At 49.5% G+C, this 60,948-nt stretch overlaps 1 protein-coding gene and 3 long non-coding RNA genes across 5 annotated transcripts; all 4 read left to right on the forward strand.

The window, feature by feature from the left end:
• The first annotated feature begins 6,261 nt into the window (after positions 1–6,261).
• Positions 6,262–22,136, forward strand: LOC118169425. 2 transcript variants are annotated; one of them, XR_004752091.1, is made up of 8 exons: positions 6,262–6,382; positions 9,469–9,719; positions 13,046–13,523; positions 14,700–14,831; positions 15,887–16,037; positions 17,000–17,232; positions 18,921–20,731; positions 21,532–22,136. It is a non-coding gene; the product is annotated as an uncharacterized LOC118169425 (long non-coding RNA). The 2 variants fall into 2 exon arrangements; XR_004752092.1 differs by lacking the exons at positions 6,262–6,382; positions 9,469–9,719; positions 21,532–22,136 and adding an exon at positions 12,515–12,707 and having other exon boundaries at positions 18,921–21,525.
• Positions 22,137–31,008: 8,872 nt separating this feature from the next.
• On the forward strand, positions 31,009–33,825 carry LOC118169430. The gene is made up of 3 exons (XR_004752096.1): positions 31,009–31,565; positions 33,159–33,465; positions 33,763–33,825. It is a non-coding gene; the product is annotated as an uncharacterized LOC118169430 (long non-coding RNA).
• A 7,995-nt stretch (positions 33,826–41,820) lies between these two features.
• Positions 41,821–45,108, forward strand: LOC118169429. The gene is made up of 3 exons (XR_004752095.1): positions 41,821–42,153; positions 42,426–42,747; positions 44,444–45,108. It is a non-coding gene; the product is annotated as an uncharacterized LOC118169429 (long non-coding RNA).
• A 5,308-nt stretch (positions 45,109–50,416) lies between these two features.
• On the forward strand, positions 50,417–60,544 carry DUSP5 (dual specificity phosphatase 5). Its single transcript, XM_035330431.1, has 5 exons — positions 50,417–50,557; positions 50,588–50,998; positions 54,969–55,111; positions 56,576–56,795; positions 58,939–60,544. Exons 2-5 carry the CDS (start codon positions 50,602–50,604, stop codon positions 59,337–59,339), a joined length of 1,161 nt encoding a protein of 386 aa, XP_035186322.1. The 5' UTR covers positions 50,417–50,557; positions 50,588–50,601; the 3' UTR covers positions 59,340–60,544.
• Positions 60,545–60,948: the final 404 nt, after the last annotated feature.

Genomic DNA, 60,948 nt, shown 5'->3' on the forward strand with positions numbered 1-60,948 from the left:
AGAAGCATTTGGACAACGCTCTCAGACATAGGGTCTGACTTTGAGGGGGCCTTCTGTGGAGCCAGGAGTTGGACTCGATGATCCTTGTGGGACCCTTCCAACTTGGGCTGTTCTATAATCCTATGAAAGAATACATGCATGTATAATCAGATTTGCCAGTTTGGTCCCAGTTTGAACTGCTATTTAATATCACACATACTCAGACCTATAGCTCTGGTTTATTCTTCTCTGATGATTATTGAATAAAAATCAGATTTTAGCCCAAGGCTGTACTGGAAATCCCAGGGCTCTTGGATTTGGCCTGGCTATATGTCTGATAATGTAGAGATGGCTCAAAATGAAAGGTAAGAACAGTTGTGAGGAGAGCCCACCACCTCAGCAGTAGAAATGACAATAAACAATGGTTATTTCTTCCCTGTTACAGGTTTTGCAGGATGTCCTAATTACCTTGACATTATTAGTGCGGAAGTTGTGCTCTATCCACCCACTAAGTACAGGAAACATGCCCAGTCTGTAATTCTATCCTTCACCTCACATGCCTCTGATGGGATGGAGTCTGAAAGGAAACTGAATAGCCTGGAAAGGTTAACCAGACTGAGAGAAATTAACCCTTTCATTTTCACTCACTGCCCATTATTTTTTGAAAGTAGAGTTGGTGGGTGGGGAGCGGGGTGGTGCCATGGGGAGAGATTGTTTGCTTCTAGACCCAGAGAAGTCTTGGAGTACTAAATCTGCTCCTTTCAAGCTATCAGGAGGGATGCTGTTATGCACCCTATGTCCTTCATATGTACTCAGAAAGCATACAGAAATTTATTTATCAGTTTGGTACTGTTTTTTTTTTTTTTTTTAATTTTAAAATTATTTAAATCAGTTTATTTGTTACAGATTATTTATTATCATGTCAGTCAGACTGAAATCAATGTTGGAAGCTCATTGTGTCAAACTGTGCAGAAGTGGGGTTAGAGACATCGTACAAAGCAGAGAGTTTGCAATCTCATACACAACATGTAGCACATTATAGAGAAAAGTACAGAAGAGGGGACAGTGTTCGTATAATTTTAGGCTTGTGTGCTATTTCCTAAATAGGCCAATTTGCAAGAAATATTCACAGTCAAAACTACGCTGGCCTTGCCACTGTGGACGGATTGTTTCCTCCCTGTGCCCTGGTTGCAGTGGGTGCCCAGAGAGCAGCAGCTCGTGGAGCAGGGATGCTCTGCTGGTTGTACCGAGGGGGCAGGAACAAACCAAATCAGCATTCAGTGTGCCAGGGTGCTCAGAGGAATTTGCAGTGAAAGGACCTGGAGTCTGGTGAGAGAGCAGACACAGGAGGAAAAAGGAATATGGTGGGACACAGGTGGATTGTGAAGGGCTGTATAGGTCTGGAAGGCATGTTTGAATTTTGGAAAGGGAAGCAATTGGAAGATACTTATTAAGGCAAGGGAGGCCAGACACCTTGACAAGCAAGGAAGCTGGAATTTAAACACACAGGCTGAGTCGACTTGTGTGCATTTCAAATGCTGCTCTAATTTGTTTCTACAGGGCAACAGGGATTAGATGGAGGTAATCCCTTTACAATGGGTTAATCCGTACAGGTGAGTCAGTTAGCATCAGGATTGAATAAGTGTAGAAATAATTGATTAAGTATGTCAGAGTAAAGGGATGGGAAGAAATACTGGAGAGGGAAGCAAAACATGCTCATAGAAATGTTTATTCCCTACTGTAGCCATTCAGTAAGAGATTGAGCACAAATAAAGTTGCACTGCCTTATTTGCACACCAAGTATGTGCACACAATCCCATGCACAAGAAAAAAATAGACTTGGTTGTGTTTATATTAATAGGGTGAAAGAGAGCTTTGCTTTTCACTGTTTGCCTGTCCTATATTTTCTGTGAAGAAAGAGGCTGGTTTATAAATTTGCTGTATTTAACTACCAGGTCTTTTTACGAGTCATCACGGTGTTCTGAGGGTTCCTGTCTCCGAGGGGTCTGCAGGGGCAGGGATGCTTTTTGTGCTGAGTTCTGAGGCTTGCCATAGGAGGGACCTGCTATGTAGGAGGCTTGGCTTTTGTGCGTGTTTGCTCTCTGTGTTTCCCATTCAGACATAAAAATCGTTCTGCTTGAAATTACCCATCTGGTCTTTGTGACTGAGGACAAAGCCATAAAAATCAGGATAGATTCTCCTCCCCTGCCTATTCAGTACCATGTACTTCAAAATTATAGTCAGCACTGAGGGCGGACTTTTAATTGCATTTGAAGACTTCCCTGAAATATTTGCTATAGCAAAGTAGTAAGTGAGGGAGGGGGAGAATGTAAATTCCCAAAAGCAGTATGAATCCTGAGAACTTCAGGCCTGCAAATGTTGTAATAGAGTTATTTGTGGGTTAGAGCTTTTCTCAGGAGCAATTTCACATAGCCAGGAATTAGGTTTACATGAAATGCTCACTTTGAAACCACGACTTGTATGGCTTGTGGTGTTATGCTTTGTGGGTGGCTTCTTTGGTTGTTTGTTTCATAAGCAAAAAGCCAAAACAAAAAAAGAAAAAGAGCAGAATTTTCTCTTCATCCCACTTGAAAAGACTCATGTTGAAAAATTCAGAATGCAACAGAAAAAAAAAAAAGAAATGAGTGTTTCTGAGCTTCCTGAATTCCCTCTGTTATGTTTCTGTATCTCTGCTGAGAAGGCAAGTAAGGATGCTTAGAGCAGGGGAGGAAGGAGCCAGCTCGGTTGTATCCCTTTTCTTTAACTCGACTCCCACTTTTCACAATCTCAGTCTTCACTATTGTGTTTCAAGAAACTTGCAGACTAAGCACCTCCGGATGATTCAGCTGACAAATTTCTTTCTGTTTTCAGAACTTGTTACTAAGAAAAACCAAAATGCAGTTTTCTGGTTGCAAACCTTTTTCAAGGACAACCGCCTCTTACTCATTTCGTAACCCGTGTTTGCATTTGAGATCAATTGCTCCTGTCACCGGGTGACCGGCAGAACTGGACTAGCAGGCTCCTTTCTGCCAGTGCCTTTTACTAATCCGACAGAAAGAGCTGCTGCGCTGCAAGCATGTCCTGGAGAAGCACAGGTCACAGTTGTTTTCCTGCTCCTCCCTTCCAGCAAAATGGGAATTGTAGGAACAAGTGCCAAGGAAGCCGTGTGAGGAAGTGACAGGGACTTTGCGCGGTGGCTTTCCGATGGCATGGTGTGAGTGCCCTGGGATCATTCTCTAATTGACACCTCTGGGCTGCTGCGGGGTGACGTGGTGTAGGAACTGAGCAGGAAAGAGGAATGCAGGACGTTTTGAAGACTGATAGTGCTTCCATGAAGCCTGGAGAGCAGGCCTAATAGGTTTCAACCAGATACCGGGGAAATATTTTAGAGACAGACAAACAACCCAGAAAGGCTAATTAGTGAAGCTGAACAAGAGCACAGTGCGCAGAAGCCTAGCTCACATTATGTTTTGTTAAAGACTAGCCTAAACTTCTTCTCTTCAAAGTGTGTTTGTATTCTCTGCTCTCGGGCCTCTGTTGCAGGGTGTAGCTGAGGTGCCAGATCTGAGCGTGATCTAGTTAGCTGGGACACAGCACACACTGAATGACATTCCCCACTTCCCTCCCATGAGTGTTGCTGTGACATTTGCAGCTTTGAAGCAAATTGTTATTTTGAGTTTCCTCTTTACTTCAGTGGAACCCAACAAGGGGAGGGAACCTCTTTATGCTGGGAAAAATAAAGAAAAATAAATTAACTTTCCAGTAAAGTCAACAAGTGTCAAATCGCTCCAAACTGTTATTAGTCACCTCAGAAGCAGATTAGCCGGTGGCCGTTTTGGGAATGCACAAGGGATTTTTTCCAGCCCACTCTCCCCTGCAGTGGCTGAGTTGCTTGGGGCCCGCCTATGGCCGTGCACAGCAGCACTGACTACTTAAAACCCAACACATAAACAACAACTGTGAGATTTTCACTAATACCTAACCAAAACCAGATCCTTTCGTCCCTCTTTGTAGCTGCCAAATGCTTGAAAAGGTTGAAAAAACAAACAAACAAACAAACAAAACAAAACAAAACAAAAAAAGCCTTGACACGTGGTGGTTTATTTACTAGCAATTTACTTCCCAGAGAAAGCAGCTGTGGGCATGCAGAGAGAGGCCGTGCTGCTTCTCCTCAGGGAGAGGATTCCCCACTGCTGGAGTTTCCCTCTCCGACTGCAAAGTGCTCCCTTGCATCATGGCCTCACCCTGTGGCCCTCGGAAGGACCAGATTCTGCAAAAGGTGGGGAATCCTGTTAAATCAGCCCTTGTGTAAAGCCTTGGACAGCCTGGCCGTTTCTGCCCTTTGCCTGTGCGTGGACGGCTGATGTTGGAGCTAATTGCATGCTCCTCATCTTCTCATAGCAATCAGTCCTTGCCTCCTCCCCCGTCAGCTTTCCCTTTGTCGTCATTGCTTTCTCCCCACACTGTCCATCCTATTCCCAGCCTTCCATTCATCGATGTTGTGCTATTATTGGGTGGCCCAGAAATGCTGGCACGTTAAAGGACAGGTGCCGTAAGAGCTGCAGGGTACATTTCCCTCTATTATTGGCCTCCTTTCCCTCTGTGCTGTGAAAACATTCTGAAATATCACCTTCCCATTCTTTGGAGCTTTCAGTCTGCAGTGTTGGCAGGGCAGGAAGATCATTTTTTCACCCTGCTTTTGACTGGTCCCTTTTCTCCGCTTTAGGAGAGACCGTGCTGGTTTAACAACAAGGGTGGTGAAAGCAGAAGTGGATTCTCACATCTGGTTCATGGCGTCTGGGACGAATCAGACCCAGAGCAGACTGAGCTAGCTTCTGAGGAAACTGGCCTCTAAGCAGAAAACCAGACATAATTGTGTTTGTGCTTGCACGGCATGTTGCAGTGGCTGCCCTAAAGGTGGTCTAATCCCACAGGGCTTGGGAGTGTGGAGGAGAACGAGGAAGCCTTGATTAAATTGTCACTGAGATGGAGGTATTTTCAGTAGCAGCACTATTCATTTTTTTATAAACAGGTACGCATAAAAACATAACTGGTTTCCTTACTGGTGGTATAGAGAACAGCTGGGACTGGAGTAATTATTTTTCAGTTAAACACATGGCCACCTGTGTCTGAGCGCAGTTCTGCTACTGCTTCTGTTTCTCTCGCGACTGAATTTTGCTCTCGACTGCTCATACAACTTGGGGTGGCAGTGCTAAGGGTTATTGTTTAGATAGGTTAATTGTTAAAAACTCCCCTTCCAGCCTTATGTGAGGGTTACTCTCATGCATGAGACTGGCCACTGGAGGCAGGGCCGGAGGCTGAGGCCTGTCTGCACAGGCATCACCAGCATTGTCTTGAACTCTTCTTCGTTGTGCTTTTCTGGTAATGTTCTGTTTCAAGCTGCACCTATGTGAGAATTACTTGCACTCGGGGCTTTTCTAAATGAGGGGTGTTTCACAGAACTGGTTGTACCTCTTGCGTCAGCTCTGCACTAACATAAAATTGCTTTTTGATATAGTTGAAGAGTCCATGGGTCTAACTACGGAAAGAGCCTTGATGAAACGTCACATTCTTTTCCAAAATGTTTCTCAGCAAGGTGTAGATTTTTCTTTATCATTGCCGATAACTCCTGCCATAACCACGTGGGCACACGCGCACCTAAGCGCCACTTGCTGTGACGCTGGCATCCTTCCTGTAGGCCAAAAAGCCTCACAGCGACCCAAATTTACGTCACTTTTCTCAGGCGTGTGCGTTGCACTTATCTCATCATCCCTCATCCCTCCCACATCTCTCCCCTTAGCCCTCCAGGGACATGTGGCTCCAGCAGGCCTCTTGCTCTCATCCTGCTGGGGCTCGGCTGGGAGGTGAGGATGTGACCTTCCTGCGGGAGCCTCCGAGTCCTGCCCGCAGGAATGGAAAGCTCTCACTCAATCCCCGGCTGGAGGAAGAGACTTAGCAAGCTGGCTGAATGTGCAGCTGGGAGAGGTTAAAAATTAACCCCGCAGTGATGTGGGTGGGTAATTGACTTTCTGTTGTTTTCCTAAGTGGTGCTGGTGTCACTCAAAGCGACCTGAAGCGGGCAAGGTGGGAGGAGGTGGGTGGAATGGGGTGGGGATGGACAGGAACTGGAAATATTTGTGCTTTATGAGATAAAGCAAAGAAAAAAGCCTTTGAAGACTGGTTTTTGTTAAGGGGGGATGCTCAGTGCATGCTTCTCTCTCTAGCTCTGTTGAGAGGGATTTATATATATCTTTCTCCATTATGCTGCAGCTACATTTACCCACTTCATTCTGAGTCCCCAAAATGTCAAGCCTTTCCTTCACCACTCATTTGCTGATCTTCCTCAGAGGACACCGACATGCAGAGAGAACTCCTTTGAACATCCCTGCTGTTCAGGGACCAGGTGACTCTCCTCTTTATTTCAAAGACACCTAACTAAGTGAGGCACTAGCAAAACTGTCAGAGATTTAACGCAAAAATCAGTTCCCCCACCAGACCTCATTTTCACTGCCCAGTTAAGCTGGCCCATTCTCAAGCACAGACCTGCCCATGTTTCTGTGACCCTGTTGATGCAGTGTTTCTGGCTATGGAGCTACATTTTTCTTGTGCTCAGAGGCTGTAGGATTCTATTTGGCCCCCACAGGGAAACTAGGAGAGGTGCACTGGAGAACCAACAAAACTCGTAATTTTATTGTTATTTAATTTTCTTGTCTGCAATCACAGTGCAAAACAGGTGGGCTCCAGTCCTACCTGCCCTCAGCAGCCAACCAGGTAAGCTCTCCTGGCCTGGGAGCGCACCTTGGCCAGGTCAGACATTTCTCCTGTGTGTATAACAAGAGCCACTGAGTTTGGTTTGAGTCAGAATGTTAGTGAACTGTGCGGTGGAGAAATATTCCCAGAGCAGCTCCTGTGGATGTTTTCATGAGCCTTCAGTTGTGGAAAAACAGGGCAATCAGACCTGAATTTCTAGAGTTAAAATTGGAGTGGAAAGGTATTGCTTTTTTTTATTTTTTTTTTATTATTTTTTTTTAATTCATCAGAAAGAAGTCACCTTTGAAGGTCACCTTTCAATAATTCCTTGGCTGTTCTGGCCATGTGGTATGTGAGAAACAATACTGTTTTCTGTGAAAACAGTTCTGAAGAAAGAGAACACCTTGTTTTCACAGAAAAATAAAAAAAAAATACAAGTCCCTATGCTGAAAGGTCTGATTATGCTGGACCAAACACAAAATATATTACAGAGGTATTAATTGCCTACACTGTTTATGTAGTCACACATTACACCTGCTATTTCCCCTAGGAATCTAACAATAGTAGTGTTTTCCATCCCAAACTGGATATGATGCTGAAATACCACACAGAAAAGGAATTTACAAGGAGCAGGCCAGAGCTGTGTTAAACCAATGATTTAACATGACTTAAAAAGAAAAAAAGCCACCCAGGAAAGCCGGATGATGAAATTTGCCACGGTTCAATTAAAAAGTCATCCTTTCCTGTTGTTCTGTGACCACTGGGCTTTCCAAGCTCACCAGTCTGTGCTGGGATGAGTGACTCACAAACCTGATAGGAAAATGCACCTGTTTTTAGCCAGAGGTTAAAGCAGCTCTCCAGTTTCCAGAGTAAATAAAGGATTTATTTCTGTCCTTAACAGTTACCCTGTGAAGTCCAGGAACACAGGGAGGTTGGCAGGAGCAATTAGGTTTGAGCCAAGTTTGCTGAAGTCAGCAGAAGGTCTATGAAGTCTGTGGTAAGATGCTTATAGGTGTGCAAGGAATTTAGCCCATACCTTTTACTAGAGCGAAAGTGGGAAAGAAAAGTTGGTGCGGTGACTGAGCTGGCTTCTGGGGACTCCCAGGTGCTGGAAGCTGTCTACGACTTATGGCCCTGATATCACAGAACCACATCCTCATTTGTGCACTTGGCCAAAGGGCAGCTGTTGGTCACAGAGATGCGGTGGATACGGAGGCATTTGAGACTATGAGACTGATTTGAGACTACGGTAATGGCTACCTTGGAAGCGGCTAAAATATTTGGAAATGAGAGTGTTGGATGTATTGGTGTCATGGAAGTTGAGAAGTTCAATAAGCTGGGAGACATTTATTAATCCCATTGTGAAAAATTGGATGGTTTTGATATCCACTCTGGAGTGCTGAAAAGTGCAAACACAACATCAGCTTATTTCAGGTCAGCATTCAAGATGGTGTAAAAGCAAGATGGGTTTTAGCCTTTATTTAACTGGATTTAATTACATGCCTGAGCTTCAAAGTGCCTAAAGCCTAATGGTAGGTGACCTAAGGTCTGATTTAAAAAACAACAACAGTCTAAACCTTAAGCTTGTTTGTTAGACCATATGGCATGAGTAGATCATGTGATATTTCAGGTAGGATGTAAGGAATAAAGTACCCAGTGCATCCAAAGCACTTGCCAAGATTTCCATCTTCACTAAGAAGAATCTGGACACTGACCTTGCTTGACCTCCATTTGTGGCTCAGGAGCTTGGCTGGGACAGATAGGAGAGAGGTTTTCCAATCACATCTCCCTGGGAAGTCTCTAGTGCCTTTACACTATGCTGATGCTTTTAGAAGAGGAACGCTTGAATTTTCAATCAAGTAGAAGACTCATGACTAGGAAATCCCAAATAACCAAATTTAGGGAAAAGATGCAACCTTCAAGGGCTCATTATTGTCATTCAATTTTGTTTTAATTACTGTTAGCATGTCAGATATTGTGAAAGTTATCTATCTGTATTGCTGGCTGTGCTTGGTTTCAGAGAACCCTGTTTTTGGGTCCGGATAAAGTTTAGAGTCTCCCTTCCTGCTTCGTACAGCGTGTCATGGTTCCAGATAAAGTTTTGGAGAGCAACCATTAAAAAATATAAATGGTCATAAAAAAACTGCTTCTGGAACTAAGACCCAACCATACATGGTTAAATGTAATTGCTTGTGGGAGATGGTTATGGGAACACTGAAAGTTTTTAAGTTACTTAATTATTGAATAAGCAGAACTGTTGAGAAAGGAGGATACACCTCCAGTATGCCCCTACGTTAATGACTGCAGCATGGCTCTGTCCCTCGCAGGAAGTCTGTGCCATATTGATTCACAGCCTGATCTAGCTCAGATGAAAAAGGTTGTATAAAAAAGGTTGAATCACCAGCTGGAATGTTTAGAATTTCCAGTGCCTGTCTGGTGATTGGCATCCACGCTGAGCAGCCACCCCAGGTGCTCCCACTTTGAAGACGATCAGCTCCAGACCCTCTCTTTCATCTTGGTCACATATCCAATTGAAAGGACTTTGACATAACAGTGTCTGTTTCACATTTAAAAGAGAACTGCTTAAAAGCTGTTTAAATAATTTGTGTGTGCATCTAAGAATGTCAAGGCTTTGGCCATATCAGTTAATTCTTGAAGCAACCTCATGAGGTGGTCATTATCTTAATTTATATAGGGGTTCAGTGAGGCATAAAGAGTAAATGTTTTGCTTTGTGTCAGTTTTGTATCAGGTAAAGAATACCAGCCCTTACCAACCTCCATGAATCATCCCAGTGGGCTGACGAACATCCAGCTGCTTTGTCTCTGAACCACACAACTCATAAATGTCTTATTCTCATCCTCAACGCGTTGCTCCTCGTGCCCGCTGAGTGCTACCAGGCAGAGTGTGGTGAGGAAACCTGACGGGTTCCGCTGGTTCTGTGGTCACCGAGGGGAGATTTGTTGGCTCCTGCATGCAGCTCTGCACCCAGGTATGTTTATGGAATAGTCCTGGAGTTCCTCCAGCACATGCCCATTCTCTGGCAAAGAGGAGACCCAAAAACATATTTACTTCTGTCCAAGGTCTCAGCCCCAATCACAGCTTCTTCAGAACCTCATTTTATTGCTGCATGTTGACCTGAGCTTCCAGCTGCTGACTTTTCCCTCCACATCCCCTGGTTCTAGAAGTCCCTCATCATACTTTTCCCTGGGAAAGCCAGCAGCTGGTAACACCATGGTGGGGGATCTGGCTGGGGAGCCTGGATGTGCCAGCTGGGACCCCAGGCTGTGAGCTGCATCCCCCGTGCCCTCTGTGACTCCTTGGGGCTGCCAGAGCCAACCCACTGTGGGATCAAGGAAAGACCAGCGCCAACACAAAGAAGAGGGCAGGGGACCCTGACTAAGGAGAAGGAGATCACATTTTTATTTGAAGTCTCAGCCTGCTCCAGCTGAAGGTATAGTGAAACTATACCTTAAAACCATTCCTCCTTACAGAGTGTGGAAGTTCCTCCAGGAACACCAACACAAGGAATTCATTTTGATTCCCTGCTATGGCCTTATCTTACTCGTTTTACATATGGATCATCCATGCATGCCGCCATCTCTCCAGCAGGCCTCCTGCTTTTGCTGTGCTTGAAAAATTCTCATCATTCGGTTTTATGCCCTTAGCAAGTTGTTTTTCATTTGCTTGTACTTTATTACAGTTTCCTATCCACTTTGTCAGACTGCATGTTCTTTTCCACCTTCCTTAACCCCCCATTCTTCTTTTTACATCTCAGCAGTGTTACACACTTTAAGCACATTAGCTTATTTTTTCTTTTCCTTTGCATATTTTTATTTGATGGATGCCTGCTGTACAGCATCTTTAAACAACGTTATATCATCTTCAGGTGCTTTACTGTTTTTAGCTTCTCACTTCAATGAATTTCCTCATTTTATGTGGTTCCCCTTCTTAAAGGTAAACATTGTGTTTGACATATTTTTGACAAGAAGAGGTGATTCTTCCTTAGCTACGTCTTACAACAGATTCTGCCTGCCAGATGGGGTGAACTCGAGTATAATTTATCCTCTTCCTGCAGATTCTCTAATTGCTCAAAAATGAGACATTTAAGTTGCCTGAAAATGAGTTGCTCTGTCATACCTGGTGAATCACATACAGATACAGCGGTATGAAGGGGCTTGCTTAAGGGGCTTACTTAATTGGGGCTTCATTTATAGAGACTTGTCTTCTCTGTTTTCCACTGCAACTCCGTTGCACTGTCCTACCTTTTTTTTCTTAACACAGAGATGTAAAAGCTTCAACCAAACAGAGTGTTCTTCCATATTTCTTCCTCCCCCCTAGTCTTTAGTCTAAAACACTCCTGCAACTCTAACTCCATAGCTCCCAGCTCATTTCTATCTTGTTTACATAAATCTCATTTTTTCTGTGTAGGCTCCATTTTTCCAACCAGCCTTCCCCCTTTCTAATGAACACGGCGACGTCTGTAGCAATATCCCTGCAAGCTTCAAACGTTTGTTCTGCATACGTAGGACTATTTAATATCACTTGCCATTCAACTCCAGGCCTTGAAGCCCTCTCCCTCCCTTGTGCCCACTTGTACTCTTCCCTTTGCCACAGTTAATAGCACAATCTGTCACGCTGGAAAGCTACACCCCACTGATATTAGGAAATGCTCCCTGCTGCCTTGTAAATCTCTGATGCCACCGGTAGCAGCCGAGGAGGAGGCATCCCAAACAGATGGGCTCCCAGGCAAGTGAAATGAAACCCGGTAGGTCACACACGCTGCTGGCCACAGCCACGTTCACTCATGGTGAAGTCGTGCCCGCTCAAAGCCGGCTGGGAAAGTCGCCATTTGCTGTTCTGCTGGGAATTTCGGCTGCTTGGAGATTTCAGACACACGCTGCAGTCTGACAGTTCCTCTGTCTGTCCCCCCTTTTCTTCCCATCCCTGCCTGGTGTGGGTGCGGATACTCACCGCCCCGTGAACAGCAAAGAACAGGGCACCGCATCGCCTCGCTGCGTTGTTAAACTGCACCCCTCGCACTCAGAGTGCGAGATGGGGCTTTCCATATACAGAAGCTTTGTATTTACAGTGTTTGCCTTTTCACTTAAATAGCTTCCTATCGTAATGTGTAGGAACTGATCAGAACCGGGGTACGTGCACCTCCTGTCCCAGCGAACGAGACGAGCGCAGGCTCGGGGAAGGGGATGTGACACACGCAGCGTGTGCTTGCCGCGGTGCTGGGCTCCCTCTGATCCATCACCGCAGCTCCGTGCGTCAGATGTCACTCCAGAGCAGCACGGCTCTTTCCCAGGAGATAAGTGAGGGGTTTTTGCCTACACAACAGCTCTCCTGAGATTTCCCATGCTGGAAGGGAGGGAGGGAGGGAGGAGATCCAGCTTCCTCCCTGTCCAAGCGCCAGCCCCGTGGGCCTGCCGTGGCACTGCTGGGAACATCCAAAGGCATTATGCAATTGTGCAGAGGCGGTTTTTTCATGCAGCCTGGCAAGGCAGCGTCTGATAATGGCTCTGCCTTTGTTTGTATCACACAATCGGGCTCATGATCTTCCCTCCAGTAGAGGCAGCCCACGGTGCTATGTCCTGTACTTCTGCGATGACAGACACAGGGCTGCGCACAGGACAGGGAGCCCGCAGCGCTTTAATCAGTGAATCACCTACTAGCTAGTTAGGCACAAGTCATTAATGGCCTAAAAGGGCTGGAATAAGTAAGATCGGCTCCATTTCTGTGGAAATGTAGATTGTGTCTTTTTTCAGGAGGTTTGGGAAACCCTTTCTAAGTTTAAAAAATAACTTACCAACTTTGACTTCTGAGTAATGGCACTGATTTCATTTTCCAAAGGTCACAGGGGAATTTTCTTCTGCCATCTCTAAAGGGCATGACAAATGTTCCTCTAACAAATAACGAATTGTTCAACACAATGCACTTAGCAATTACCTTGCCATAAAGGTATTTACAGCAGGTATGGTAAGATAAACCAGTTTGCTTCCTATTGTTTTTCAAAGGAGAAAAAAAAGAAAAAGAAAAAAAAAAGTCTGTAACCATTTTGTGGTGAGTTTGAAGAATAAATATAATTTGATGTCTTCATTGAATGCTTTTGTGGGTCTTAAAAGATATTTATAACCTATCCCTTTTAAAGATCAGCAAACATTCATTTCTGTATTCTGTGTCCCTATTTAAACTGTATCCCAAACTTGACCTTAAGGTATTCTAACATTGCAAGGCTGATTAAAGTTGTCCATAATACATTAATTTAGCACCTTTTATGAATATTCATTCACGTGTGGTCTTTATTTACAGGATTCTGAGCTAATTTGCCCAGTGTCATTCTGCCTTCTGCATGATTCTATTTCACGTTTTGGGCATGGATTAGCTTCTAGTATAGTGGGCAGAGGAATCAACCATGCAAGAAATTAGAAGCAAAGACTCTGCAGCTTGTTACTAAATGCAGATTCAGCACAAAGATTGCCAACATAAAAACCGGGATCAGTTTGGCAAGAGGAAGCCCACCCGTGGACCAGCAGCAGCAGTGTGTTCACTGGCCTGTGGGTTACAAGTGCAGTGTCACAGCAAACCCGGTTAGACAAGCGCTCACCTGGCTCCCTGACCTCTTCTACTTGGCAGGCTTTTCTTCGCCTTTTTGACTGAAAGACCAACATGGGAGTGAACGATGGAAACTAAACTGTCCCTCCAGCCCTCGAACTGCTCCCAGAACATCCTGGTGCAGGTGTGCTGGCCAGGCAAAGTGAAGGAGAGATTTCACCGCTCCAGCATGCAGGTAAGTACAGGCCAGGACAATCAGGCCGGTGTTTTTCACCAGCATGAAATAAAAATGAGGAGAACAGGGAGGCATGGCCACCTTTGATGTAAAGGCTGTCTGTGGCTATGCAACAGGGAAGTGAGAGTACCTACTTTTGCTGTAGAAGAGGAGGTCGTATAAGAGCTCTCTGGCTGAGTATCCCAGTAGAGCACCAATTTTCTTGGGGCTGTGTTCTCGGATATAGTCTGAGGCCAGAGATAGCATGTCCACACAGGATCTCCAGCTTCTGTCTGAAAGTCTGGGTGAAGCACTCCTGGCATGCCTGTGCAGGCAAATCCTCCATCTCTGAACTTTCTTTGGCCTCACAGGCTTCTAGTAAAAGGGAAGATTTTGTAGGTAAAGCATCAAGAAATAGATGCAAAGGAGAGAAGGTCTGTGGCTCTGCCACCAAGTTATTGCGCTACCTTGTGCAAATCATTTCTCATATCTGTGCCTACGTTTCCAATCTGTAATATAAAAATAGCAGTACTTCTTCTCAGCCATGCACTGTAGTCCTAAAATATCTTTCATGGAAAACCTACCAGTTACCAGGTTAATAGACAGCCTCACCCCATAGGGCGCTTTTTTCTCCTACCTCTGTTTCTTCATGTTGTGCACGGGCTTTGCAATGACTGTCACGTGGGGAAAACAGTGATATCTTTGTGTTAAGTACATTTGTGTCCAGCCTGAAAGCGTTATTTCATTCCTTGAGGTGGGTGCTGTTGTCAGGCAAATTAAATGTCCCAGTCTCCTGCTAATTATTCATTAGGTAAGATTTAAGGAGGACAGAGGAGGCGGCAACTACAAGTGGATACCACAGGGGAGGTCTGTGAACCAAGCTTATGTCAGCTTTAGGGCAGGGATGGGTGAGTAACTAGAGTAAAAGTAACAATATAAAATGGTAAGATCAATAACTGTTTGCCCCAAATTTAACCCAACACCTTTTATTTTCATCACAAGACCAAACTTACCTTTCAAATCAGAGGGCTACAAGACTTGGGGCAGTTTTGCACGCCCCTGCAGAACAAACCACAGATCTGGACTGAGTAAAAGCATTATCTGGGACTCAAGTCCAGCTGCCACCTGTGATTGTTTGCTCTATCCATACTTCCCCAAGGTCTGGGAAAAGTTATTAGATTTTTCTGTTTATTACAGGCTTGATGTTCCCTGTATGGTACAAGGATTACTCCTTTTCTGTTCAGAAGACTTTGTTGAAAATTTCCTAGCTGAGTAAGGAAGGCAGCCTTGGTCATGCCAGTTTTGATAGGAGAACATCTGGAAATCCAGGTTGGTACAGGCACAAGCTAAGGAATGGCAAGCAAATACCTGGTGAATGTTATACCAAAGAAATAAAGCGAGTGGAAAGATATGACCTGGCTGGCAGTTAGTGGGAGACTGATGAGGCACACATATCCCAAAGAAAACCCTGTTCCTCTGGGAGCCCAGGCCCAAGGTTGTTGATATAAGAACTTGACACTGGTAGGATAAGCTGGATTTGAAGCTTACTTAAAGTGAATCTGATAAACTGGAGTCATGGAAAAGAGCTGCTTGGGAGTTGTGGGGAGCAAAGCTTTTGTTGTAGGCTCCAGCCGCAGGGGTACAACGAAAGGGAAGGGCAGTGGTGACCCTGCAGTTCTAAGGGCTCTGGGAATTGTGCTGGGTTTGCTTTTCCTCGCTTCCACCATCTTCTGTTCTCTCTGTCTCTGTTGTTCACCCACATAATTACATAAGATATCACCAGCTAAAACTGCATCTGCCTCCTTAATAGATGGCTCATTATCAAGGGAGGGAAACAGAAAGGGCAAAAGCTTTGGTGTGCCAACAGCCCTGCCGTAATGCACTGCCTTACAGGAGAAGGAAAGGGCGTAACCCGTTTGTCCTAATTCATAGCCAGATGTGCTAAAAGAGTCAAGGTGTAATGAAGGGTCAGTATGGCTGGGAATGGGGTGGAGGCGGTGCAGGGTTACTGTCTTGACATAAAAGCAATTTATTCTCCAATGAAGTCTCCCTCTCATTCAGCAGAACTGAGCAAGACAGTTCTTCTGGTATTTAAAAGTACTCCCATGGCTTTGATCTCTTCATCCTTTCTGGAAATGTAAGCTTACAAAGGGTCTGGCCCTGTCTGGGATGATGTACTGGGCCATGTGGTGCTGGCCTTGCAAGGCGGCATAGACAAGCCTGCTATTCTCCATACTACATCATTCTGGAAAATTCCCCTAATATTCTGGTTGCTGCAGCAATGCCAGCACGCTGCTGCAATGCCCGGGTACCCTGCCTGCTGAGAAGTGCCATGAGATCACTCCTCCTCATTACAATTTCTGTCTGCTATTGGCCACACACAGGATATCTAGCTACAAACGAAAATTAAAAAGCAAATGAGAGAGAACAAGGTCTCCTGCCGCAAATCCACCTCCAGGGACCGTGAGATGTGAGCATACACAACCATGCTTGCTTGAAAGCCAGCCTTTAGCCCTGCATATCCTTTAATGTCAGGTATGTGCCACTCCAATCAGTATATTGTAGCAACCAACTATAGAAGATTTTTTATTTTGTTGATGTTTAAAAGAAACAGTTGTTTTGAACTCAGGACAGAGCTGTATTAGTGCCAGATATCTGGCCTGGCTTCAGTAGAGCTGGTGGCAGAGCGTACTGATGTAACCATGTGGTGGTGGGTTTCGTGACGCCGCCTATGCTGTGGGCTTCCCCAGCCATAAAAATCCATCAAGTTTTGCAGCTGTAGTTTCGTTTCATCTCACTGTCTGAGTAACCTTCTTCTTACTTGATATTCTTTATTTCCTCTACACTTGCTGCGTAGAAAGTCTAAGTTGCGTTTTGAGAAAGTTTTTAAATGAACTTCTCCATTATGTACGATGACCGTGGGTTTTGGTAATAAAATGTGCCGGGGGCGGGGGGAGAGGGAAAGAGAAGGCTTCTCAGCAGGGGGTGAGTGCTGATGACGGTAATGAAGTCACAGAGTAATATTCTGCTCTGCTGACTTGTGCCTCCTTTAATTACTTTCTGAATCCCAAGAAGCCGAGCCATGCTTTGCCTGTTCATTACGTCCCCCGGGTTTGCTCTCCCCAACAAATAGGTGCTCTCCCTGCAGTCTCTGGGGGCTCTTTGTTGCTGCTCTGGTACATCAGATGTGTTTGCTCTGTGTGCTGATGTTTGTTTTCTGCACTGCTTGTGTTTTCCAATTCCTTGGAGCAGCGAGGATGCTGCTGAATTGTCAGAATCACCATAAGATGCTGACTTGAGGTTACTGTCAATGGCCTCATTACGTTAACAAGGGATATTTTAAGAAATACAAAAGATGTGGCATTTACTTTCTCGGGAGAGGGAGGGGGGAGAGAGAGAATGAATGTGTGTGAATGAATGGCCTTCCCCCTTTTTTCTTACATCCCCCGCAGCTCAGTTGGAAGTAACTGACCAGCTCTCGCCCCACTATTTGCTAGCTGGAGCAACACTGGCATCTGATTTGTGTGCTTGGCTTACCTGTGCATGCAAGGCAAAGTGGTCCTTCCTCCTGAGGAGCTCCTCATCTCCATCCTGGGGTGTCTGAGTACCCAAAATGGGCACAGCCTTCACAGACGCAGCAATGGGACACCAGCTTCGCATCATCTTACAGCAGAGGTATGCCAAGTCTGCTCTAAGTGTTCTTCCCTCCTTGGAGCCAACAATAGTGTTGGTGAGACTGGAAAGTGAGGCAGTTTGGGAAACTGAGATGGAAGAGAAGTAATGTTATGAGAAAAAAATAATAATAATTTTCCATATGCTTGTCTTATGGAGAGAGAAAGCAATGCCATCTGGAGGGACATGTGGCCAGGGCTAAGGAAAGATGGAACCCTGGTCTTCTCTGCTCAGATGGGCTCTCTCCCTTGAGGGAAAACATCAAAGGGGAGGATATAGCCTGCAAATCTCCTATCTTAAATGAAAAGGAGACCTTTGCACAACCCACATCTCTGAATCAAAAGGAGAAACTCCATTCCCTTCCTCCCTGTTGTCAGGCTGTTGGGAAGTAGTTGGCACAGCACTTATCAAAGGAAATGTGGTCTTTTCCTTGAGCTTGTCTACTCAATGTTATTGTGTAAACAGAGACCAATAAGTTGCCACAAATCCTATCCTATTACCAGCATTCAGCAGCAAATGAAGTACCCTTGAGTTTAGCATATTATCATTTCATGCATTTTACAATTAAACTCTTAGATAAGATTAATTACTTCCAAGGTGAGTGTTAACAATTGTCTCCTTATAATGGAGTTTGGAACCAGTCCACCACGGCTTTACATCACTAGAAGAAATCACAGACAATTTCACAATTGGATAGAAAAGCTTTATTTAACAGGCCTCATGATTCTTCTCTTAAATTTTCCTTGAGACAAAAATAACTCCCTAGTAAGGAGCATATTCAGCACTGATGGTGAACTTGATAAAGAACTATCTACAGCTGGGGTTTTTATTTCGTTTCTGTTGCTCCAAATATAAATATTTTAGGCACCCTCTTGGTCTTCTTAAGACCTGTTTTCTGACAGAAAACAGTGTAAATGCTGGATGGCAGGCCCAGATTCCGGTGCCTGTTTCTGACAGCTCTTTTCTGGACAGTCAAATTTGGAGGCACTGCAAAGCAAAACCAAGCATGCTGCAAGGAACAAGGTTCAGAGTTGGGAAGGATTTCTCTGAAGGAGGTGCCACTGCCTGAGAAAGAGCCTGTGAGTGCTGCTCAGGCAAAGCACTGACATTAGCCTAAGAAGTGAGCAGGCTCTCTGCTCTGCTACCACCCACACACCTCAAGCGTAGCTTGACCAGAACAGCTGCTTGGTTCTGTGGTTGTGGCTGGCCTTACAATGTAAGGAACTGGAAGCGTTACCTTTAGAGGCTAATTTCCCCCACATGGGACAATCGCCTCCGTTTTCTTTCTCAAGGCAGCATGCAGGGAAGTTGATTACTACTCATTGTAACGCTGCTCACTGCGATGAGGGATGGAGCCCAAGTAATAAAAAGCCCATGGCTACACCCTCTAAAAGCAACAACAAAAAGCCAAAATTTCAAGATGGGTGGTTTTTGATGGGTGGCCTGTTTCTGAATGCTGAGTTTTCTTGCTGCCTACCTACATTTTTCAGTCCTGTGAACTAGAAGCCTATGCTACTCTTGCTATTAGCTCATGAGGGTCTTAGATATTGCTCTGACTCCAAAGAAGATGAGCTTTCTGGAAAACACCTTATTATCACAAGATATAAGCATGATACAAGATCTGTGGCAGAAGCCTTGTTTGAGTTACTGGATTGTAATGCAAAAAAACACAGGAGTTAGGTGGGAAGTGTGCAACTCCCTCGCAATCCTTTCCCATTTGGTGACGAGCTCTCATTTGCTCCCTAGTTACAAGATCACGAAGCAGTTGTCTTCTCATTTCTGAAATATCAGCAAACCCTCCTCCACAAAACTGAAAATGTTTTGAATAATAAAATGAAGGGTGAGATTTTTCAGGCTTGGCTGAAAACAACTAGACCCCACTACAACAAAAAGGGATGGGATCTTCACATTGTGAGGGTAAACCCTGCTTGGGATAACATAGCTGGGTCCTTTCAGCCTGTCATGTGCCAAGAAGTGACAGTGGCAGAGGACCTCTGCTGTAAATGCTGGCCATGCAGCTGGATTTGTTTCAGAGAGCTCCTGAGCTGGTCTTCTGTGGGTGTCTGACTGTGTCTTGTTCAGATGTAAGCCAGTTACCTGAGTTAACATCTCTGCTTGAGAAGCAGCTGCAAGATTGATCTATAACAGGACATAAAAGGCATTGGCAGCATTGTTTTACTGCAGATTTGATTACACACAGAGTACTCACATCGCACCGGCTTCCCGTTCCAGGAGGTGTTTATCTCCTTGGTGAGGACTGGCACAGTGCTGTACCACCAAGTCTGGTACAGCTGAGTAAGTGGTTTAGAGTAATCCTCCTAAGAAAGGTTGCTGTCCTGAAGGGATTCCTGGGAAGGTTCTCTGCTTGTACCAGGCTTTTAGATGGCTTTCAGTCAGGTTCCTGAGGGGCTTTTTGGAGTTTGTGCAGCTTTTCTCTGATGCAGTTCCTACCCAAGAGTTCCTCTCCTCTCTGGGTTGTGGTTGGGTCAGCAAGGCCTGTCACAGAGCTTGAAAATAATTGGTATCGCTGTATGAAATAAAACCCATTGTGTCATCAGATGATCAAGCTGTGTCTCTGGCAAGTAGGCCACTGCACCATCCAGGTACCTGGAATAAAGAGCAAACAGGAGCTCCTCAGAGTCACAGTGTTTGAGTCCTATATCCTCTCCTCTTATTTTGTTAATGGCCACATAGCAAAATTCTGGGTCAGGTAAGAAATACGGTTCTAGTTCACAGGTCTCAAGTGTAGGAAAGACCTTGCATTAAAATTACTAAGTGCAATTTTCCAGTAGGAAAAGAAAGAAAGCAGTCTCTGCTTTAGAGTGATACTGCTCAACTGAGGTCATACATGATAACCAAAATAGAAGGTTGTACACAACAACGAAGTAGAAATGATGGTAGCTGCAACACGAGCCTTGATGGTGGGGGAGATTTTAAGCAGTCCAGATATAAAGCATATCCTTGGGGCCCTGGCAAGGATGCAAACTTCTCTCCCACACAACCTCCGTCACTCTTGAAAAGCCAAGTTCTGGAATTTTAAAAGGCAAAAATATTACAGCAATAGCAACAACAAACATGCAAATCAGATGCTAAATGACTAGTAATGATTTTATCAATGTGTTGTGTAAACAGGAGGAAGAGGACAGAGAAAGAAGCACTCAACATTCTTCAGGTTGATTTTTTAATTATTCAAAAATTATCGATGAGACAGCAAGCTAAGATCAGGGTTTTGCAGGGATGTTTCAATTTTATAATGGAAAAAGCATTGTGGTGTTTGGGGGAGGTGGGCACGTGGACTCTTGCAGTACAAAAGAAGCCAACATAAGAATCAAGTTTCAAGACCCTGCGGGAAATTAGGGTTTTTGTCTAGACAGCTAATTACAGCTTTTCTTGCAGGACCCAAACGCCCTGGAGCACCTACAGCAGATTTGCAGCATGCACTGGTGGACATCCCAGAGCGGTACCCACAGGGTGGTCGCATGCCCAGGCCATCCCACTAACGGTGCTCCAGCACCCACCACGTGCTCTGCTGGGGCAAGCAGAGATGTGGCAACCATGTGAATGTATTGCAGGGGCTGTGCTCTTTTACCTCTCCAGCTCAGAAATAATCCAGAGAGAAGATCAGACAACTGGGATACATAATTGCTCTGGCCCCCCAGCTGGGCCTCACGTTATTTGTAGGCGATGGAGCTGCCACAGGGATTTCAGGTCAGCTGGTGCTTCTCCCGTGCAAAATGGCCAGGGCACAAATCCCAGCTCCGTGTGTGCAAAACTCCTCTTGCTGAGGGATCAAGCTGCAAAAAGCACCGAGCCTTGTCAGTTATTGCACTAAAGTGTCATGAACCTTTAACCTTTACATTTCTAAAAACCTCTGTATTTTAATGCTGCACTGAGAACTGTGAAAAATGCAGATCTCCTTTCCTCACGGCACTGCAAGTCTCTCTGTGGATCATCCTGTCCAACTTTTCAACTCTGCTCTCAAGCGCTAGGATTTTCAAGTCTTTTCCCCATTGACTTCTCTCTGTGGCAGTTTTAAAAATAAAAAAGCTACGATATTTTTCTTCAGAGTGACTTGCTGCCTGCCTTTTACAACTGTTTCTGAGCTGTGGTCTTCACAACTGGTCGATGGAGCCTAATTAAATTGTTTAGCTGACAGACTCATTGGCTTTGTGCAGAGATATGCTGACCCCATGGAAAATGTGAAGGTTGGCAAAGGTCAATAGAGAATCACTGACTTACCAGGCATGTCACATGCAGTGCCTAAATGCACATATTTGAGCACAAATTTAAGTATTATTATTTATTTTTTTTTTTTAGAAATCATGTTGCATTGCTATATTGTCTGTGCTTTTTCTAGGTCTGGCTCTTTTTCCTTCTGTTGTTAAGAGCAAAGCACATCTCATTTGCTGCAGAAAACAAAAGCTCGGCTGGGATCATTGCAGCCCGTGCTGCATCCAGGCCACTGTTCGACCCCGTTTCCTTTGGAGATGAAGCTGGTTCGAGAGGGTCCCCTGGCCCCGAGCCCTGCTCCTCTTCCTGCCCATCTGCTGCTGCGTGCTGTGGTGGCCGTCACTGAAATCACTGTAAGGATTTTTGGGAGGTTACAGAGGTTGGTTTAAAAACAAAAAAAAAAGACAAAAAAAAAAAGACAAAAAAAATCTAGCAAGTTAAAATGGATCATTATCTGCTAGATTAGTGAGCTGAAGGGAGCCTTACAAGCCCCAAAGCCAAAACAAAGGAGAAAATGGGGACTTGATCCTGGAGCCGGGGATGCAGACGGGGATGAGCAAGACCAGGGGGAGGAAGAGCCTTTCCCGCTATCAGCTGCAGCAGGCTGTGGGATCAGCTCCACCATGACGTGTCGTTTCACTTTCTGTGTGCTGTTGGGGTTGAAAATAGCCCTGCTAAAAAAAAAAAAAAAAAAAAAAAAAAAAAAATTGTGGCTTGGGTTTGGGTGGATTCTGTGTGCGCCAACCCTGAGCAGCTCCAGAGCCTGGCCCCACCACCACTTAAATGGCCTCAGCAGAGGAAGCGATTTGGGGATGGGGGAAGCAGCAGGGGAAGGACCAAGCGAGAGGAATGCTGCTGGGGCGAGCGAGGGGGATTCCTCGAACCCTGTGTTGGAAAGTCATGACATCAGCCACGCTGCGCAGCCTGGCTCTCAGTTTCTGTTCCTGCCGCGGCGAGCGAGGCGGATTCCTTGAACCCGTGTTGGTAAGTCGTGACATCAGCCGTGCTGCGCAGCCTGGCTCTCGCTTTCGGTTCGTGCCGCGGTGATGTGCCACCTGCTGTACCCTGATCTCACCAAAGCCGTGGGACCTGAGGCGTGTGGTGCACTCTCTGCTCCTGCCATGCTCCTGGGCTGCTGCTCTCAGGAGCACGTCTGCCTGATGGGCTCCCCTGACGTGGCCGTGACAAAGGCAGCGGAGGCGCTGAGGCAAGCAAACGCGGCGGGCAGTTTCCTCTGGGAGCGGAGGCCATCGCCTCCTCCGCCCCTGACAAGTGTGGTGGCCCTCGCTCACACGGAGGGGCCTGGCTTTGGCACCAGCGGCAGGTCCTCCCTCAGCCCACCAGGCTGAGACTTTCTGGAGGCTGTGCTTTAGCCAAGCTCAAGCTATGAGGCTCGAGAGAAAACACTGGGTGAAATATTAAAGCTTCAACCTTACAGGAGGTTGAATTAAGTGACCTTAAGTCCACAGTCCCTCTAACGTGGGAGCAAGCTCAGCTTTCATTTCACTGCTGGTTGCTGTAGTGAGCAGGCCCCAAAATGTTTCCGACACAGCCATCGCGGCAATCCAGGCTTTTATGCCACTGAGCTTTGAAGAGGGTTGGCCCTCCTTGTAATGTGGTTTATTTTGATTTTAACAGTCTTTTTAACCACCAATTTGTGATTCTTGATAGTGCTACCAGTCCCCGGTCCTTTATGCATCACCGCAGAACCTGAACAGGAGATAGCCTGACGTGGTTGTCTTTGCCTCATGCCTGTGAGATGTGGAATCCTCTCTCCCCTGTTTGATACTTAGGAAACGAAGGCACAGACGGATCTTTTTTTTTTTTTTTTTTTTTTTTTTTAAATATAGTCTTAAGTCTAAATATAGTCTTAATCTAAGGATATAGGATCCCATCATCCAGTTTTTAGTGGTAGATGGGAAAGTCATGTCGCTTTGAGTACGTAGACAAAATGCCAGGACCAGGACTGAGCATGTGGGACTGAAAAGAGAAATCCTATCTGTGTAGTGGAGCCCGAGCTCGATGTTGGTTATGATTTCTTCCCACCAGCTGGTCCGAGTAATTGCATAACGTGGCAAGCCAAGTCCTGCTTTGTGTAATATGTAAATTTGTTTGCAACCATCTTTTAAGGCAAAGAAGATATACAATGTGTGCCCTCCTTTATCTGTACTTCTTTGAGGAGTGCAATCAGCTAACTATTAATTAGCTAGTTGGCATAACAGTCTTAAAGGAGGCTGTGCCTGTTTTCTTTCTCCCCGGACCATGTGTCCTGCCCCGAGACCTGCCTAGCCCTGGTGTCAGGAGGTGATGGGGCAGATGCCCTCTGCTGCGCCTGACCTTTCCCAAGGCATGAGTCACTGCCAAAGTGCTCCTGGGGCGTCTGACACTTGCCACAGAAGGTGTACGGTCAGTGCCTTGGAGCATCTCCTGTTCCTGGTGGTGCCTGTGCTGTTTTTCCCATGATGATTGGGAAATGCGTGTGGGATAGCTTCCATACAGGGGACCAGCTTGTGCATTGCTGTGGGTACTTATCACCGTCGACAGGGAAAGCTGACATGGTATCCCTGCTCTCTTCTGGGATGACATGAGGTTTCAGTGTAAGGTAAAGGAATGAGGTCAACCACAGGCCCTGTCAGCTCTGCTTCCTCGCAAGCAGACCTCATAAGTTATGAAGACAAAACCCCGGGGAAGCAAGGATTCCACCAGAGAGAGGGAACAGGTGGAGGAAACATGAAATATATCCCAGCAAATCCATTATGGACAAGTATTAGCACTTCATCTGCAACGCATGACATCGTATCACAGTTCCAGCTGCTGAATCTTTGAACCGTCTCGTGAAGCTTGTTCAAAACCCCAGAGGAGGATTTAGGTCCTGAAGCTCTCCAACCTGTTTCAGCAGGGGGTTGTGGGCAGTTCACAATTATTGGCAGGACGAGGCTGATGATCTAATGCCTGTGCTAGCAGGAAGGAGGCAGGCTGAGGCTGTTGTTTAGGACTCTTTTTAGGAAGTATTAGTAAAGAAGAGCCTGTTTGTCTTTTTCCCTGTAAAATACAAAGCAAGAATCCAAATCGATGCACACGCACACCTGTGGGTGACTGACTTAATGGGTTGTTGTTGCCTTATCCACGGCACCTGTTTGTGTAGCTGTGACACCCAGATGTGCCTTGGGGATTTCACTTGCTGCAAAGACACATCTTGTGCTGTGTGGCATCCTTGAAAATCCCTGTGCTACACAGAGCAAATGCAAAAGTAATGAGGAAACGGGCTGAAATGAAGAGGCTGGTGGGAAGGGAAGGGAAGGAAAAGGAAGGGAAAAAGTTTTGGATGCCATTCAGGATAAGATGGCTGGATAGAGATAGCATGGGAGTATTTCAGAGGAGGAAGAGCAGGGCTGGTGGGAGACCAGTGATGCTGTGAGAGGAAACCAATGCCATTTGTGAGCTTAGGGAAGGAAGTATAATGAGCGTAAAGGTCTCGACCCCATTGCTTTCTCCCCGTCAAAGAGAATTCCCCTTCCTTACTGGTGTAACATCCTCCTTCCTGCTCAGTCCCTGGACTTTAGGAATTGCCTCTGCAATGAAGTGGTCTTGCCAGGGAGATTTATTGAGGGTCTCATCTGATACATGCAAAACAAGACTGTGGCATGTCCTAAAGGTAAGCAGCTGATGGCCGCCTTGGGGTTGGACGTGTCTGGGGACCTCAGACACTTCACGGTGAAATGAAATGGGAGCTCACAGATCTGCTGCAGCAAGAAGCAGCATGGGTGTCCTGTTCTGGGAGGGAAGGGCCGAGGTAAGTCCACAAGCTCTGAGCACAGATATTTAGCAGTGTGGTGCGATGCTGTGTGCCACCTGTTGAGTCCCAACACCACAGAGGGTTGCCAGAGTCCAGTGCCACAAAAGCACAAGCATGGGAACTAAGTCAGTTCCTTCATGCTAGTGCAAGCAGAAGCCTGGTTCTTCTGGGTCTAGATGGTCCAGATGGTGATCCAGCCCTGCGGAGCAGCAGAGAGAGCAGCTAAGTCAATCGCAGCTTCAACAAGCATACACTGCCTCCGCATAGCAATATTGAAAGAAAACATTTAATTTAAGAAATTTTCCACCATCTAAATAAAAGCTGCTCTGGGCTAGTTTAATTTGTGTTGTAGCTGTGTGTTTATTTATCATGTGACTTGATGCTACAGCACACACTACGCAAGGGTATTGCCACAGCAACAGCAGTAGCACATGCCACATTTTCTGCCTTTTGAAATGCAAAGCCTTGTCTCGCAGAAGCTCCAACATGCCCTGGCTGATGGAACTGCATCCTTTTGCATGACAGTTTAAAAATAACACGTGCACGCAGAGTGGGCTCAGCAACAAGACATGCTTTGCCCTGGTTTTGCAGCTTCCTGAGAGCACAGCTGGATGTTTCTAGGCCATGTCAGGGACATCCCACCCAGGAAAAGGAGCTATGGAAGGGGTAGCAGAGATGGGGCTGATCACAGGAGGTGGTTGGAGAAATGACTAACAGCAGACAGCTTTTGTAGGAGGCAGCTCCAGTATCAATTTGTTATTACACATATGATTGCTGCAGGTTTCTGTGTCATTGTTCTGGTGCTGAGTGATTGCATCTCCACTCACTAAAAAAAGAGATGGCAAGAAGTTATGCTGATTTGAAACCTGACTCAATGTTTTTAAAGTCAGAAGAAACAAAAGATGGTTGCCTGCATTTGGATCACCTATTGCCTGGCTTACACCAGACAGGGCTCTTTTCTTCTGGGGGGTGCTTGGGGCTGTCTGTGATTCCAGACATTGGTGACTTCATCCATCTCCTTCATTTTTTATTGTAGAAAATGGGTAGGTCTTTTTAAATCTTGACCTTCATGAGCTTCTGTATCAGAGACCTCATTTGTAGTAATCACAGACAAACATTCTCAATATTCAGTGGGATATGCGGTTACACAGACCTTGCTGTGCCCAGCCTTTCCAAAACTGGTTTGAGAAGCACCGATCTATAGCATATCCACTCCTGCTTTGTGGCCTGGTGCAAGGCCAGGCCAGCCATGGTCCCTCCTTGGCTTCCTTGGGATGTCTCTTCCAGAGTTTACCAGATCTGAGAGCACAGAAGGAGGAGAAGCATTTCTCCTGGCCCAACTGCTCACTCTTGTCTATATTTAAGTTCAATTGTCCAATTTTTTTTTGTAAGAGGGCCGATAGGAGGCTGGTTGGTGCCATCCTGGGTTGTAACACAACCTAAGGAGCCAATGTCGTCTTGGGCCCCAGCCATCTGGGGCCATCTCTCCCCTTGTGGCTGAGATATGCCAGGTGGCTCTTGGCTTGGTGAAGATTGTGGTGTGTCACCTGTTGGCTCAGAGCAGAACTGGCAAAGGCACAGGCTGCTCAAAGCAGCTTCTGTACAAAGAGACGTGGGCAAAGTCCGACCGGCTGGGAAGGGGCGCCAGGACCTGTCACACCAGAGGGGTGTGTGACACAGATCTGCCACTTCTGGGTGGCACAAGAACGGCAACGAGGGAGCAGTTGTTATATTAAGGAGACTCAGATGAAAATATCAGGTAGCATTTTTCAGACCAAACAATAGGAGATGCTTTTTTCCACACAACTTGTCTTGCGCACAGTGCCAAATGAAAAATCCACTGAGAGCTATTAAATGCAGAGGCACTATCTTTGGGTCAGGAAGTATCTGGTATTTCTGGGGAAGTGTCACTACAGGCTTTCCTGGGGTTTATATCTTCCTTAGGCATCTGTTACTGGCTGCTGTCAGAGACAGGATGCCTGGCTATGGCCCTTGGTACATTTTGAAGTGAGGCCGGACAGGTTGGCTGCCCTTGGAACAGCCTGTCCCTGACACAGGTACAACACCCTGCTTCAGAAACCACCATCTTCCCCCAGATCATTTGCAGTTCTCTGCCTGGGAGGAAGGTTTCCATGCAGAATTTTGCCCAGTGGTGGTGAGGAACCCCTAAGAAAGCAACGTGCTGGGTTTTAATGGTTCAGTGTATCTAACATGTCCAAGATGTGCAGTGTGGTTCTCAGCTGCTGGTGTCCTTTTTTGGCTCTCCAGAAGTGCTGCCAGGTCAAGCTCCAGCCTTTCACCAGAACCCTTCAGAGCCTGCACAAAAAAAATAACCAAACACTTTGGGAATGTCTGGGGTGAAGTCTCATTCTGTGTGGGAAATTACATTTCTACTCTATTGTATAGGTACCAGAGGTGAGTCAGCTTGCAGAAGCCATAAAAATGTAAGCAGTGTTTTTTTATTATTATTTTTTTTATTATTATTTTTATTACAGAGGAATACTTTTCCTCAGGGGAGGAAAATCACTGCCCTTGTTTTAAAGAGAATCCTTCTGCTGATATTTTGTTTTGACTTCTGCTCCGGGCTCTCAAAATGCTGCTCATGACTGTTGCTTTACTCCATGATTACTTTATTTCTGGAGCAGCAATAGGACGACGACTAATTTCATAGGTAATCTAGAAATGATTTCCCTTTTGCAAGAAGACAAATTGCAAACAGGAAAGAACTCAAATGCTTGGGAAATGTATGCCCCTTCGTATATATCCAACCTCTCCTGGGCCATCATGGTGCTGGATTGGAAGGGGACAGTTTGGTGCACACAAACACAAATTGAGCACCACTAACACATCCCACAGCTCAATCATTTCCCCTGGATTTCTCTGGCTGCTGTTCTTCACAGGGTCTCGAGACTGAATTTACACCCTGGCGTGCCTCACTGATCCCCTGCATTTTGGCAGTCCTGAAATGCGGCTTTTGCAGATGAAGCAAGCTGCTCCACTGCCAACGGCAGCTTCCCTTATTGCCCAAGGAGCAGCAGCACCAACAAACCTCCACTGATTTTAGAACAGCACCTACACAAGGTCCTGCCTATATTATTCTGCCACTCATGAAGCTGCAGTGGTTCCAGCATAGCAGGGGAGGTTGAAGACAGGTGACGTGACAGCCCACATGAACCAAAGCCAGTTTGTGCTGTGCGTGGCATCTTCTGACACACTTAACTGGCAGCAAAGCCGCATCCCAACACATTTATATCTGATTTCTTGGCAAGGTGGAAAAGGTAAATTTTGCTTCTTTACAGTGATGAGGGTTTTTTTCCACTTTTTTTTTTTTTTCCACTTTTTTTTTTTTCTTTAATTTGACAAGGGGAAAATAAGCTATATGGAATCAGTGGAGAACCTGCTTTAAGTGTCAACGCATCTACAAACAACACCTGAGCGCTCTCTTCTCCCCAGCTTCTGCAAGGGACTGGGAAGTGAGCAGAATTAAGGGAAATGAGCAGAGTTAAGGGAAATGAGCGGAGTTAAGGTGAGCCTGGTCCATCATAGAAGCCACAGCCCTGTCCTGTCACAGCCCAGCTGCGCGGCTATGGAGGGCAGAGAGCAGCAGGTCTCCTTCCCCTTCCTCCCATAAGTCAAACACTTTCTGAATGTGCCACTGCAACAGGAAGCAGGGCTTTGTCTTTGCAAATGCCATCAGGCTAAATGTACCCTCCTGAGTGCTCCGGGATGGAAACACGGGGGTGGCTGGAGCCGCAGCCACACACAGCCTGGTGAGACCTCGGCAAACTCGCTGTGATTATTGACAGAGGAAACGAGAGGCTCCTTCAGGCCTCTCTGCAGAAGATGAACTCAATTAAAGCCGTTCAATATATGCTTGGTGCTGTGTTTAATGTTGCTTTGAGAGAGCCCTTCTCTGCCATGAAAATGGAAAGGAGCATTTGCTTTGCGTGGTGTCACCTTCTTCCAACACTGAGAGTGCCAGTACAGGACCTGAGTTTTCATTCTCTCCTTCCTAAACGGAGCATAAATATGCTGACTTAAAGGCAGATGGGTAATGCAAGTGGAGGAAACGAAAAAAAACAACAAACCTCTAAAAAAAAAACACCTCATGCCTTATTTCTTGCATACATGCAGAGCAAAAAGGGGGATCCCTCTGGAAGAGGAAGGTCAGTCAATTCCCTGCCAGCAGCTGCCCAGTTCCATTTAGCCACCCACTGCTCGCAGGGACCCATGGTGCTGGTTTCAGTGTCCTGGTTTTCTTCACTCTCCCAGCGGTTCCACCCCACGCCCCACCCAGCAGCGGCGTTAATTACGGGTTGGGGATTGCATTGGGCTGCACGACTTACAGACGGGAGTGGTGTGGGTCACTCTGCCAGGGCAGGTGAGCCACGGTCAGTGGGACGCCGTGACACACTGCCCTGAGCCGGGGCTGGACCGTGCTGCGGGCACAGGGCAACACAGGGATCATTGGGCAAAGCAGGGCACAGCTGGGGTGGCAGGCTGCATGGAGGGGAGGTGCCTCGTTCTGTGAATGGGATGCAGTGAGCAGAGATGCAGAGAGCAGGGATGCAGTGAATGGGGATGCAGTGGGCAATGCCAGCATGGGCAAAGTCCTGGCTTTCTCTAAAACAGCTCCTAGAGTACACTTGTCCAAATAAGCCCCAAGAGCATGGCTCTCTTAAAGGCTTCTATCCAGTCTCCTTGGGGATAGCCTTGGGTCTGGTTATGAGGGGCCATGAGGCTGCAGAGACCCCTAGGGAAGGGTGCCCCACATACCCTCAGAGGGTTAGATAGTAGGCAGTCCTTATCTGTTTCCTAGTGCTGGGCTTGTTTTCTTCTCCTGAATACTGGACCCAGCTCATTGCAGCTGGGTGCAGCACTGCCCAGCTGTGTGAGCCGTGAGCCCTTTCTGCAGGCTGGCCAGCCCCCAGCCCGTCCCTGGCTGAGGGGTCACTGCCAGAGCCAAGTGACGCTGGCTTCGCAGCCCAGCCCAGGGCAACCACAAGGCTCTTCTTTTCGTTTTGAAAGCTAATGTAAAAAATGATGATAAACTAAATCTAGATCTATGCATCAATTATGTGGGATGCCAGACCTTGCACCTGTAGCATAATACATAACAGAGCCAGTTAACTGCCTCGTCTAATGATTGCTCCGAACAGCACACAAATCTCATTATGCAGGGTGAGCTGAAAACCATTTTTCAGTCAAAGCTGATGAGCTTGCAGAGACTTTCTTTGCCCAGCTCTCTGTGACTGCAGGTTTGTTCTCTTCTCCTTGGAATCCTTCCTGTTATTTTTCCACCTTCCTGTCGCAGGATGCAACGTTCATTACAATAATAGATCAAACTTTGAGTGGAAAAACTCCTCTCTACAGTTGTCTTCGAGATTTCCCAGTTTCATTCCTGTTTACTGAGCCGCAGCCCTGACCCCTCGGCTCGCCCTGCCAGGTACAGCGCTGTGATAACACAGCAAAGCCAGCCCCAGCGCTCCTGTGTGTGTACCCGCAGTTAGCAGGCAGAGTGTTTTCACAGGATGCTTGGGTGGGCAAGATGCAATGTGAAGGTTTTAGTCTGCCCAGCAGTTTTTGATTAGCATGTGTCTCATCCCTAAAATCATTAGGTCTTTAAACAGTGGGACATGAAGTGATCTTATGTGTCAGGCCAGTTACCATGTGTCAGGCAGCCCCCCCAGCAGGTGTGGGTGTTTCGTACAACACAGGTGGTCGGATGCTGCAACATGGGCCTGGAGGTGTTTGGCTATTGCCAGGGATACCCAAAATGAAGAGGAGGAGGCCCCAAAAAGCACAGCTCTTCCCTGCTTGCAGAAGGACTCGGGCCGAGGACTGCGGAGGCACTCTGAGGGCTGAGGCCTGGTGGTGCTCGAGCATCCCGAGGTGTCAGGAGCTCACGCCACAGGCTGAAACACACGGCAGCAGCTCCTGGGCAGAGCTGGGAGGGAACATCGCTCTGCTGCTTCCTGCCTCTTGCCACAAGCAAGGTTAAGACAGTCAGAGGAATATTTCCAGAATCATCATAAAACCAAACTCCTGCTACCTAGCAGACCAGAAGATTTCCGTACCCAGCTCACACCTAAGACACAGATGTGGGCACCCAGCGATGAGATTCTCCTCACCTACTATTAATCACCCAATCATGAGGTGTAAACTAGTGGTTTAATTCCTCCTGTAGTTAAAGGAGAGAAGCGCCTATAAAAGCCAGCCCACCTTATCCTCTTAGCTGCTATCTTAAGATGGGATAAGTCAGTCTCTGAGGTACCCCTGCTTAGGAGCTTAGAGAACACCAAACTCATGAATATCAAGCAGCCAAGAGCAGAAGATGAATCCCACCCTCCTGATGGAGCCTCTCTGTGAGCTTAACCCAAACTTTAAATTCTTACATTCATTTCTGAACCTGGAAAGTGCTTTGCAAGCCCTGACTGGACAGCCTGCTTTGCCTCTCTTCCCCTCGATAATTTTAAAGTCTGGTCAGAGATGCTCCCAGCACGTGCTCAGGGTTCTTGGGTGAGCTATACAGGAGGAGGTGTTGAGGTAGAAGAGCAGCATCAATGCAACTTTATTTGGAAAGGATTTTGTTGACAGGATTTCTGTGGGTTTTTTTTTTGTTTGTCTGTTTCCTGTTGCTCTTATGTTATCAGCATGAAAATATTAAATTATTGGACCCATGTAGCCAGTAAGACTAGCCACAGCTATTATATAATGTCTGGTTGCAGCAAACATCTCAACGATTATTTCTTTGATTGCAGTGCAAATGTAACCTGTGTACAATATGTGGGTTACCAGGTAGAGTTATGTCATGACTCAGGATGAGCCAATATCATAAGCAAATGTTAATGAAGGGTGGGATTTTCATTAGTTTCTCTGTATTGACCTGTTTCAGTTCCTACTGAAGGCGGCAGCAGAAGAGAGCTCCCCTGCCCTTGCTCTTTTAGCCCTTCACCAGTTTTTAGCTGGCTCCTGCAGCACAGAGCAGCCGCTTTCCTTGCCAGCTGCAGCACCTCTTGACCATGTGTAGGGGATGAGGGAAAACATTTTCTCCTGGGTGAAGAAGTGGTGAAAAGAGGCAAAACAAAAGGTGAGGATAAATGGTTGATTCTCACCATGGGTGGTTATGGAGCAGGTCCCGCATGGGTTGCTAAATGGACCAGGCCTCCGCAGCCCAGCCCAGCGACAGAGATGTGAGAAGATGCTGTGAGAGGTCTGGAAGAGGTGTGCTGGGACTAGTTACTTCTGGCTCTCTGTGCAGTGGGGATGCTAGCAGTATTGCCAAGGAGCAAGTTCAAGGCAAACAAAGAGGGGCTTTTTCACAAAACCTGTGCTTGAGCTGTGGGAACCTGCTCTGGTCCTGTAGGCCAGCAGGTACAAACTGGTGAGACAACTTCAAGAAGCTCTACCAAGGGCTGTTAGATGTCGCCCTGTGTAGCCCCACACATTCCATCGGGTATTCCCTGTGGGCAGCTGTTGGAGGCAGGAGACTGGGCTGGAGGGACCTCTCTTCCCCCCAGGGTGGCAGTTCCCTTCTTCCATGGCATTATATAGTCTTAGGCTCCTTCTGGATTGAAAATAAAAGCTCTGAGCTCACATTTCCTTATGGGAAAAAAAAGCTATCTTGGGATCCTGCTTATACAACTGAAATAACTTCTGTTCTCCACCCCACTGAAAGAGAAGCAAAAGGCTTTAATGTCCTTTTAGGATATTAATGAACAGGGCTTCCTCTGAAGAGAGGATGTTTGAAGCACTGCTAAGATCTCCGCTCAGGAGAGGTTTGGCCTGTTGCACAGGGGACAAGCGATCTCACACAGCCTTCCCAAGCTAATTCTTAGCTATTAAAAGCTACTTCATTGATTTTTTTTTTTTTTTTTTTTTTTAGTACCCTTTCACCTATCTATCCTCTGCCTGTGCCTATTTTATGACATTTTTTTTTTTTTGTTAACAGCAAACAGCACCCAGCTCACCCAGGAGCAGAATTAAGAAGCTTTATGACCTTTTAAAAAGGGAGGGGCACTAATTTGTGGTCCCAATTCCACCTTGCCTTTGAAAAGGGAAAGCAGTTTCCACAGACCACAGCCCAGCCCCTTTGTAGAGAAGCAGATAGCACAAGAACCCATCAAAAATAAATAGATAAACAAAGGAAAGGTGAAAAAGTAACTTGCTCATTAGCAGATAAATTTTATACTAAGCTGAAAGCAGATTCAGGAACAAAGCCCTGACCTGACAGCCGGTCCACCCTCTGCAAATATTATGCACCGGGTAACAGAACTATTCTCATGAATCATTGCCTAGTAAAATAAATAAATAAACAAAAAGCTCACTGTAGTGATGGAGTGATTGACTGGGTTTTAAGCTGGGCTGCTCAGTGCTGAGAGAAGGGGTGGGAGCCTGGCCACCTGCGGTGCCACACAAGTGAGAGGCTGGTGTGAGGGGTGGGCAGTGTGCCAGCTGGGTTGGTCAGGTTTTTAGTCTGAAGAGGGTTTCAAGAGTTTCTTTGCAAGCAGAATTGATTTGGATTTTCCTGTTTTGAACCCCTCTGTCTATTTTCTAATTTAGGATGTAATTAAGGGATTGTTTTTAAGACAGTACACCAAGAAGAACTTAGCAATTGAGCCCTGCTATGCCTGATGCTGCAGATGAAGAAAGCTTTCCATCTGCATTTTCAATGCCATACATGATGATTTCTGGCAGCAAGCAGGTTGACATGGTGGTGGTGTCAGCAGGAGCTGGCAGGGCCATGCAGGACACCTCTTTGTCCTCCTGCTGCGGTGAAGGGGTGCTCAGTTCTCTCTGCTCCCTTGTGCAGGGCTGGCTTGGTATTTTCAGCTGGTGGGAAGCAGCTGGCTGTTAAATGAGCACTGCTGTGCAGTCCAAGTGCCCTGAGGTAGCTCCTGGGTGGGAAGGTCGGCTGCGTGCTCGCCGTGGGCTGCTGGGGACAGGGGTCATACAGCTGCTGTGCAAGGGCAGAGCTGGCTGAGCATGTTCTGCGAGAGGTGGATGCTAACCAGGGTTTGCTGGAGGGTGAAGTGGAGCTTCGTATTGTGAATGCACTGGGAATCCTGGACTGCGCCGCCCCAGCTTGGGAAGGATGCTGGATGCATCCTACACAGGCATTACAAACTGCCATTAGCTTTATCACCCACAAATTCTTCACAATGGTATGCAAAGTCAGCTTGGCAGTAGCCCAGAATATTTTCCACGTTCACGTTTAACTAGTACATAATCTCCTTGGATTCTCCACAGCTGCGTAAAGGATTTCTGCAGAGCATCCCAGGTTATAAACACCTTGAGAGAGAAATGGTCTTCGGGGTCTGTTTACCCGGTATATGGCTTCTTGCCAGTCTGGCCAAAGGCTGCATTCCCTTTAATACTTCCACATCAGGGAAAGATTAATCATAACAATCCACAGCCTGGTGCATGTCTGGGTGATGAATCCTTCCCACACCTCTGTAGGACCAGTGCATGCAGGAGACCAGTCTTGGGGTGTAACTTTACCATGCCCCAGTACTAAAAGTCCACAGGCAGTTCTTGTGCCCTTTAAGCATCTCGTACCATGCACTGCTCTCGAGGTGCAGTAAGCTTTACAGCGTGCTCAGGCTTTGCACAAGAAGCATTTCGCAATGCCAAGAGATTTGTGCTCTGGGAAATACTGCTCCTCTGCACAGGTAGGGAAAATGAGATACAAGGAGGGGAGAAGACCCTGTGTCTGTAACCAGCTAGAGAGGGCAGTCCTCCCCAGCAGAGGTGGTGGTCGGAAGCTTTGCCCCCAGTTTCTGGTGTGCAAATGAAGCAGCAGCCTAAAGAGGAGGCAGCAGTGGAGCATGTGCTTTATCTGCCAGGACAGAGGCCCACCAAATGGAGCCCGGCCCTGGCGGGGTGCTGGCAGATAAACGCTGGGTGCTGGCGGTGGCCCCCTGCAACCTGCCAAGGAACTCGACCTGGAATGTGCAACTTGCCACTTTGGGCTAATGGAGCTGGTGCAATGTGAAGGCTTAGTGTCTGGCTATGATCCTCCCATCTCCTACTTCCTACACCTTCTGGGGTGTGTCTGCACCGAGAGAAGCCGCGCTGACCGATGGAAGAACTGAGCTGGCTAAACAGGAAGGTCGGTGGGGAAACCTTGGGTCACCTTGCAGGTCCTTGCAGTAGTTCAGTGATTCCTGGGCCTATTTTTTTTGGCCATTTTGTTCTAGCCCATCTACATCTGCTTCTCCCTTCTGGGGGTTCTGCAGCGCAGGGAGCAGGCCCACGGGGGAAGGCAGCAAGCATTGCCTTACGGGACGTGGGCAGGAGCAGCGCAGCTGCAGCAGCTCCTGTCCACCCGGTGAGCACCATGCAAAGGTGTGGGTGTTGCTGAGAAATCAAAGCTCATCCCCGATTTTAGGAGGTGGAGGCTCAGCTGAAGGGAGGGGAAGCTTACAGCAGGCACCTGGCTCTGCCTGCGCTGGGTTGTGAAATGCAGCAGTGCACCAGTATCTGCGCTATGCAAACACCCCAGTCAACTACTTCCCCTTGTCCCCCAGCGTGGGGTTTCCATGTAAAGAGACTACACCAGGGCTCTAGTTTCCTTCTCATGTCGAGGCCTGCAGGGGACATGGTTTGCATGTGTCTCCCATCAAAGCAGCCGCCTTGAGGCTGCCTGCAGGACCGCAGGAGCTGTGCTGGGAGAGCACCTCACGCGTGATGAAAAACTCTGGGCCTGGCCCTGCCAGCTGGGTCAGTGGGATCTCGTGGTTAAATACAGGCTCCCAGGACCCCAGAGCAGCACACAAGTCCAGGCACAAGCGGAGGTGGGATGGTGAGAGGGTTGGATAGGGCTTCAGCATGGCTCTGAGCAACTCAGCCTCTTCCACTTCATGGTCTGGCCACTGCTCCCCTGAGAAGGATGGAGGAGATAATACCCATGGGTTCAATGGCAGGAAGGCATCCAGATTTGCATGTATTAGGTTGTTTGATAAACAAGTGTTTTTAGCACTTAAGATTGACTTAGATATGGCAGGTCCTAGTAAGAAACTTGTCTCAAATGACCTTTTGGTAAATGACCAGCAGAAGTTTGCTGTAATGTGGAGCAATTCCCTATAGAGCAGTCACCTTCACAGCACCTTAAACAGCTAGATCCATGCCTTGTGCTTTACAGGGACTCCAGACAGACCAGTCGTATTTGAGGGGCTGCAGCATGTGTGATACCCCACATGTGTGGTACCCCACATGTGTGATAGCCCACAGTCCAGGTGCCAGAGGGACTTAGGCTTGCCTTGGGGTGTTCTCATGGATGCTGAGGTTTCCAGCCTTGCTCCATTGTGGGGATTTTTTTTTATGATTTTTTTTTTTTTTTTTTTTAAGCATAACTTCATTGTTACATTTTATTCTGCAGGTTTAGGTGATATTCCATTTTCTTGCTCACTCCAGTATTATCTGTGGCTCCACCATGGTTAACGTTTGCTCCTTGGGACTCCTAACACACACATTGCGTTACTTTGTCCCCCAGCCCCTCACCGTATCCACCTATATTGGCACCTCCAGTCCAGTTTAACAACGTGTTTTATCCGCAAATTCCTGTTCAGCTTGGATTTTGCAACTGACGTTAAGCTCTGCTGCTGGTGATTTCAGGAGGAGCTGCGAGCAGTTGGAATGGGAGGGAACTTGTCCGGGCACAGTCGGTGCTCGGTGCTTTGAAGGCTCTGCTCCGTGTTAACCTGTCCGCGCTGGGGCTGCGAGCCCCTCCGTTTCCTGAACCTTTTTTCTGCTAGACTGCTGGTAATGCTCGCGGATCAATAGGGCCTTTGTAGCCTTCCACCTTCCCCAGGTGCTCCCCTCCGTCTGACGCCAGCTAACATGTTTTGAACAAAGCACCGAGGCTCAGCCCACTCGCGCTGGCCGGCGAGGCGCTAGGAATTAGTTGGCAGGTTTTAATCCAGTAAAGCCTAGTTAACGCTGTCCTTGTGCACTAAGCTGATTATGATAAATAAGCATGCTGTGTCTTAGCAGACGCCTGAAATCAGATCAACCAAATGCAGTTAGACTGGCCAGGCGGCTTTTTCATTATTTTTTCCCCCCTCCCTTTTAACTCCCGCGGCAGTAAGGCTGCGCTGGCTTTGCTGCGAGGTCGGAGCCAGATTCGGTGCTGGCAGCTGGCTGCCAGCCACCGGCGGGGTCAGTGAGATGTGAGGAGCTCAGGAGCTCACGGGAAGCCCCGGCAGCCACCGGCTTGCCCTGCAGTGGCAGGGGCTGTGTGGGCTGGCTGGAGATGGGGAGATGCGTGGCATGGGCAGGAGGAGGCTGCAGTGAGCCCGGCATCGTTCCTGCTGCCCCATCGGCAGCACGCAGGGGGCAGGTGGGGTGCATTGCCTTGCCACTTGCTCTGCAATTTTAGGGAAGTGTCTGACTTCTAGAGAGCAAAACGGCCTGGCTCACTGATGGTTGCCCCTTTGGGGATTTGGGTGCAGGCCCTGGGAGCAGGGATGCTGTGGTAGGGGCCAGCCACCCCTGCAAGGCCAGATCCTTGTGGCTGGGGAGGATCAGGTGTGGTGGGACCTCTGAGTCCCACTGGCAGCTCTCTGCTTGGGGTTATCCTGTCCCCCCCACGCCCTGCGGCTCATCCGTGTGACACTGTTCCTGCAGACACCCCAGGCCTGCGGGGAGGGTTCCCAGAGCCAAACAGGGCTCCCGAGTGAGAATTTCAGCATTTCATGTCTGAATGCAGTCTCTGTTGAGCGGTGGGGAGAATAAAGCTCCCATTTAGGATATTGCTGCTGCCTAAGAGGCTTTAGGGATTGTTAAAACTCTTGTCTCTCAGGAAGTAGTCTGGCTTCATCTGTTGCCAATTAGAGCCACAGGGCCTGGGCTGGGTGCTTGCAGCTTGCCAGCGACACTGCCAACCTGGGGACACGCGTGGGGGTCATGTAAGAGCAGAGAAAGGGGCAAAGCTCCCACTGCGAGAATTGGAGGAGGCTGGGATGGGGATGAAGGACCTGGCATCATCCAGCCCAGTCCTGGCCTGATTTAGGGCTTCCAAAGGGATCTGGGGAACAGGGGGAAGGCAGCAACGTGGCCCCAAAAAAGGGGTCCCTCACTGACTTGTCTGGCCATGGGGCCACTGCAGCACCACTGCGCTTTGCGTTGGTTTTGAGCTGTGAAAGCCCCAGGGTTGTTCTCTCTTCCCATCATTTCCAACCCAAAGACCCATCAGACAAGCTTGTAGGCTTTGCTGTGCTCTCCACTTCGGACACCAAGGCCGAGAGGCAGCCCATGGATGCCACGTACTTGTTTCCAGCTTCTGCCGGCTGACCGCATGCTCCCAGCCCCAGCAGCCCAGGCTGTGCCCACCTCTCCTCGGTCTGTCTCCACCCAGCAGCCTGCAGGTGAGAGGCTTGGCCCCTGCCAGCCTGTTCCTCGCTCTGCCCTTCCTCCCTGGCCCTCACCCACCCGGCCGTGCCTCCTCTCAGCGCCAGCTCCCCAGTTTGCCTCCCCTGGGTCCTATTCTGCAAGTGTTGACTCATCTCTGGTTTCGCTCCCCTGATGTTCTCAGTTCTTTATGAAATTGGGACGCACCGGCAGCCAGACCCTCAGGGAGATGCGCAGGCTGTCCTCACCGGTTTGAAGGCTGTTCTGGAGAGATACCAGGGCAATGCGGAGGGGCCTGAAGCATCTCGTTTCTAGATAACGTCCCTGGAGGACCAGCGGGCAGGGGAGGAAGCCTGCATTGGAGAATCACATGCTGCAGGAAAGCCCAGATCTCAGCAAAGCCTGACTCCTGATCCAGGGATTACTGACAGGCCTACTGGGTTTGGGGTTCTTCGGTGCTGTGCTGCTCCAGCTAATTAATTGCTGTAATGAGGGTGAGGCTCTTATCAGATCCGGGAGGGAGTCTGCTGCGGGAGAGCAAGGGGAGAAGGCGAAGGGTTGATTAACGTGTGGTGAGCGTTTTCTCATGGGAGATAGGAACAGACCAGGGAGGTGATGTGGGCTGGAGGTCTCTGGTGTCAGAGGGGCACACGGCATCTTTCCAGGCCTGTGTTGTGAAAATAAATGCAAGGATCCGAGCCCAGGTCTGCACAGCCCTGAGAGCTGTGGGTGTTGGGCACTGCCAAGCCTGCTGCTGCGGGTGCACTGCTCCCCTGGGGCTGGGGCAGAAAGCGTGGGGCTGAGCGGGCGTGTGATGACATCCTACACCCTCACCCCACAGCGGGGTTGCATCACGGCTGAAATCAAACAAATGGGAGGGGGGAGCCCAGCTGCTCTGCCTGCTGACCGACCCCTCTCGGAAGGCAAGGGGGTGCCCAGAGCGGGGGGCCCTGCGCCAGGCTTTGTGGCCTGGTGATTTGTGCCAGGTGTAGCAGCGAGGAGCGGCTCTGTGTGTGTGATGGTGTGGAATAAAAGCGTGGGTGGCCAGGGGTGTTAACGTGCTGGCAGTAATTCCCAGCTCCGTGACAATGAACCACTGATAGCATCGCGCACACCGGGCCAGATCCGGCATTCCTCCTCCTGCCAGAGACCCTGATGAAAGTGGTGGGAATTGCTATCTGAGATCGTGATTGCAGGATCAGGCACATGATGACACCCTGCTTTTCTTATCGTGTCATCTCTGGCTCTCTCTGGCACTTTCCACTACTTGCAAAGTTCCACCCTGTGCCCGTGGGACCCCCATTCCCACCACGAGGGCTGGAGACGTGGGTTCCCCCTAGGGCAGGGTTGGCAGAAGCACCCTGCTGCTCCACCCGGTGCTGTGAGGTGAGGGAGCAGGAGACGGAGGGTCACGGCCCCCCCCCAGCACCCAGCCCCACCAGGCAGCTCTGCTCCCCCATCTCCATTTCTCCTCTGTAAACACCTGGGTCTTTGTGTGGGTTCAGTGCAGACGCCGAGTGTTCCCGTACACCTTCCTTCTGCACTTGGCGTTTCAAGAACTGGCTGCTTTGATGACATGTTTCGAGTTTATCCTAAAAATATTCAGCTAGTTTACAACTGGTGCTGCAAGTACGCAGGAGGATGTCCTTGTCAGCTTTTACATAGCTATGCCCACGAAGGAGCCGTGTTCCCAAGGGAGCACAGCATCTCACCCATTAAAGGATGTGCTCCTTCCGCCTACTCATTTCACAGTAATAAAAGGGCAAGTCTAAACTATTAAAAACACGGGTTATTTGTAGTTACAATGCAGTGAGCTGCCAGTGTGCCTGAACATGGGACGCCCATGTGATCCCTGCGCCTTCGGATCGTGTATGCGGTTTCATGGCCTTTAAGGTATGACTACCCGGTCCAGTTATTCCCAAGCCAAACCCCACAACTTGTACTTGACTACAGCATTTCTTGGCTTGAAGACATCAAGAGAGGGAAGCTCCACCACTTCCTTTGGTAGCTTGTTCCAGTGATTTGGTGTCCTTACTGCTAAAATTGTGAGGCTCGTTTCTCCCATGAACTTGTTTGACTTGTGATTCCCCTTGCTGCCTTTTTGTGCTGGCCTCTCCCACCACGTCCAGTGGAAGAGGGACAGTCGAGTGGGAGTATTTCAGGTTCAAACTCTAGTAATCCAGCACAACTTTCTATAGGTCTACAGCTTATTTTCTCCAGGGAAGTGGTGGACAAAACACTAGCCAGTGAGCAATAACCCTTCAGACTTGAAAGGCTTGACCTCAACACTCTCCTCCTTCTCTGCCTCGGATCTGTAACAAGTTTTCTCCTGCAGCTAATTTAGAGGGAATCCCCTGCTGGAGGAAGGAAACAAAAATAGAAAATTCCTTTTGAGGAATATGTGCTGTGTAGCTAACCATGCTGGGACTGCATTGTTAGGAGGAACCTTGCAGAAATCAGGCCCAACAGCACGAGCATTTTTCAGTTTTGCAGAAGAAGCTGTCTGGCAGCCTGCTGTACAGATGCAATCTGGCCCTTCTGCGTGAGAGCAATAGAAAGTGCCTCCGTGTGAGCTGAATTACCGTTATTTTTATAAATCCTTTGCAATGCATGTTTCAGCTAAAACAACCTTGCAATTAATCACACAGACAGAAGCCTGCTATAACCAAAATGTAGGTCTGACATCCTCTCTGTCTCTGCTTCCATAGCCTGTCTTGAACTCTGTTCTAAATGCTTGGAAGAAAAATGTTTAAGGAGCTGAAAGAGAGATTTCCCGTATCTTGATGTGTTTGTTGTGCGGTGGCAGAGACACAGCTACAAGCTGGAGCTATTAGCAGCTAACAGCAAGGAAATATCAGCACAACTGTGTGCTAATGGGCTTTGTCTCCCACTGACCTGCGCTCGCTGGAGAGCTAATGGGATGGTGTTTGACATGACAGCAGTGCCCTGCCGGGTAATCCCACATGGCAGGGTCAAAACTCACATCACTCATTCCTCTGGTTTGTCTCACATGGGTGCCTGAGCTGCCTGGATGCGAGGGAGGGAAGCACCTGCAGCAAAGTCCTTAATGAGCACCTCTGGGGAGGCCGGGCTTCTGCCGGGGCGTGTGGCCACCTCCCGCAGGGACCCCAGCCAGCCGGATCAATGCCTGCCTCCCCTGCTCACCTCTGCGGGGCAGAGAGCGTGACGGGCTCTGGCACTTCTCCATGTGCCCAGCGTGAGCTGACACAGGCTGACAGTGTGCTGGAACAGCCCTACCAGTCGCGGCTGGGGTGGGAAAATGCATCCTGCCCGGTACTGAATTTGCAGACAGTGAATAGAAAGTGGATACGTGGATAAAATTGCCTGCTGTGAAAAAATGGGTGCTGAATCGTGGCCTCAATTAAGTGAATTGGGTTTGGTGGTTGCTTGGTGGTGGTTTGTTTTTTTTTTTGGTTTTGGTGGGCAGGGGATGGTTTGCATATCTGTGTGCTTGTGTGCAGGTACAGCAGCCTGGAGGACATCAGGATCAGCCTCAGTTATGATTATCTAGTGAGCTGGAAAGCTGTCCCATTTCTGGCTGGAAGAAGACATTTCTCACAACAGTTTCAAGACCAGCTCCAGGTCAGATGTGTATGTAGTCCCCATCACTGCCTGCACAAGCTCCTCTCTCTGATAGGTATGCAGTGATGTGCTGCTCCCTGTTCCCACCTCCGTGCAGACACCACCACAATTTTTCCCTTACCATCTTAATTTCAACCCCCTTTTTTCCCACTGTTGCACAACAGGGTGGCCTTGAAAGGAGCCTTTAACTTAAGTATTAAAAACCCCAAATGAGCATGTTCATGTCTGGCTGCGGAGCATCTAGCACGATTCCCTGTTGATGCATCCCACAGGAAACAGAAAGGATGGGAACAGCGGGGCGCCCACGCCATCCCTGTCCACCCTGTCCCGGGGCTCATTGCTCTGTGTCACTGCTCTCCCCCGTTCACCCACAGCCCGGCTGCATCAAACCCCAAGTGTACCAGGCTGGGAGCACGGCTGCCTCAGGCCCCTTCCTGGTTTCCAGCTCTTTTGCAGGGTAAAATCGAGCCTTTGTCCTGCTCTGCATCATGAGGCTGGGCTTCCTGCAGGGAGGGACAATGCCCTGTTGTTCAGGGCCAGCCTGCAGCGAGCTCCCAGCACCAGCCCCTGCGGTCTGGGCTGAGCAGTGCAGAGGTGAGCGCTTATTTTAGGGAAGGATGCTACCTGCCGCTGCTGGGGGCAGTGATCGCATCCACCCCTGGCGAAGGGGTCCGAAGCTGGTCGGGCTGAGCCCCTGGGAATGACAGTCCGACCTGGGGCAATCAGGAAATCCACACTGAAACATCTTCCTCATGACAATTCTTGTAGGTCTGCCCTAGGCAGGGGAGGACTTGTACTCGTGGCCCCTCTGAGGAGTGCTGGGCCATCGGGGTGGCTTGGGCAGGCTGGGCAGGGAGGGAGAGCAGGCACTTGGCCTGCCTTTGAGAACGACTGGGGGTACTGCTAACCCATGCAAATAGCTCTCCTGTGGCTTCTCCCCTCTTTGAACACGTGGATGGAAAATGCGCAGGCGGTCCTGGCGTGCCGACCTTGTGACAAGGTAGAGTCGCCATATGGTGCCACCATATGGGAAGCACAAGCCCAGCTGTGACAGTCTCACCCCGCTGCTGCTCGACAACACTCCTCTCCCTTTGTCTTCCCACCAGAATTAGGGACAGGACGGAGGGAAACCCCAGGAAGCTCTGTCCCTTCCACATCCCTGGCTGCCCTCCCTTGCTTTCTGTGCGGGTTTGTGCTCAGAGGCATTGCACCATACGTGTATTTCTTGGTGAGAAACCAATTCGGTCTGCTGGCATTTCTGTCAGAGTGCTTGGTGCAATAGAGGGGGCTGCTGCGATCCATGCAGGAGCAGAAAAGGGGGTCCTGTCACTGAATTCACAGCTAGGTGCAGTGCCAAGCACAGCCCTAAGCAGGCTAGCAATATCATGTGTTTTATTCCTGGGAAGTCTGGGAAGCTTTAGGAGCCCTTAGTTTGTTCCTGGGGCTGTGAGGATAACAGAGGTGCGATGAGCACACCCCGGCGGTGCAGGCACTGGTTTCTCTGGGATTGACCTCCCAAAGGGAAAACTGTTTTGTGTCTCTCTCAGGCTCAGGTGCCCAAGACCTTTCCAAATCAGCCCAAACAAATAGCTTTTCCCCTTCCTGGTGGGTAAGAAATGTATTGTAAACAAACAGAAGCTGTCAGGGATTCGGCCAGTGCAATGTGTGTCTGATGTCCGGACTCTCAAGGCAGCACTGGGCCTCCTCCCACCCCCCGAGGCCACAAGCAGCCAGGGCTCTCCCCTGTCAGCATGGAGCTACCTGGGAGCCTCCCCCGGGACCACGAGCTAAGGGCGAGGCTTGGCCCGTTCCCCGTTCCCCGAGGGCTGCCGGGGCCTGCAGCCCGTGGGGCGGGCTGTGAGGAGTTCCTGCGCGGGGCTGCCTGCCGCATCTGCGGAGGAAATCACCCGCTTGTGTCACCCCGCCGGCTTCTTTCGGCAGTAGGAAACTGTGGCGAGGCCTCGTCCTGTGAGCAGCGTTGTGCTGGGAAGGGTTTCCAACGCCAGTTTGATTTAGGAGGAGGCAAGGCGCTGACAGTAGGGGTAGCGTTATCCCTCGCCGCTCCTTCGGGTCCTGCAGGCCTCCCATCCTGCGGGACACGGTGAGCACAGCAAGGCGGGCTGTCACTCGGTCCTTTAACTCTCCTGGTTTTAAGTAAATGCCATATTCATTATTATTTACTTCCAACTTTACTTCAGCTTAAATATAGTGACATATAGTTATGTATACAGGCCTCCCTATTTTCTTCAAGGTTTCCTTGTTTTTTTCTGTTTGTTTGTTTTTTTCCTAGCTTTGGGACTCCATATTCTAGAGGGTGAGTGTATGAACCCTCTTCCTTACTTTGCCCCTAAAGCGCCAGCAGCGCTGGGGCAGAGCACGTCCTTATGCACAGAGCACTTCCGCGAGAGGAACGAAATCTGTAACGAGCTGACAGCGATGGGGATGTTTTATTGCACAAAGATGCTCAGGAGGGCCATGCTATCAAAATGATACAATGTGGAAGCCACATCCTGCCGGCTTGGCTAATCTGTAAAAGAGCTTTCAGTGTTTTCCCTTGGAGTAACAGCTTTAAATTTTAATAAGCCGTAGTGTACTTTCACCGGATGTCATAAGCTGATACAAAGTTTAAATGAGGTTAAGCAAGTGGGAGCCTAGGAGAAATGAACATGAGATGTAAATGATTTCCTCTCTTTTACAAGTTCACTTCACTGGGACTATTTTGGAAAAAAAAAAAAAAAGTATTTTTTTTTCCTTCTCTGGATGATTCGACGTCAGCGGAGGGAGACAACACTCGAAGTAGTCACAGAGCAGCTTCAGCAGGATGGACGCTTAATAGAAATGACACAGGATATTAATCAAGTTATTAAGTCACGTTACCTTTGTCATTTAGCAGATTTTGGGAGAGCTACCAAGTCACACAGTGCTCCACACAAGCCTGTAAAACAAGGATTTGTAGGAAGACTCCTCGAAAGGTCACCCGGCCCTACCCCGGGGCAGGATCAGCCCTGTGTAAGTCTTTCCGGGCAGGCGGTTGTTCAGCCTATTCTTGGAGCCCTGGGAGGTGGAGAAGCACAGCCAGCACTGCCACTGCCCGTGCCCTCACCTCCCAGAAACATCCCTTGTCCCCGAGCTTTGGCTTAACCTGCACTTGTGGTGTCCCCGGTGCAAGAGGAGGTCCTTCCCCTTCGAGGTTATTGGTGGCTGCTGTCACTTCACTCTTTTCTAGACAACCAGCCAAGGCCTAGGTCTACTTTGTGTTTGTTTTCTCTTTGCCATGGTAGGGTAAGGAGCTTCCCATTTGGGACACCCAACACTGTGCTTGTGCTGGAGTGGCGATGGGCGCCCTGCCCGCACCGTGCTGGGACCCTGAGGACAGCAGGGGCTGGGTGGGCCCTGAGGGTTGGGGGTTGTTTTTTTTTCTGCTACTGGCAATACTATAGAAAACTGAGGTGTAATAGTTTTTACTGGATTTGATGATTTTTTTTTTTTGCTTATTTCTAAGTAGCCCACTGAAATGGCTCCAAAATAATCTAGGCTAATAGCATGAGCTGCTCCATTTTGAACCTGAAAAGTCGTTCGTGTTCCCAGGAGCTGTGCTCCTTCTTGGTGGAGTGGGCATAGTAACATGCGCTGTGCGCCGGATTATATTTACGTGATTATACCCTCTAGGCAACAACCTGGCGCTTAAGAAATGAGTCAGTCAGAAAGACCAAGGCAGAGAGAATCAGATTTAGCGATGATGAGATTAGCTTCCAAAAGATCTGGACCAAAGCAACCAGCGTTTCTCCAAGATATGCTCTTCCAAATAGCCAATTACACTGCACATATAGGAATATTGTGTGCCGTTTGGTGGCTCCCTGCAGTCTGAGACAGCAGTGGCCACACGACGACTGGGATCTGCAGGGGCTGAGCTGGGACAGGTGGGCAGGACCAGCAGGAGGTGTGGGTGAGAGCCCAGGTGGGCTGCTGATGGGTGGCAGGGGAGCCTGGAAGAGGAGCAGGTTCCTGGGAAACACCTCCAGGGAAAGGGAAGAGATGGGACAAGAAGGAGAAATGCGTGCAGGGAAACAGCAGCAGGAAGAGGAAAGAACAAACGAGAACTGGCGAGTTGATAAAAGAACAAAAGGGCTTTGTCTCACATTAAAGGCAGCTAACTACAGAAATAATTTTCCCGTGTAAGCAATTACTGTGGCTACCCCAGGGATGGCATGTGGTAGCAGATAGGAAGAAGGACTTTATGCTCATAACTGGTTCTTGTGAGTGCTCCATCGGTGTGGCTGTGATGCCATATCAGGCAAGCAGAGAAATTCAGATTTGCCATGCAAATAGCTGGAATCCCGGATTTAAAAATTGTCTGTCCATTGGTGAGCAGGAGAAACTAATCAGGCAGTGGAACAGAAGAGCAGTGGCTCCTAAAGGGAGACGTGAGGCTCCCTGTATTCCTCTTGCACCCCTGGCAGCGACCGCTGAGAGCAGCTTGCAGCTGTGGGGGAGTCACATAGGCATGAGTCAGGTGGAAAGCAGATGTAAGCCCAACACTTACTTCCAGCCTGATTTTCAGAAGTACTGAGTGCAGACAACCCCTATCGAGCCGATGCACTGTTCAGCTCTGGTCTGCTTTACAGCAGCACAGCTGGGAAGATAAGCGAGGTCTGAGAGATGCTCAGGGCACAGTAAACCAAAATCCAATTGCATCTTCCTAATTGCATGGTTTGTGGTGTCTTCCTAATTATATAGTTTTTATCTAATTCTTTGGGAATAGTCACAATTACAGATCTGTTACAGACTGTAGATTTAAAGTAAAATACACACGAACTCTTTTTATTGAAAGTGCCCAAGCAGTTATTAATTTTTTACAAGTTTTCCAGGGAAAAAGGTGTTCCAGTTCAACAGCAGATCACATCGTAAAGTGAGGGGGATGTTTGCCATGTGTCTGTATCTGATAGCACATTTCACCTTCCAGAATCAGATTTTCACCATGGGTTATTCTGTTGAGACTGGGAGAAATTTAGCCAGAGTGGATTAGTTCTTTTGTTGGAATTTGTCAAAGGTGAGCAAATCATGACCCGAGTGGAATCTCAGCTTTGCAAACTCCTGTTGGCACTGCTCAGCTGTCCTTAGCCTTGGATATGACTTAACCTGTCCTCCAGCTCCCATTTACCAGCACAGACTTATCTCACTGCTTGTGCTGCGAGTGTTTTGACATCAGCCACTCCAAATTAGAAACTGATGTTATGGAAAACTTAGTAACATTAAAGAAACGCCAACCCATCCTCTCTGCTGCCTTGTACTGCGCTTTGTTCAGCCAAGCAATTTCTTACATTTCACAACCACCCAGAGGACGCGGGTGCAGGATTATGCCCTGGCAGGGATGTGATGCAGCTCTTGCCCCAAACTGGGACAGCACAATATTTAGGGTACTCTCTCTGTACCATCATCTAGAGTCCCGGGGACTTGGCCAATCCTGTCTCTTTTGCTTGCAAAGAAATAGAGTTTATTTATTTATTTATATGCCTAAGCCCCCCTTTTAAAGCTCATATTGAATTTTAGTCCCTCCAAAAAGCAGCATTTTGGACTTTAGCAATGCCCACTGGCTGCCACCCCATGGATGAGTGATTTCATCTAGGGCAGGGGCCAGCAGTTCCCAGCAGGAGCCCAGGCACGGTGAGAAAGCCCCTTGCCTGCAGCCAGAACGGGCAGGAACAATGAGCCTGAAGGGGAGAGGGGAAGAATGAACTAGGTTAGGGGAAATACAGCCTGAAAGAAAAGGAAAGGACCAGCTGATCTGAAAGCCCCGATAAAAGCCCAAGACAAAGGATGAGAGAGCCTGGGAGAGTATCAAAGGGAAGCAGAAGGAGGAGCAGAAAGAGTGCAGACGATGTGGAGTGCTGCATAAGGGTGAGGGGTTTCCTACCCAAAGCAGAGGTGCTGAAAGCTGCTCAGCCTCCTCCATTTACAGGAACTCAGCCCCTTTCTCCCCTCCTGCTGGGAGCCCCTGACAACCTACGGAACAGTTTCAGCAGGGAAACATATCTGTGCCCATGTGCAGCCCCGGCAGAGTCAGGCCGATGGCTCATCCTTCCCGAGTACACCGAGTCATGGAGCTGGTGGGCAGAGAAGTCAGGGACTCGGCGCCCGGCACCCTGCAGCGGGAGGAAGCGTTGGTACTGCTGCAGTTAGCGTGGTTATTTTCTTCTAATAAAAAGGTGGGCATGACTCACTCCATTAAGAAACAAAAGCAAAGCTGTAATCTACTGAAAGGCAGTTGTTTGGATGCTCGGAGTGAGGTGTGTAAAAGGAGGAAGGTCAGCTGCAGGTCACATCCCATGATAAGCATACCCCTGTCACCACTGCAGGCCAAGCAGCAAGCCTTCCCCGGGGAAGTTTATTTTCTGGGCTGGTAAAATTCACCCCCCAGCTTCAGCCTGCTGTTTCAGCCACGGCGAGTGTGGGGGGAAAAAAAGCTCTCCTTCCCACCCCTCCCCGTGCGCTTGGGTTTCCTGAGAGGAAATGATGCTCTCGTGTGACCGCGCTGGCCCCCTCCTTCCTCCAGGGAGGGAGGAAGCGCAGGTTGTGTTCGCACCATGCCGGGGGCTCCTTCTTGTGTGAGCGGGAGCAAACCTCCCCCATCGGGTGCCAGATCCCTCACCTGTACTAAAAAAGCTCTGGGAAGATTTGGCCTGTCCGTGGCGTGATGTGAAGGTGAGGGTTTTGGCATGGTGATGGCAATGCTTCTCCTGGTGGGGAGCACACGGATACATGGGGACATCCAGCAACCAAATCCAGCTGGAGGCGATGCCCAGCTGTCCCCAAGGTGGGTGCAGAAGAAGGGTCAGAGCAGGGCCGCTGTGAGGCCAAGTGAAGCCAACACCCACGCCGGGCCACCCTGCGAACATCTGCACCTACCCACAAGCCGTGCTATTTTCGTTCCGTCTCATACCCGATTGACTCAGAGCAGAGCGGGGGGGGGGTCAGGTTAGGAGGAGCGAGCCGGGGGCTGCACGGGGCTTGAAAGAGGAAGAAGAGGAGGTGCTTCGAAACTGAGTGCTGCTATTCTCTCGATCAGCTTGAACGTTTTCCTTGCACGGTCCCTCCTGCCTCTCTGCTTCAGCTGCAGGCTATTTGAGGCAGGGCTGGCACTTCCTGCCTGCTATTGAGGTGCACATACTTGCAGGGCACCATCAGAATAAATAACACCCTGCTCTTAGACAGCTCCGCTGGAATCTTTCCTGGCTGTCATGAGCTTGGCTGGAGCTCATCCTTTTGCCCAACTTCTTCCAGGGATTGCCACGTCTTCTTTTGGCCACTTCAAAAACTTTACACAGAAAGGGCAAGTTCCAAATTTCCCAATTCCCACGGATCTCAGTGGGGCGACTCCTGGCCACAGGTGCAGCCTAAAGTCTGTTGTGTTGTGAATTTGTGGGTCCTTTGACACACAGTCCTGCAGCCTCTACATCTGCTGCGAGGCAAGAGCCGTTAAGACCCCAAACACTTCTCTTGCAGGAGGCCCTGCATTGCTGATCAGCTCTTCCATGCCATTTACTCCCTCTGCAGAAGCCCCCATTGAGCTGTGACCCCCTGCGCTGCCAGGCTGTAAACCTGCAGGGCTCCAGCACCCCGGGGCCCAGCGCTGGGCATCCCGTGCTCCTCACCCAGCCACCAGCCTGGCGTTGGCGGTGCCCCACAGCCAGGCAGGCATCGGTGGGGCAGGGGGAGAATAAATGGAACCAAAACCCCTTTGGCAGCCTGGTGTGGGAAACCTGCCCTAGTGCTGCCCTTCTTTCTTTTTCTATTTCCCCTTTTCTCTCTTTTTCCACTTTTTTTTCCTCTTCTTTTGCTTTTTTTTTCCTTTTCTCTTTTCTCTCTTTTTTTCCCTTCCCCCCCCCTTTGTTCCCCGTTTTTCTTTTTCGCCCCTTTTTTCCTTTTCCCCCCCTTTTTTCTTTTTTTTTTCTTTTTTTTTTTTCTTTCTTCCTCCCTCGTCGTCCACCTCCTCCTCCTCCTCCTCCTCCTCCTCCTCCTCCTCCTCCTCCTCCTCCTCGCCCCCCGGCTCTCAGCACGGGGGCGAGGAGGCCGGGCCCGATGACTGGAGGATTTTTGCGGCGTTTTTCAGCTTCCTCCCCCCCCCCCCCCCGCTGAGTAACGCCGCCCGCAGCCCCCGCCCGCCGCCTGGGAGGGAGGGGAAACCCCGCCGGGGGGGCGTGGCGCGGGGCGGGAGATGCCCATATATGGAAAGCGGGCGCGTCACTCCCCTTATATGGGCAGTGCCGTCAGGGCCCGGCCTCCCATTCATATAAATGCCCGGCGGCGGCGGCCGGGATTCCCTGCGCGGGCTCGGCGCGGCGCCTCCATCCCCTCCCTGTCCGTCCGTCTGTCCGTCCGTCCCGTCCATGCGGAGCGGCCCCTCCGGCACGGCCCCGCGGCTCCCCGGCTGTTAGGCTCCCGGCCGCTATGAAAGTCACGTCCCTGGACTGCCGGCAGCTGCGGAAGCTCCTGCGGAAGGAGCCCTCCCGCTGCCTGGTGCTGGACTGCCGCCCCTACCTGTCCTACTCGGCCTCTTGCCTCCGCGGCTCGCTCAACGTCAACCTCAACTCGGTGGTGATCCGCAGGGCCCGCGGCGGGGCTGTGCCCCTCCACTTCGTGGTGCCCGACGAGGCGGCCCGAGCCCGACTGCTGCGGGGGGGAGACGGGGGAGCGCCGGGGGCGTCCCGCCTGGCCGCCGTGGTGGTGCTGGACCAGGGCACGGGGCACTGGCAGAAGCTGAAGAAGGACAGCACGGCGCAGATCGTCCTCAACGCCTTGCTTTCCAGCCTCCCCGAGGCCGGGGCTAGGGTCTGCTTCTTGAAAGGTGAGGGGCGAGGGTGGTCGGCGCGTTTCGGGAGGGCACGGACCGGTGAGGATCCGGCCCTGGAGCCCTCCGGGGCAGCGGCAGCCCCCAAGGGCTCCTTTCCCCTCTCCTCGCCCGCTGCCCGGGCGGTTAAACTGCTTACTGGAGGAGGGCGGGGGGGTAAATGCCGGGATTTCATCGCTTTTCCACCCACTGGAAATAAATCCCGGATAGGCTCTGCCGGCTGAGCCGAGCTGCCTTTCCGCTCTACCCCCCCTCTCCTTTAAGACTGATGAGAAGCGAAGAGCAGCAGGGAAGGAGGACGAAAAGTTGGGAGGTTGGGGGGAATGAAAAGGCGAGGGGCTGCGTGGGAAACGGCATCAGCCGGGGCCACTGCCACCACCGAAACCTCGGGGCTTTGTGGGGCTGGCAGTACCGCCTGCCCCACGTGCGTGATAGCCCTTTGATTGCGGTTTTTGTTTTCCTTTCGGGTAAACCGGGGCTAATAAAGCAATAATAATAAAACAGAGTAGCCTGCCCTTTCTCCTGCCCGCCACCCCCCCTCACGTGGCTCGGCAGCGCCTTTGTCCTTTTGCCCTCCCCGGTTCCACTCCCTCGCCCCCCCCTCCCCGTTCCCTCCGGCGGCGGTGCCGACTGGGGGGACTTCCCTGGGAGCCCCCGGCAGTAGTAGGGGGAATGGCTGGAGGAGAAAATCGGGCCGTTTGGGGTTTCTTGAACTCTGTCCGCGTGTCCTCACCGGCCGGGATTAACAGGCTTTTATTAAGCCTTTTATCAAATTAGTTTTTTGTGTGTCCCCCCCAGTCTGTGCTTCCTATAACGAGCAGTACCCACAGGACATCCCCACCAGGGTAGAGGCATATCCAGCACGGGTATTGCCCGATACCAAGGGGGGCAGACTCTCGGGGCACTCTGCCACGACCCTGGTTATGCCCAAGCACCACCAGCCTGCTGCAGTCGCCCCAAAAGCACCAATCCTGCTGCCCTGGATGGAGCAGGGATGCTTGCACTGTGTGGGGCCAGGCAACTCCTTAGGGACCCCATTAAAGAAAGGATGAAGAAACATCTCCAGGGTCACGCTAGGAAGTCTGTGGCAAACCAGGGACTGAATTAATCTCTGCTGACTCCCAGCCTGTTCATGTAGCCACAAGATCATCCTCCCCTCCTCACGCACTAGCCCCATGCTTTGAAGTGGTGGCTGTGGCTGTGGGCAGTTTATCTGGGGCGGAGTTCTGTGTGGGCTCTGCTCTGCATCTTTTGTGTATTGCAAAGCCTCTTTCTTGAAAGTCTGTCGACTCGAGGCTGAAAGCATTTCCCCTTACCTAGTGGAGGAGGAGGTTTCCCCCTTTACACCCTGCTGTGAAGTCCTCTGGGTAACGGGCTCAGGCCCGTGAAGCCCACAGCTCCATTTCAGATCCGGTGTGACTCAGTGGGCAACTCTGCTGATTCACTGGGGCCACGGACCCCCAGGAAGCTGTTGTGGTGCGGGGAAGATTTCTGTGACACTGGGGAAATAAGTCACCCTGCAGCACCAGGCAGTGCTCACAACAGGGACCTTCGGGCTCCGAAGCACTGGCTTTGCTGCCTCGTGTGTGTCTGTCTTAGCTTCGCTAATAATGGGCTGTAAAACCACTGGGGAAAAGCTCCTCGAGTTTCCCCGTTACATTCCTGTTCTCCCCTGTGGGGAAGCCAGGAGGAGGCGTTGGCTACTCGAGGGCTGAGGTGGTCTCACCTCTGAAGCAGTGGTGGGATGAGTGAGGCCCCACCAAACATCCTAGGGTCCGGCCCCAGGCAGGGCGGCAAGCACAGGGCAATTGGATGCTGAGCTGGGTGCTGGCCCCTGCCCTCCCTCGCTTTCTGGCTTGTAGGGGCTGAGTGTGTCATCTCTGATCTGTGGAGGTGCAGTTTTGTTCAGGGTGAGCTCAGCCCCGGCAGGGTGAGGATGATTGTGTGGTGGGTGAAGAGCTTGCAGAAAGATAAAATAACGTATAGTCCCTGGGTGCTGACAGGGATTCTATTATTTATTGATTAAAAATGAAGCACAGCACAGCTCTCCGCGATGAGCAATCTAGTATTTGCAGAAATGACCTCAGGGAAGCTAGGTTGAGTGGGGAGGGGGAAGCGAGGAGATTGCTGGAGGATGGGATGAGAAGATGACTCACTGTAAGAATGGCCTGCAAATATCCTGATCCCCAAGGCTTGTAATTAACCATTCACCAACTGCATGCATGAGCTGCCCCAGAGACATGAGACGTGTGGCTGTTTGAACACACACGCTGATTTGGCTCAGGCAGGCTTGTGTTCATTCAGGAATGAAAACAACAACATGGGGAGTAAAGGAGGATCATGACTATTTCCACGAACCATACATATTTTTCCTATGCGATGGCACTGGCTGGGGGCAGGGGGAAGATAAGGTCAGCTATGTAAAACAAGAGGATTTAAAAGCGTGCCCTGAGAAAGGCGCTTTGAGATCAGGGCAGGCTGGAGAGCTGGTTGTGTTTGGCTTTTCCACCCCTAGTTGTTAGGGACATCCTTTTATCAGCCCCCCTCTCCACGGCCACATTGCTGCTCGACCCGCTGCCTCGCACTGGCTGAATTTGGCTGGGGCTGGGGGAGTGGGAGGAAAGGTGCAGGTGTTGCTGAGTGCCAAGTGACTGCCAAGTCGCCCTCCTGGCCCCCGTCATGGAAAGCAGACTTTCATTACATCGAGTGGGCTTCGTGCCGTGCTCTTGCAACACAAGGACCCCACGGCACGACTGAGTGGGCGACAGCCGCACGTCATGGCTTTCAGCACACATCTGCTCAGGCATTGCAAACGCCTGAGACACCGGTGGTGCGGGGCTGAGATGTCAGGGGGAGCTGTGGTGGGCAGCCCTGGGACCACATGGGGTGGCTGTGGCCCGAGGTGCTGGGATCTGCAGCGCTTCCCCTGTTGTGAAACCGCTCCTTGAAACGGGGCACCTGTGCTGACACTGCCTGTCGGGGCGAAACAGTCGCAGATTAATGAACCGGATCTCAGGGTTTGCTCGCAGAGCCTTGTTTACTTGAGGGCTGTGCTCTAAGGGATTACTGAATTTACCTGGTCAGGAGCTCTGTCATTCATTTTTGTTCTGAAAAATCACAGGTGGCCGACAGGCAGCACAACTGACATTTGCAGGCTGTTTCTGCTACCTCGCTTACTCACATTGATTTTGGAGGTTGTGTGCTCCTGGGCAGCCTGTTCCTAGCCTGGAAGCAGGCAATGATTTAGCTGACGACAAACTTTGAGTAACAATGTAATAATAGGATTAATTCCTTTTCATTAGCAGTGCACTGAATGTAACAAATGCAGTATTTAACCATGCGGAATAGCTCATGTGGGGCTATTCAGTTGTCAGATGCTGTCACAGGATTTCATTAAGTTTTACAGCAGTTATTTAACAGATTGGTTTCAGTGGGACTGTCTTCATTAACTCGCTGTCTCGTGCATGGCGGTGATTAATGACACGACTGCGAGCATCGTGTGCCTGCGTCCGTTCAAAAATGCAAATAAAACATTTGTGCTGCCCCAACACATGCAGCAAGAACAGCTCTGGAGAGGCTGAATTCAGCAGAGCTCCCTCTCTGATGCTGGCAGCGGTGCTCGGTGCTCGTGTGTCCATGTGGGGGAGGGAGCTCAGGCCCTGCTGCTCTGGGGTTAATGTTTTCTAGGCTCAACAGATTTACGCTCACTAACAGGTTTAATCTCTATCCATCGGCTTTTAGCAAGTTAATCATTGTCAGTGGTATCAGAGGTTTTCCTTTGGCTCCTGAAGTCTCTTAAACAAGCTTCCCCAGGGATAGGCTTCTCCTAATCAACCCCGGGCAATTGGCAGCGTGGCTCTGTCCCACTTCATTACCAGTGCCCAAGCTTCATTTATCCTCCACTTTAATTAAACCACTTTTTTTGGAAGTGCAAACATCCGCAATTCTCTTTTTTTCCCTTGCCTAGGGGGATATGAAACCTTTAACTCGCAATATCCTGAGTGCTGCGTGGATGGAAAGCTCATTTCCCCCGAGAGGAACGACGTGGAGAAAAGCCTCGCCAGCCACTGTGAGAAGCAGAGTGCCAACCAGAAGCCTGCCTACGACCAGGTGTGTGCCACCACGGGGTCACCTCCCCTTCGGGTCGTCTTGTGCCACCGGCCTCGGTACTTCTGTTCCCTGGCCCCTCAGGCTTCGCAAGTCTTATGTGCCCCAAAGGCAGACGTGTATGAGCCTCTGTGGTGCATGGGATTTGGTAATATTTGTGCTCTTCCATGAGGTTGCCATGTTTTGATTGGGAAAACAGTTGTGATGGCTCTAGAGGCTGGCTAGGGAGGTGGCAGCTCTGGAGCTAAAGGTGACACCCCACGTGTCTCACCAGTGCTGGCACAGGCTGTCAACAGGTTGTCACTGTCCACGTAAGATGCCTTGTGTGTGCTGCTGGTCAGCATCGCCTCCACCTGGCTTCACAATCAGGCAACAGCAGGAGGTTAAAAAATAAAATAACCTGTTTAGCCCCACAGCTGCATTTAGGGCCTATTTATCCCATGGCCAGGCAGCCCCAGGCACACAAGGGAGCTGCTGGGGTTCTCAGCAGGCAAAGCAGCACCGGAGGCCCCAGCAGGTTGTTGGGGAGCGGGGCCCCCTGGGGTTTTGGTTGGGGGAAGTCCCTCTGCCCGCCCCCGGGGCTGGGGAAGACGTGTGCTCCGAGATGTCACCCTGCGGTCGGCCGCTTCCGTGCTAGGCCCGCCACACAGCTGGCCTCTGTACCCCCTCTGGGGGCTCCCCAGCCTTCCCCCCAACCACGTAGCTGGCTCCCGGCTGTCCCCAGCATGTGGCACCGGCTGGGCTGGGTGGCTCGGGGGGGCTGGCGAGCCGATTTCTCGCCCCCAGGAGCTAGCGGCAGCGCTGGCGCATCATGGAAAGTTACCTGCCGCCGTGGCCCCGCTGACACGTCTGTGTCAGGCGATGGCTTTCTGCTGGCGGTGTCGTCACCCGGCCTGCTCTCCTTCTGGGGAAGGAGGAACCGAGATTACATCAAGGGTGGGTGGCCCTGTGTGGCACCGGTGACGCAGGGGAGGGGGTGTCCCCAGCCCGAGCCCCGTGGCGCTGCTGGGGACGGGGTGTCCCGCTGGGGGTGTGCTTTGCTGCGGGGCTCGGGAGGTGTGAGCAGAGTGGCCGAGCCCCACACTGAGCTCTGGCTGCCTCCTCCATCTACCTCCCTGCCCCACACGTGTTTTAGCAAAGCCTCTGTGGGGACAGCGCCGCATATGAAAGCACTTCGAGGCCCTCCTGAGGGGCAGCGCTTTGACGAAAGCCGGAAACCTCCTGCGCGAGTGGGCTGGCTCCGGCTTCGTGCCTCGCAGATGTGGACAAGAAAATGAAAACCTCCTTCCTGTGTGGGCTGCGCCATGGCAATGATTCACTGGGCAGCGACACCGGGGTCTAAAACCATCGGGGGGGAGGGAGCTGGCACCCAGTCAGGCTCCCTTGCTTTTCTCTTCGTGATATCAGGCCTCAAAATACCTGCAGGAAGGTGGTGTCACTCACATGTTTCTGCTCCTTCTCTTCCAGGGTGGCCCGGTGGAAATCCTGCCTTTTCTCTACCTTGGTAGTGCCTACCACGCCTCCAAGTGCGAGTTTCTCGCCAACCTGCACATCACGGCCCTGCTCAACGTCTCCAGGAAAAGCTCCGAGCCCTTCAAGGACCAGTACTGCTACAAGTGGATCCCGGTGGAGGACAGCCACACGGCCGACATCAGCTCGCACTTCCAGGAAGCCATCGACTTCATCGGTAAATGCCCAACTTTTGTTGCTGCAGTTCAAGCTCTTAATGTCAAATAAGCAGGCTGCAAAGCAAGGACCATGGTGGCAGGGAAAGCACGCTTTCCCTGCACTTTTAAAGATGCATTTCTAACAAATTTCCATATCTTCCTATGTATTCATTTATTTTACAATACGCATCGAGAAGGACACTTTGTGTAAGTTCCCACTGTAAAAGTTCAATCTCCCTCCCCAGCATCTGTCCTGGCAGAGAGGCTTCAGCAAGGAAGGGACACTCAGAGTAAGGTTTTTGGGAGGCTGAGGAAGGAAAATGCCCCCTCCCCACTGCCACCAGGCAGACAAGGCGAGTGAGCTGCTTAGCTTCATTTTCTTTTCAAAGCAAGCTTAGGTGTAACTTCAGCATTACAGGGGAGTGAATTGGTAGAGCTGAGTAACACTGAAGTCTATTCATTTTTTTTTGTGTGTGTAGATGAAAAAAGAGAAATACATGTATTTCATGCCCTGTAAAACCAGGTGAATGCATGGTTAGCTTATTACCTTGCTGTGCTGGGACACCCCCCAGAGTCAGGATCTTAGAAATCCGGCATCTCCCCTTATCACAGTCCTGTCCCTATTTCTCCTTTTAATCGTATCACTATCTTGCCCTTTAAATACCCCAGTGGGGAAGAAAAAAGGGCTTTTAGAAAACTCAGGGGCCATTCCTTCCTAGTTCTGCATCGAACTGGGGTAGGTGAGTGGCAGAGCAAGGGGAAGGCTGGTCTGTCAGGAGCACAGTGTGATTTGTGGGGTGGAGCAGCCTGAGCCTGGGTGGGGATCGTGTTGAAAACAGGGCTGTTGTTCTCCAGGAGTGTGTCAGAGAAACAGAATAAAATCCCAGTTACAGACTTGAGACTCATCACCCATCTGAATTTGAGCTCTTTGACACTGCAGGCAGGAGGGGGGAAAACAAACAATGTCAGGGTGCCCTCCAAGACCTTTCTCTTCCTGGTAAAGGACTTCTCACAATTTTCAGGGAAATGTTAATTCTCTTTTTCATCCCATCCCCAGCACTTTCTGATAGTAGTTGAGTCACTTGGAAGTTTCCCAAAGTTTTTTGAGGGTGGTTTCAGTTTTCACTTTTATAAAACTTTGTGGTGGAGTTGCTGGGAATGACTCAAATCTGTGTCTTCCTTATTTTGTACACTAGTTAAGTATAACTGGCTGTGGTGGCACTGGTCAAGACAGGGAAATGATAACTTGCTCAGCTCTGTTTCAGTGCCACGCAGTGAGCACCACACTCGGCGCATTTCTCCATAAATTGGAGCTTGAACATCTTGCTCAAGGCAAGAGACCAGAGGATGTCTATTTTTGAACTGTGTTTTAGTGTGGAAAGGGCTTATTTTAAGCACATTCTCTTTAATCTAATAACAATCATTGTGTTGTGTGAGTAACCACAGTGGCTCCCTGTTGTGTAAAATGGGTGCTTTGCATAAGCCTTTTATATCCTGACTTAATTACAGCCTGGTTAAGGGATGCTTGGACTTAGCAGCTGCCTACCAGTTTTGTGCTTTGTGGCGAGTGCCCCAGGGAGTGGGCGCAGCCTCCCCACCCAAGGGTACCACCAAGGGTACCTCTAGGCAGAGCTGCTTGCTGCTAACCAGCCAAGCAGGGGGACAGGTTGGGGCTTTAAAGAAAAGCCCTGTTTTCCTAGCAAAGCTGATGAGAGGAAGCCAGCTCCTTTCTTGCCTTTGAAATACCTGGTGGTGGGAGGGCCTGGCCAGGCTGGCCTAGGGTCAGTGCTTTGAGCCACAGGCAGAAAACACAGGAACAGCACATGCAAGCACTGCCCAGATACCCACACTGTCCCTCAGCTCTCTGAAAAGTGAATCAAACCAAAGCAGAAATAGGCACGTGGGAAGGACTTTGTTAAAAATGGAGACAGAACCCAACTGGGATGCGCAGATGAAGCAGCAGCAGCTCAGCTCCAACTCGGGCTGGGTTTTGTCCCACTCCTTTCTGTCTCCAAGTCACCCTTAGTGCCCAACAGAAGCAGGGCTGCTGTGCTGACAGAGTGGCTGCATGCCATGCTCTACCATCAGCTTCGGGCATGTGTCACAGCATCCTTTCCAACCCCAACGACAGCTGATGTCTGCAATGACTTTCTTTTTCCCCAGATTATGTCAGACGAACGGGGGGCAAGATCCTGGTGCACTGCGAAGCGGGGATTTCACGCTCTCCTACCATCTGCATGGCGTATCTCATGAAAACCAAGAAGCTCCGCCTGGAGGAGGCCTTTGATTACATCAAGCAGCGCCGGAGCCTGATCTCACCAAACTTTGGTTTCATGGGACAGTTACTACAATATGAGTCAGAGATCTTGTCTTCCACCCCCAGCCCACCTGTCGCCTCGTGCAAAAGAGAAGCCGCGTCTTTTTTTGCAGAAGAACTGACGTTAGGCAAAAATTTTGAAGGCTCGTGTTTCGCCTTTCCTACCTCAGTGTTGAGTTCTGTGCCCATCCACTCTCCCGTCCACCAGCTGAAACTCAGCCCGATGACAGCATCTTCATCCTGCTGAGAGCCCCACCGCCCCGGGGAGCCCGGAGCTGGTGCAGTCCTCTGATCCTAACTGTGACCCCAACAAGAACATTTCATGAACGTGCAATAGAGAAACCTCACCGACTTAGTCTGAGACAGAGCGGTCATTGTGGGTGATACTTCCCATATGTGTATGCTGACTGAGACGCAGATGGTCTACGTGTGGCAGGTTTTCTGAACTTTTAATGTCCTTTTTTTTAAAAAAAAAATGGAAAAAGAAAAAAGTGCTTTTCTAGGTTTTTATCCAGAGTGTGCAGCCACTACTGTATTTCCAGGTTCTTGGGAAGCAATGAGAAGTCCATTTTGTATGTTCCCAGTTCCCACCTCCTTCCCTTTTTGCTTCTGAGAAGAACCTTAGATTTTGAAGCAATAAACAGCAGCTGTGGGGAAGAAAGCAAAACAAAAAGCCCCACCTCGGCATCTGCAGGGGTGGTGAGAGTGAAAAGTGCTGCTGCTTCCCCAGCTTCCCTCTCCCTCTTAGCATCACGTTTCAGGGAGCAATGCAATGGGTGGGCAGGGGCTCCCTGCCTGGCCCCTCTTGCACATCCAGGTGAAAATCCCCTCTCCAGTTCCAGTCTCTGCAGTGCCAGGTATTGACCACAGTGTAACTGGAGACCAAACTGGACCATGGATCCATTCAGGTGTGGCATTTCCCGTACTTCTGCGTTTGCCTTTGTACTGGACATGCTTTTAAGTGAAGCAAGGAACTTAAACTATCAGGTTACCCTGCTGAGCTATTGTATTCCCACCCGTTATTTAAGAACAGCCCTAGAATACTTGAATGTCTCCACAACCCGCATCCAAGTTACTTCCCATCAGATGACACTGTAACTACTGGATTTTTACACCAAAAAAAAAGGAAAAGCTTGGCTTTTTTGGCCCCTCCCAAGTGTTTCTGACGTGTGTTGTGCGTGGTAAAGTGGTCTTGTTCAGTGTTATGTGGCTTGCTTAGTGTGTGTGGTCACCTCCAGCCAGCCTTCCTCTGTGAAAACTGGTTTCTCTTGCATTGAGTTTGTCTGCAGGAAGCTCGGAAGGAGCTGCTCCGTCTGTTGACCTTTTTATTTTTTTTATATGTAATACGTATGGGAAATGGCAATAATTTCCAGAAGATCTCGTGAATGTGAAAGAAAGCCTGCGACTTTTTATGGAGTGTAAAAATAATAATAAAAAAAACTGTGAGGAAAAGCAAGATGTCTGTCATCCTTGGAGCGAGCCGGAGCTGCAGGAGTGCTTGTGCCAGGAGGCCAGCCAAGAAAGAAGCTTGCCCCAAGGTGGTGTGGGGAGGGCAGGCAGTGCTGGGCCCTGTGCTGAAGCGCCCCAAGGTGCAAGCCTAAAGGGGGGAGAAGGTGAGGGGGAGGATTTTTTTTGAACAAAGTGACATGACTCATGGTGGCGTCACTTCCCAGCGGCTGGGCAGGCGCTTCTGTTTTGATTCATGCATCTTTTATGTAAGCCGTGCTGTCTCGCTGCAGATGAAAGCCTGCAGTCAGCAGGGCCCCACTTCCTGCCCAGCACAGGTGGTGGGGACGCTGCGCCCCGGGGTTGGTGACAGGCTGGTGCTGGTGCCACCAGCCACCCCCTGGTGTCAC

Source organism: Oxyura jamaicensis, chromosome 6, assembly GCF_011077185.1.
Source record: "Oxyura jamaicensis isolate SHBP4307 breed ruddy duck chromosome 6, BPBGC_Ojam_1.0, whole genome shotgun sequence".
NCBI lineage: Eukaryota > Metazoa > Chordata > Aves > Anseriformes > Anatidae > Oxyura > Oxyura jamaicensis.

What these genes read in the sequence shown, in the direction of transcription:
- DUSP5 (XM_035330431.1), top strand. Translation starts at nt 50,602, where the DNA reads ATGAAAGTCACGTCCCTGGACTGCCGGCAGCTGCGGAAGCTCCTGCGG. An exon ending in TAGGGTCTGCTTCTTGAAAG is followed by an intron (nt 50,999 to 54,968) that starts GTGAGGGGCGAG and finishes TCCCTTGCCTAG; the next exon opens with GGGGATATGAAACCTTTAAC. An exon ending in GGAAGCCATCGACTTCATCG is followed by an intron (nt 56,796 to 58,938) that starts GTAAATGCCCAA and finishes CTTTTTCCCCAG; the next exon opens with ATTATGTCAGACGAACGGGG.